This window comes from Microtus pennsylvanicus, chromosome 12 (assembly GCF_037038515.1).
Source record: "Microtus pennsylvanicus isolate mMicPen1 chromosome 12, mMicPen1.hap1, whole genome shotgun sequence".
Taxonomy (NCBI): domain Eukaryota; kingdom Metazoa; phylum Chordata; class Mammalia; order Rodentia; family Cricetidae; genus Microtus; species Microtus pennsylvanicus.
This window is the reverse complement of record NC_134590.1, coordinates 40,624,461-40,696,549: the sequence shown is the minus strand read 5'-3', so window position 1 is coordinate 40,696,549 and position 72,089 is coordinate 40,624,461. Positions and strand designations below refer to the sequence as shown.

The following is a 72,089-nucleotide window of genomic DNA, read 5'->3' as shown; positions in this document are numbered from 1 at the left end:
TTGTTTATTGTTGTTCTTATTGTCGTGTTACTGGGGTTATACGTAGGAATTGGTCTCCTGTGCCCATGTGTTGTATATTACTTTCAACTTTCTCTGATCAGGTTCAGTGTGGTCAGATTAATATTGATGTCTTTAATCCATTTGGACTTGAGTTTTGTGCATGGTGATAGATATGGATCTATTTTCATTCTTCTACATGTTGAAATCCAGTTATGCCAGCACCATTTGTTAAAGATGCTTTTTTCTTCCATTGTATAATTTTACCTCCTTTGTCGAAAATCAGGTGTTCATAGGTTTGTGGATCAACATCCGGGTCTTCGATTTGATTCCAGTGGTCAACATCTCTGTTTTTATGCCAATACCAAGCTGTTTTCATTACTGTAGCTCTGTAATAGAATTTGAAGTCAAGGATGGTAATGCCTCCGGAAGTTCCTCTATTGTATAGGATTGTTTTGACTATCCTATGTTTTTTGTTTTTCCAAATAAAGATGATTATTGTTCTCTCAAGGTCTGTGAAGAATTTTGTTGGGATTTTTGATGGAGATTGCATTGAATTTATAGATTGCCTTTGGTAAAATTGCCAATTTTACTATGTTTTAGACATCCTATAATACATAGTTAGAGATTTGTTGAATAAGACTAAAACAACATTGAAGGTATTTTACCAAGACAAATTGGAAATTCTTCATTTTAATGTAAGAATTGGTTGTGCTTCTATAATATAACAAGAAGTTTGTGCTTTTCATTTTTTATTTATTCTGTTTTGGAGTTTTCCCTAAATAATTTGGAACTACAAATATCTGGAAAGGGTTGACCTTTTCTAATAGAAAGATGATATTAGAACGTGTTAAGGTTATTTTTTCTTTCGCTCGGTGAGAGCAAAAATGTATAAATTATTTTGATCATATACATGAGAAGTGTATACATGTTGTGGTGGTTTACATGAGAAGTGTTTCCCATAGGCTTATGAATCAGAGCATAAGGTCCTCAGTGTGTGGTGTGATTAGAGCAGAGCCTTGCTTGAGGAAATGCACTACTGTGGCTAGAAGCCGAGGCCTTATACCATCTCCTGTTCTCACTCTCTGCTTCCTATATGACCAAAAATGTCATAGCCTGCTTCCTGCTCTTGTTGCTCTTCCCTCCTTGCACAGTCCCCTGTAGTCCCCATCATGATGGATTTGATTCCTTCTGGAACTGTAAACCAAAACAAGCTCTTTTCTTGTTGAAATTTACCTATGGTTTTAGTATTTTATCACAGCAACTGAAAAGTATGTAACAAATAATCTTAGCTTTTAGTAAACATTTATACTTTTGAATTTCAAGGATTTTCTTTACTTTCAATTACCTGAAATTCACTAACTTTTAATGGGGGCAGGCTTGAAGTGAGTAATTGATCAATCCAACCCTCTTCTGGGTGGAAATTTTATATAGTCTTCTAATTCATAAAAAATAAAGATGTTCTTTATTATGAGAAAGTTTGCCTTAAGAAAGAATTAAGTGTGCATTTTCAAATCTGTTAATTTTATAATCTTTTCAATACTAATTTAAAGGACAAATGTTATCAGTGTGGAAATCAGAGAGAGCTCTGAGTGTCATTTTGCTTGACATTTTGTGACCTGTTCAAATGTCCTTCTGCAGTATATCATTTTTATAAACCTTTTTCCTGATTAAAGTGATTCTTGATTAGACATAGAAAAACGTAGAGTTTAAATAAATAAACAATATACTCTAATTTTTATAGATACTTGACAGGGAATTAAAAAAATACAGATATTACCTTTGTATAATTACTGAAAACTCTACTAGGAAACACATATAAACTCCTGAACATTTTCTTCAAAGTCATTGAAATATCCTTTTTTTCCTCCTAAGTGGACACATGACGCTCACTTATGCAAGTTGAGACAATTAAGCAAGCATTCCAATTCTATTATAGAGTCTTCACCAGAAGTGCTATAGCAGCATATGCTCTCTTGATACTTGAGCAAAACATGTTCATCCCATGCTTGCTTCAAAAGAATGTTAGGGTGTGGATGCTTCATTTTCCTCAGAAGAGACAAAATTAACAATCAAGTCTTTAACAGGTAAAAAACAGACAGAACCTAGTGAAGTTTTTTTTTTTTAATACTAATAGTACATATATTTATTTTTTAATTTGTATACATTATCTTTTTTTCTCCGTTTATTTATTTATTAAAGATTTCTGCCTCCTCCCTGCCACCGCCTCCCATTTCCCTCCCCCTCCCCCAGTCAAGTTCCCCTCCCTTGTCAGCCCATAGAGCTATTAGGGTTCCCTGCCCTGTGGGAAGTCCAAGGACCACCCACGTCCATCCAGGTCTAGTAAGGTGAGCATCCAAACTGACTAGGCTCCCACAAAGCCAGTACGTGCAGTAGGATCAAAAACCCACTGCCATTGTTCTTGAGTTCTCAGTAGTCCTCATTGTCCGCTATGTTCAGCGAGTCCGGTTTTATCCCAGGTTTTTTCAGACCCAGGCCAGCTGGCCTTGGTGAGTTCCCAGTAGAACATCCCCATTGTCTCAGTGTGTGGGTGCACCCCTCGCGGTCCTGAGTTCCATGCTCGTACTCTCTCTCCTTCTCCTTCTGAGTGAAATTTTATAAGGTCCTAGCTAGTATAAAGATTAGCATTAGCCACAGAAACAGACGAGGTGAAAGGAATTGCATGGAATGAGGCATGCTTCACATTTTTTATGTGAATTGGGATGAGCTGCTGCTTTTAAGCTTTAACTCTTTTTAAATGTACAGTGGTATTTATGGTGCTAATGTAATATAATTGCTCTCATATAGAACAGGGATTGTAATGTGTGATTATCGATAATGAAAGAAATCACAGCTTTTATTGTCTTGTGACAAGAAAATTGCAATATAGTTTATTATCATTAATAATAACTTTTAAGGTTAAAAAAGATGCAAAAATACATAAAAAAGAAAAAAAGGAAAATGAAACACTCAAAGTTTTAAAAATGGAATGCAAATTATCTGATCAAAACAGAAGACCAAAGTGCCAACAGCTAGTTGTTGACACGTTAATTATAGCACACAGTTAACTCTATAGTGGAATTATGCTTAAAATCAGAGAACATCACCTGGTGCAAGACCAAATAATTGTTTCCACTTAAATTATTTAAATTATTGCACTGATTTATCTGTATTTTTAATTTTCATTATAATCTTGTATTGACTTTTCTCTTACCTCCTTCTTCTGTGCCTGACTCGTTGAATTCAGTCTAGTCAATTGTATTTCTAACCCTTCTCTTTGTCAAGAAGATTCTCACATTTTTATCTACTTGGCGTGTTTTTTGGAGTTATAAATGATCTGAATTCCTTTTTTTTCTCTTCTTTTGATTTTTATTTAATTGAGGTATTAATTATGATAATCTCAATGAAGTTCTTTTGTGTGTATGTATGTGTGCATGTATGTTTTACCTATTTAAAGATATAAACCTGGAAATCCTTATAAATTATGCTGGCCTCTACAGGAGTTATTTAACTCAGCTGAATTATTCTCTCAGCAGCATAAAACATAAATATTGAAGTAGGTCAGGGATTTCATCACAAGAACTATTGCCACTCTGCCGCTCCACTATAGAAAACAAGAGTATGTTTTTGTCTTATAGTCAAGCATGTTGCATCTTCTGTATACTTTTAAGGCTGCAGGCCACAGTGAAATCAGTGGAGTTAATCTCTTTAGGTTTAAGCTTATTTATCAAAAAGAAGGACAGCTGAATACTAAATATCAACTCTTTGTTTTCAATACATCCTTCCACAATTGTACAGCAGAGATGAGCCTTAAGAATGACTTTACACACTGAATGTTTCCTGGGCCTTAGGATTACTGAGCACAGAAAGTCTTGTACAAATGTTGAAAGTTATAAAGTCCTTAATATACATGTGAGTTGAAGAACACTATATTTTATATGCATATTGTCTAAATATAATATGCAAAAAAAGTGTCTGCATTTTCAAATGTATGTAATTGTACAATCAAAATTTTATAGTAGATAACAGATATTCATTATCCTAAACAATGAAATATAACTCAGATACTTTAGTGAATTCTTTGGGATGGTCAGTTTTGATTCCATAAGTTTAAGTAAAAGGGACTGATGTATTGTCAGAAATCAGTTGTGAATGCTAACATAGTGGCAACCTTGGACATACTTATCAAGATAGCAAGATTTGTTCCTATCAAATTGCCATCAGTTCACATTCTCTAAATGCTAAACAATTTCCCTTTCTTTTTTTTTTTTTTTTGGTTTTTTTTTTTTTTTTTTTTTTGGTTTTTTGAGACAGGGTTTCTCTGTGGCTTTGGAGCCTGTCCTGGAACTAGCTCTTATAGACCAGGCTGGTCTCGAATTCACAGAGATCCGCCTGCCTCTGCCTCCCGAGTGCTGGGATTAAAGGCGTGAGCCACCACCGCCCGGCTCAATTTCCCTTTCTTATTCCCAACACCAACTATAATTTATTTATTACTATCATTCCAAACATTTTGTATCTATACCATTCTGTATACAAGCTAAGGTGTATTCCATGCATTAAAAACAACTAATAAAACATAATATTTGCTTTGAAAAACTGAGAAGAAAGCAAGTATATATTCACTGTAAAAAATTCTTATAATTTTTGGGTTCTAAATGTTTTTGGACAATGGGAAAGTAGATAATAAAACTGAGTAAAATGATGCATAGGATTACAAAATTCTTAACAGGGGGAAAGAGAGATAAAGATAGATGGGTAGATAGATGATAGATAGGTAGATAGATAGATAGATAGATAGATAGATAGATAGATAGATACAAATGAAGTATCTGTCGTTATGTTTTGTGATATCCCTGCAGACTTCAGTTTTAAATGTTTGCTTCCTGTACATTACTTTTGGAAACTGTGTATCCTTAAATTCAACCTTTGAATTTCATATCACCCTGCCCTTGCTTCCAGACTCTGTCTCTGCTTCCTGTAAATCATGACATCACAACATCATCCTATAGTGATGTCCTGATCTCTTGTGCTACCCCAGAATCCTTCCCTTTTATGACTTGTTGAAGCTTGTGTAAATATGAGTCAAAACAAAGGTTACATCATTTAATTTCTTTCTATTAAATAAATCTGGTCACAGTGATGCAAAAATAAATACTACAGAAAATTGTCACCAGAGAAGTGGATCTTTTCTTTGACTAGAACTCACCTTTGCATTCTTAGGAATTTAGAACAATTTTGCTGGAAGAATTTGCAAAAGTTTGAAAACGCAGATATAGAAGTCCTATAATACATTTATCAGAGCATGATAAAAGATCATGAAGTCTAACTCACAGAGAAGAAAACCTAGGACCCTGAGAATAGGGAGATCAGGGACCTATGGGAAACCAAATGCTACTATTCTGTTAAAGGATATAGCAAGAAAATGACTCATAGTTACATTCTGCTATACTCACAGACCAGTATTTTGCTCAACCATCATCAGAAAAGATTCCTTCTGTAGTACATGGGAACAAATAGAGAACCCCACAATCAGAGTATGTAGAAAGTGAGAGATTGTGGAACACTCAAAAGTAAAAGGGTTATTCTTATCAAATCCTTCCTCTCAGGACTCAGGAAAGCCTGTAGAAGAGCAAGCAGTTTGATGGTAAGAGCCAGAGAGGATGGAAGACACCAAAAGAACAGGACTTTCTAAGCACAGCAGGATTCACGAACATTGAGCTCTTTGAGTCTGTGCTTGCATGCCTGCCTGATCTGGGCCATATGGGTTCCCAGCACTGAGAGGGGAATTAGGCACAATCTTCCACCCTAAACCAGAAGCTATATCCAACTGATAGTCATTCCCAAATAAAAAATTAATTTTCTCTAACAGAGTCTCACTGAGTATACACAGCACTCTTAAGAGCCGTCCCCATGCCCAGCAGCAGAATGCCAACACATAGTGGACACAGTGGAATCATTGGAGGTTCCTTGTCTCAAAATGCTTTCTCAGAGATTTTATTTTAACCTTACAATCATTTGTGTGTATATCATATTTTTTGTTTGGGGTTTTTTATGGGATGTCTATGTATGAAAATGTGTACGCATTTGCATCTATTTTGCTATGTTTCTCCTTCAGTTTATGTTGTCCTATTCTGCTTTTTTTTTCTTATTATTATATTATTTAATTATTACTTTAATGTCTTTTTGGCTTTTGAAAAGTCAGAGACAGGACGGGTATGTATTCGGGTAGGAGGGGAGTGAAGGTGGAGGGATTCTTACAGGAGGTGGGGAAGGGGAATCTCCATGTAGAACATCTTGTATGAAATATTATTTTCAATAAAAGAAAAATAAAATTGAAAAGAAAATAAATCATTAGAGAGAAAGAGAAAGAAAGAAAGAAAGAGAGAAAGAGAGAAAGAAGAAAGAAAGAAAGAAAGAAAGAAAGAAAGGAAGGAAGGAAGGAAGGAAGGAAGGAAGGAAGGAAGGAAGGAAGAAAGAAAGAAAGAAAGAAAGAAAGAAAGAAAGAAAGAAAGAAAGAAAGAAAGAAAGAAAGCGATCATGATAAGAGTTCAGGAGAATAATTCCAGTATAAATACAGACATTAAAGCCACCTCAAGGTTTTAGAGGGGAATAAAGATTCTATTAGGAACAGGGTAAAAAGCAACTCATTTTATGTCTAGAAAATAAATTTTCTGTTTTACCTGTGTCCTAAATGTTCTAATTAAACTGAATTTAAAAAATCCACTTGTGCAGAAACAATGGCTCAAACCTTAAGGATACTTAACTTTTTTTTGTGGGAGACAACAATTTAGCTCCTTGGAACAACATGTTAGCTGTCACTCTAGTTGAAAATTATTTTATATCCTCTTCCATGGTGCACATGTGCACACACACACATGTGTGCACACAACTCTCATGTATCTACATAGAAAATAAAGGAATGTTTAAAACATATAATAATTTAAGTAAATTGTTTAGATGAAAATAATAATTTAATTTGTTGTGAGAAATTTCAAAATAGCATAGCTTTGCAACTGGGGCCTGGTTATTGTTCGATTCTTTTATCTAGGAGGGCAGTTCAGATTAGGAATAGAAAATGGAAGAAATTATGTAGAATAATATAGATTTTGACAGGTGGTCAAAATTGCTAAAGATACTGATGTCATTAAAATAACTGTAGGGCTTTGCACAGGAGCAACAAGAACCTGCTTTGATGGAATTTCAGAGATGTCCAAGACTCAATCAGGCAAAGACCTCAGGATATAAACTCTAAAAACGTTTTCAAAGGAAATCCTTCAAAAAGAGATAGCTATAAAGGTTCTCTGTTCAAACTGCACTATTTCTGGATTTCCCCAAGGTCACCTACCCACACTATTTTGAAATCACTGTGTCAGCAGTCGGTGAGTGTCAAATTACTGCTCAGAGGTCAAAGGAAATTGGCATTGCCAATGTGGCGTTGTTTTTGTAGGCATCTACATAAGGGAATGATAGGGTCATGGAGTTTTGCTTGTGAGGTCATCACGGTGAAATGTGCTTTAGAGTACAACAATCTGCAAGGAGCATGAACAGCAACTAATTTCATCAAATACAAGAATCATTTGAGACTGACTATAGAAAAAATTTAAAAGTAACTTTTTCTTGGCCTTTCAATTATATAAGTGAATCTTAGTTTGATTGTTTGATAGGTAATAAACATACCAAAGATAAGAATGTATATTTATTCAAAGATAGATACCAATAATTAGTGACATTTGATTAATTAGCTGACCACAATTTGAGAGACATGGTCTTAATTTTTTTCATATGGGTTTCTATGTCATATATGAAAGAAAATATTCAAGTATTTCTGATAGTAGTATGCAGAAGGTATTATACCAGTAGATTGTTGTAGCAATATTGTAAGTACAAATGAACATTTGCTTCAACTCTGTTATTGTGATTTATTTTCCTAGATCTGTGTCCTCATATTGTCATATACATTAACCTGCAAATTCTAGGATTCTATAAGTTATTATTTTAGGCATCAGTCTTAAGGGACACCTACTGCTTCCAGAAAGCTCCAAGTTCTCATAGCAATTGTGAGAAGGTCAAAGGACAAGTATAATTGCACTATGTGTCAATTAAACTTCTGTCAACCTGTTTAAGCCAAGTCAAGGGCCAAGGACAATATTAGTTCAGCAGTAGGTATATCAGCTTCAGCCAGGAGAAAATATACATCAGTTTGTCAAAGATAGCTTAATAAAGAGGCCTAGTAATGTGTGGATTAAATTGTTCATTTGATAAAATAGTATCACTGTTACACTTATGAGATTAAAGGTGTTTAAAATAATGAAATATATAAAGGTTCTATTATGGACTACATTGTGTCTTTTTGAAACTGGGTGGTATTATAATAGTATATAAGGGTAACTATAATACGATCATGTGTGCCTTCCCTGATTAGAGGTCAAAACCTAACCTCTGATGTTGACTGAATTTGGTACTAGGGCCCTTAAGGAGGTAATTAAGAACAAATGAGGTCATAAAGTAGGAGTGAAATCCAATTCAAGTAGAGTCCATTAAATGGAAGGAGTATAGATAGAGAGGGTGTGCCAGAGAACAGACAAGTAAAGAAGCACTTCACATACTCCTCAACAAACACCAACAATACACTAATAGGCTTTGGAATTGTAGGGGAATAAGCATAGTTTAAACACTTAGTCTATAATACTTTGGATTGTTTTCTAGATTCCTAGTGCAGAGGATCAGGTAAAATATTTCAAGAGTCGTTCCCTGCAAATGTCACAGGTATATTTGGAGATTTAATGTCTCTAGTAAGAAGATAATATAATAGCAATCAAGATGGTTAATATCTATTTTCTATTTATTTATTTATTTATTAAAGATTTCTGTCTCTTCCCCGCCACTGCCTCCCGTTTCCCCCCCCCTCCCTCGTCAGCCCAAAGAGCAATCAGAGTTCCCTGTCCTGTGGGAAGTCCAAGGACCACCCACCTCCATCTAGGTCTAGTAAGGTGAGCATCCAAACTGCCATCTATTTTCAACTTTCTAGAATTTAAAATTCCTGGGGGACCCAAATCTGAGTATCTTTCAGAGTTTCCAGAGAGGATTAACTGAGGAAGGAAAACTCTTCTAATTCAAACCACAACATATAATCATTAGCCTTGTTTTCTGTCCTTTCCTGTACCAGGGTACAACTACACCACATGGGAAATAAACCATGACAAACATGTGGATGTCCTAGAGTCAAGTTTCTTTGAGAGATAATTTTAATATCCAGACGAAGTATTTTATCAATAATAGTACCAAGTGGGAATATTTCAAGTAATGCTTTAAAAAACTAGCTACTGTTATCTGGCAAGATCTACAGGTAGATTAATAAGCCACTGAAATACCAATTGCTTATCTCTCTGAAGTCTTCTGAAGACATCAAACAAAGGCTCTCCAGTGTGAACTATTGTAAATTTTTACAAGATTATAAAACATAATTTTAAATTTTATCACTATGAAAAATGTGCAATCACCAGTTTCTGCAGCACATTAAAGGTTATATGTAAGATATCTTAGGAAAGCATCCTTCTATGTGTCCAAGTACACAAAGCAAATGCTTCAGTATTATAAATCATGAGGTTAAATGGATTGATTACAAATAGCTTGAATATTTTACAGAAACTCATTTATGTAAACAAGTATGATTAAATGTTAGGTGACGGTACTTGCAAAAATCCTGTTCCGAACAAATGATTAGTTGTCGTATACCAACTAACATATTGCTGCTCCTTGTGAGTCTATCTTCTTCTTTTATTCTTAGGATAGAAAATTAGTAATGTTGACTGTATTTCGCTTGCAAAGTCTCTTCCCTTACTTTGTTTTGATGATTTGCTTTCTGTCCATATCAAATTCATGCATAAAGTAAATAATGCCAAAGTATTTAACAACATGACATTTTCTACCTAAAAGAAAAGATGGCACTGGACCATGAAACTCTGCAACTAGTTCACACAAACCTAAATGATTTCCTCATTTGCATGAAGCAAATAAGAATAGAACTTTGAATGCAGAGAAACAATACCAGAGATTCCTTTCTTTGTCTTAAAATTTGTGCGAAGTATTTCAGATTATGTTTGAATTAATCAAGGAAATGTCTAGGTTTTAGGGCAGACACAAGAAAATTGTAAAATGTACATGTAAAAAAATGATAATCACAGAAGCAGTTGATTCGAGCTAGTGGGAGCTCACTGACTCCAGACTGACGCTGGGGAACCAGCATTAGACTGACCTAGGCTCTCTGAATGTGGGTGACGGTTGTGTGGCATGGGCAGTCTTGGGGACAATTAGCAGCGGCACCAGTATATATCCCTAGTGCATGATCTGGTTCTTTGGAGCCCATTCCCTATGGAGGAATACCTTGCTTAGCTTAGTTGTGGAAGGAGGACTTTGGTCCTGTGGCAAGTGATGTGATAGACTTTTTAAATTCGTTATTGAAGGCCTCTCCCTCACTGAGGAATGAACGGGGGTGAGTAGAAAATGAAGGGAAAATAACAAAAGTTAATATAAAAATATGAATTACATTATTTTAAAGTAAAGGAATTCAAAACAGGAGAGAAACAAGGGATTTTAAATTCACAATAAATGTGCAATCAGTAAAAATGAAATATTATAGTAATTGCCTTAAGAAGAGCTAACCAGAGCTTTTAGTTCCTTCATAAAAACTATCACATTAGAAATTTGTGTAAACAAGATGTATTCAAGGAGAGATACTATCAAATTAAAAAATGGAATATAAGTTATAAAAATATTTAAACATCAATAAAAATAAGGCTTATTTATCACTTTTCTAAGGAGTTTTTAAAGTCAAATTGTCATTGAAAGCAATATTTTTTTAGATTAATGTTTTTAAATTGGCATCTTTCATTCAGCTTCTATGCCTTAATGTACAAGTATGTCTTGGGGTGGAGAAATAGCTCAGTAGATAAAACATTTTAGCCAAAAATGAAGGAATTGAGTTCATATGCCTCACTCTCATGTAATTGCTAGAGCAGTATGGTACTCTATCTGTAATCCCACTATTACTGATGCCGAGACAGAGTCTCAGACAAAGATGGGTACTGAGACTGACTGAGCTGTCAATGCTGGCTTAAAGCAAGAAAGCCATGATCAATAAATATATGAGTTGTGAAGACAAAGAACAAAAGACAGGACTCACACAAAGAAATGGACTTATACACACAAACATACGCATCACACACGCTTAAGGTCAAAACCAATATGTCCCTTTCAATTTGTTGGTGTGTTCATTTTTAGAGAAACCCTCTCTACATAGATCTGGCAGGCTGTGATGTCACACACTTCTCCCTCAGTCTTCTTGTAGCTAGGATTACAGGCTTGTTACCCACACATAGTTCAGTGTCTTTTCATTTCATCTTAAATATTTAAATAGTAGAAAGAGAACTATTTAGGAATCCATGTAGTAGAAGTTAAATGTATAACTGGATTTTAATCTGGTTAATGTTGAAAGAAAGAAAAGCTTAGAAAGTTAGCCAATGACATTGGTTAGATGTCTCTAAAACTTAAGGATTTTGCTAGATGTAGAAGGAATCATCTTGAATTTTAAGAGTCTGAGATTTTTTGCACAGTGAATTCAGTTATGAAAATTAATTTCTATCTGTTGACATTTAATAAAGCCAGAGGTTTTGGTGTTATTGTTGTTATTTTTGTGTTTTTATAGACAGAGCATTACATAGGTTAGAATCATTTTTCTTTCAATATAAGTAAATCACTGTGTGCTCCTTAGGTACATTATAATTAGGCAGGCAGACAAGTGTTCCAAGTATATCAAATTGAAAGAAAAAAAGCAAGAGAAAATGTCCTAACATGTCCTATGTACTTATTATATGTTTTCAAATACAGTGTGTAGGTATTCTTTAACTGCATTTTAAAAGGCTTCATAAAATATTTGCAAGTTTCCTGAAAAGCCAGAAAATCAGAAACTGTACAAACTTGTTTAGCTATTCAACTTTACATAGAACGCTGGATTAGAACTTCAGTGGTTATGAATTTGTCTTTACTACATCTTCCAAACTGCCTTCTGTTTTACTGTGTAATGGCAAAAAATATTGATGCACATCCCACTAATTGCAGGGTGTTTTGCTTAATCACTTTCTATTTAGAATTGCAATGTTTTCATTGAATTAATCTTTATTCAACATTTTTCATTTGAGGGCCATACCCAGTCTCGATAGATTAGATTTGGTAAAGTTAGACTATCCTTTCACTACCCCCAGCAATACTTCAAAAAAAATCCCCATTTTTATAAAAGCAAGAAATCTTTCAAAGAAATATTTAGGTCAATGCCTCATAATTATTTAATGTTATATGCTTATTACATTGCATGGTAGGTAAAAGAACAATTAGGCATTAGTTAATAATAACAAAAATACATTATCATAGTTACTGCCAAGAATATTTTACTAATTGTTGGATGACACACAGGTAAAACAGTAAACTATTTGTCGTCTATACTAGAAGACAGATAAACGTAAGCATCCATAGTTGCACATGAGTCTGGGTATATCTGTGTTCAATATACTAATATGGAATCTATATACCATAAATATGGGTACAGCACAGACTATTCATATTATTATGGAAGAGCAGGCAAACTTTTCTCAGAAAACTAGGAGCAAATGGTGAGAAGATGTATCCTATTAGCTACAAAATCACATCTAGTCAGTCATGCTAGAAAAGTTCATTGTCAGAACAGTGTCTAGAATATGCAAAGGGCCTTGGGCAGGCAAAGCTTACGGAGGAAAAGGGAAATAAGACAGAAAAAGTACATAGCAAACTCTTACTATTAAAAATGCACACTATTAAGTATGCACATGGTAACACATGTCTTTCTTCATTGTTTTAGGTGAATATAGAAATGGAATTCTTTTATTTATTTATTTATTTATTTATTTATTTATTTATTTATTTAAGATTTCTGCCTCCTCCCCGCCACTGCCTCCCATTTCCCTCCCCCTCCCCCAAGCAAGTCCCCCTCCCTCTTCAGCCCGAAGAGTAATCAGGGTTCCCTACCCTGTGGGAAGTCCAAGGACCACCCACCTCCATCCAGGTCTAGTAAGGTGAGCATCCAAACTGCCTAGGCTCAATGAAAGGAGACAGAGACAGAGACCCACATTGGAGCACCGGACAGAAATCTCAAGGTCCAAATCAGGAGCAGAAGGAGAGAGAGCACGAGCAAGGAACCCAGGACCGCGAGGGGTGCACCCACACACTGAGACAATGGGGTGTTCTATTGGGAACTCACCAAGGCCAGCTGGCCTGGGTCTGAAGAAGCATGGGATAAAACCAGACTCTCTGAACATAGCGGACAATGAGGACTACTGAGAACTCAAGAACAATGGCAATGAGTTTTTGATCCTACTGCACGTACGTACTGGCTTTGTGGGAGCCTAGAAATGGAATTCTGTCTTTGCAGGAGATCGATTGAATCTCTTGCTTCTCTTTTTCAGTTATAGATTACTTTTGCTTTGCTTTAATATCCTTTTCTGCAAAAAATTTAAAGAAAAGAAAAAATAAACTAAAACCTTAGTGAAGCTCATGTTGGTGCCCTGAAGACATGGTGGATTGTTACATACCCTTACCACTGCTCCTACCCCATAACTTTGTTAGTTATTTAGGCAAATAACTGGGCTTTTGTGGTTGAACTTGCAGCAGCGAGTTTATTCTGGTTTTAGCTACTTATTGTAACTACACAGAGTGCTATGGTTATTTGCTAGGGTCAAAGAGCCCAGATACCCTGGTAGTTTTCAAGAGTCCTTTGGTGTCCTAGTTAGAAAACGGCTCCTGAATGACGGCGATGAGCAAAACTCCTTTGTCCCTTCAGGCTGTCCGTACTTTTAAGACCACAACTTCCTACATTGCCATCTCCTTAGAGACCCAACGCTAGGGGTACCAATCACATCGATTGCTGTCAGGTCAGTAGTATAAGGGAATAGCTTGGATTTGAGCAGAAAACCATAGGTGGCTGTGCTTTCTACCGCTAAGCCATTTTAGCCTCAGAAAGATGATTTCTGAATGCAGCCCGTTTTTGAAGGGTGTGATGCTCGGAAGTACCGTCTTTGCCTTGATCACGATGCTTGGACACATTAGGCTAGGTCACAGAAACAGGATGCCCCACCACGAACATCACCACCTGCAAGCTCCTAACAAAGAAGATGTCTTGAAAATGTCAGAAGCTGAACGCGTGGAACTTAGTAACAGCATCCGGGTTTACTGTATCATTCTTGTCACACCTCAAGATGTGAGTTTGTGGGCTGCAGTGAAGGAGACTTGGGCCAAACACTGCGATAAAGCAGAGTTCTTCAGTTCTGAATATGTTGAGGTGCTCGAGTCAGTAACGGTGAATGAGACTGACACCTGGTTGATGATGAAACAAGCTTCACTATATGCCTTTAATACATACAAAGACCAGTATAACTGGTTCTTTCTTGCATATCCCACCACATTTGCTGTGATCGAAAACTTAAAGTATTTTTTATTAAGAAAAGATCCATCACAACCTTTCTATCTAGGTCACACTGAACTTTCCGGAAGCCATGAATATGTGAGTGTGGACGGAGGAGTTGTCTTAAGTATAGAATCAATGAAAAGATTCAACAGACTTCTCACTGTCAGTCCAAGTGAGTGTCCGGAAGAGGAAAGAGGGATCTGGAGGATGTCTGAAGATCTGTTGCTAGCACACTGCCTGAGATATGAGGGAGTGTTGGCAGAAAATGCTGAAGACGAGGAAGGAAAAAATTTATTTAATACCAAAACTATTGGGATGTTTATTAAAGAGGCAATTACTGACTATCCGAACGATATAGTGGAAGGATGCTGTTCTGACATGGCCATCACTTTCAGTAGACTGACTCCTCATGAGATGCATGTGATGATATACGGGGTGTACCGTCTTAGGGCATTTGGACATTTTTTCAATGATGCTTTGGTTTTTTTACCTCCAAACGGTTCTGACAACGACTGAAAATAAGAGCCTGTATTTGATAACTACAGCAGCCCTAGTGGCTGCAAAAAAATTAATATAACCAACACAGGAGAGTGCCTCTTTCCTGGTCTAATCATATTGTGTTACTACACACTGAAGTTCAATTTATATCCTTGGATAATGTGTTATTTTCCCTTAACGCACTTGTAAAATTTGTACGTGTTGTAGATAAAAGCTTTAATAATAGCAAGAGTTCAAATAAAGGATGCATTTATATGGTGATACTTTGTTTGTGATTTAACAAATCTTGCCTGAAGATCAGAGAAGCAGAGAAACGAGGCACTAGTTCTTACCTCTACCTCAGACTGAAAGGGCAACCCTGTCTCTAAAAATCTGCAGAGCTAAGCCACTACTAGTTAGAGCTAGCCACAGAGGGCAGGTAATGGTGACACATCCTTTAATCCCAGCACTTGGAGGCAGAGGAAGACAAGTCTACACTAGACTGATACAGATTTAAGAGAGACAGAGCTCCCACCTTTGATTGCAGGACTTGGGATCACATGCCTTTAATCCCAACACTAGAGAGATGGAGACTGGACTGATATGGCGGGATGGAAAGAGGAATATAAGGCAGAAGGAGACAGGAGCTCAGAGCATTCGGTCTTACATTTCCTAGAGACAGGATCAGATTTTCGGTCTGAGTAGAGTTCACTAGTGACTGGCTGCTCTGTATCTCTGATCTTTTAGCTTTCTCCTGCTAATATCTGACTCCAAGTTTTTATTATTAAGACCAATTAGAATTCGTGAAAAACATTTATAAATTTATTTATTTGATGCATATTAAACTATAAACAGTAAAATACATGGGAAACTTTTGTGTATTCACCTTTAAAGTTTTATGTCTTTAGTTTCCAAACATGTAAATAAAATTTTAACTGTGAATTTATGCCTAACAAAATACTTTAAAAAAAAGTCTTAATTAAACTGACCAGTGATGGTACATGCCATTAATCTGGGCACTTGGGAGGAAGAGGTGGGAGGATTTCTGTGAGTTTGAGACCAGCATGGTCTACATAGTGAGTAGTGAGTTCCAAGACAGCCAGGAATATACAATACAGTGAAACCGTGTGTGTGTGTGTGTGTGTGTGTGTGTGTGTGTGTGTGTGTGAGAGAGAGAGAGAGAGAGAGAGAGAGAGAGAGAGAGAGAGAGAGAGGAAAAAAAAAGGACATCCCACAAAGACCCTGGCAGTATCCACTTAATAACATTCCAGTTATAAAATGACATATTTAACAAAGCTACCTATAATTTATCTGCATTTTTTAAAGTGATGATGCACCTCTCAGCCTTGTTTGAATTCTGAAATTAGACGTTGGCTATGGATCCTTTCAGATAAACCTTAGGAAAAAAAAATCATGTTATACAGATTATATCCAAATTTTCACATAAATATGCACGAAAAATTTGTCAGAGACAATAAACTATGCAAGGATATCTCAGTATTTTAAAAGTCATTAAGCTACATATCAAAGTTCTATGATTTATAAGATATTATGCTAAGGCCTTTGACTGAAGCAATAATCTTAAATTGATATATACTATTAATATGTTCCCTTAAATTTTATTTGATGTATTTCATATGGTACTGTGAGAGGGAAAGAAAACAAATAACTCTAATAAATGAATTCAGGTTTAATTATTTACTTAAAAAATTCTGAATTATCTTTAAGTTAAAGCAAGGCTATATTTTACAGTGTTAAGCTATTTGAAACATGTTGACTTATGAGCATATAAAGAGAGGTATGTCAGGGAGTCCTATCCTTAGAATTAAGCTGGCACTAAAATCATTAAAAATTTAAAATTAATAAAAGTTCAAGAGAATTGTCTTATTGAAATGCTTTAACAAAGCACAAAAAAACTTACTTAGGAAACTTCATCTGTAAATGAAATACATAGATGTCACCCTTATACTTTATGAAGATTGTCCTCAAATTCCCACATTACTGGAAAGACACGAGGGAGAACAGACCTAGATGGCATGACTACCGTAAACTAAAATTAAATTCCTTTTTAAGAACATCCTAGAAGCTAGAAATTTCTTTTCATGTAAAAATTAGCTATTATATAATTAATATTATATAATCAGTCCTTCTATTATTCTATTTTGCAAGGAAGATTGGAAGGAGAGCGATAAATTTCCGTAGTGTCCTTCACGTAGCAATGCAATGTGGTGGAATTCTCCTGACAGTTGGCATGAATAGATTTTTCTTTTGGTGCTCCTGTTGGCTTAATACTCCTATCTGTGCCCGTATTGTTTGTTTGTTAATATTCCAGTAACTCTCATATACTTTTCTTCTTTTGTCAAATGCATAAATTTATTTTTGACACCTCAACTCCAGTCTCATATATTCTGAAATGTTTTTAGTATCCAGTAGTCATTAATCTTCTCATGAATTCTATTTTTTATTGTATTTTCCACTTAGCCAATAATTCACAAGTCATAAACAAATTTGGAGTCATAGGATGATCAGAATGATCTTTAAAATTCTCAAGGTGCAGATTGGTAGACTAGTAAATTTATCAGCCATCCATCTAAACTGTCACTTTATCTAATATTTATTACTTTTAAGATTATTTATTATTTGGAAACTTTCTGAATATCTTATGTATTTTGACAGACATATTGTTAAGTAGAATATAGTCAATTATAACTTTCCCAAAGACAATGATTATGACCTATCTACTGTTTATTAAAAAAGAGTGTATATATTATTGAAGACACAAACTATAAAATTATGTTACTGAACATAGTGGCCAAAATAGTTAAAAATGCATTTTAGTAAGGTTCCAAAGCTATTTCTTCAATTAATTACTGTAAAATGAAATGGATATTAAAATATTCAAACCACAGGTTGCACAATTTCAGACAAGGAAATTTTCCCATTCTGTGTGTCTTGTCCAGTGATCAAGGGTAAAAGAAGATATGAAGACGAAAACTTAAACTTCAATATTCATCACACGGCTGCATCATTTTTCTATTATCTTTGCTAGAAACTTTCTTTCTTTGGAGATAAGAAAAGGTGTAATAAAATGTAAAATGAGAAAAGAAAGCTGTACAAATAAATAATTTTTATTTTGTAGACTTAATAAATACCCAATAAAGAATAAACTGAATTTTTGCTTTATGGGTAGCTTACATTTTATATGCAGGGCACTTAAGGATTTTGATGATGTGAAATAGCATGTATCTATTGCATCATACCAAAAAATATTACTAGTATAAATTTTATGCTGATCCACTAATTCATTCTTTTCTGCTTACTCAAGAATAGTAATTTAAATCATATAGTTTTGGTTTGCAAGATTCATTGGCTTTCTGTTCTATGCATGCTTCTGCCTTGTTAGGTGTTTTACTAAGGAATGTGAATATATTCTATTGAATGCATATACCACAGTCCACATATTCAACAACTCCCAATCTTACAAAATTGTTTGGGTAAGTAATAGAAACATTTATCTTAGGGTATGTGTTTGAGAGTGTGCATGTGAACCTACTCTATGTTAGTGTACAATACTCTCTGTAGGTTCGTAAGAATTAATTGTCTCTCATTGAGCCTACATCATTTTGCTCTCCCAAATATAAATAATGGAAGGTCTGGCAGCTTTACAGGCTCAGTGATATTTACTGTGATCTCTGCTTTTAGTCATCCCAGAAAGTATATGATGGTATTCACTGTTAATTCACTTTTCTGTGTAGAATTTTGAATGATTTTTTAAAATATGTTTAATTTCAAATATATTATCTTTTTTTTTTTAAATTTATTTATTTATTAAAGATTTCTGTCTCTTCCCCGCCACCGCCTCCCATTTCCCTCCCCCTCCCCCAATTAAGTCTCCCCCCAGCCCGAAAAGCAATCAGGGTTCCCTGTCCTGTGGGAAGTCCAGGGAACCCCCACCTCCATCCAGGTCTAGTAAGTTGAGCATCCAACCTGCCTAGGCTCCCACAAAGCCAGTGCGTGCAGTAGGATCAGAAACCCATTGCCATTGTCTAAAGATCAGATATCAGTGGTTGGTTGAATCATCGCCCCTAAGAGTTCACATCCTAAAGTACTTATCTCCAGTATCTCACTTTGAAACTTTATCTGGAAATAAGGTCATTGTTAGATACTTGAGATTATTGATAAGAATGGACTCCTACTCCAAACTGGATGGTATCTTCAGAAAAGGGGAAATTTAAACATAAACATGAACATTAGGATAAGCAAAGCAAAAGGTAAAAACAGCGTAATGCTTCTAGAAGCCAAAGATTGAAGAATATTAATGTCAAGTCCATTAAACTGATTGTCTCAGAAGCCCCAGAATGAAGCAGATTTCCTAGGACTTGAATACGGATGTGACACCATGGAATTATCAATAACTGAATTTTCTGTTTTGAGTCACTGATATTATGAAATCTGTTCTGACAGCTTCTACAAATTTATAAACTTGTCAAAACTTAGTGGTTGCTTTAGAAAAAAAAGTGGACTTTCTGCTTTATTGCTAACTTTTGTCAGTTGTTTGTAATTCGGAGATATGAGTCTTTGATCAGATATATATCTACCTGAGTGTTTTCTCCCAGGCTCTGGTCTGCTTTTAAATTAATCACTTAATGTGTAAACAAGAAAAAATAACTTCAAAGAACCCTAACTTACTGAGTTTCATATACCCTATTTTGGTGACATATCTAAAATTCTTATCACCAAACACAAGGTTAATTAGTTTTGCTCCCATCTTATTCAAGAACTTTTATAGTTTTAGGCAATACATTTAAGTCTGTGATATGAGTGTGTATGTATATGTGAGAAAATGCAGCTCCAAAATATAGCTGTGTTGTTTTCATTTTTCTTTTTATTTCTCACTCCCTTCATTTCTTTCTGCCTCCCTTCCTTTTTGTTCTTTTCTTGTTGAGTATCCAGTTGTTCCAATATATTTTTTGAATTCTCTCTCTGTTGAAATAATTTTTCTTTATTTTAAAAGACAAATTATCATTATTTGATAATCAGTTTCTAATTCTATGTTTTTTCCCATGAGCTTTGTCACCATTTTTGGCTAATACTATATTAATTCCAAAACTGTGAATTTACAGCTGAACTTAATGTTTCTGCTATTACTGTGACTGCTTTTCAGTATTGTGTCGAGTATTATATTCTCATTTTTTCTTCTGCTCATACGTACTTTTGAAATATAGTTTGTAGATAGCCACGAGATAATATGTGGTATTTTGATTTAAAATTTTTCTGAATCTGCACAATAAATATAGAATATCATAGTTTTTACTTATTAAATTACAGTCTTGTGTATTCACTAACTTCAGGACTTAAATTTTTAATTTTTAATGGGTTATGGATCTAGTTAAGCTGAATGAGTCACTATCCTTCCCATCAGTTTTTAGTATAGTATTGAGAATATGCAGGAGATATAAAATGAAGCTTTATCCATTTTTATCTAAATATAATGTACTTTTAACACACTTTAAGTACCTTTAGCTAGTCATTGAACACAGTTACAATTATATTTAATAAAAATGAAATATTCAATGATATCTAATCATAGATTCATTTAACATTTACTCTCAAGACTAATCAGGTCTTCTCTTAAGTCATATTCTATCCCCACTATGCTGTTGTCCTTTTGTGTCTGTTTTACATAATTCTATATTAACATTTTTTCATCACTCATATACATGGTTTCTTTATTAAGTGTTTTATAACCTAACAAGAAGAGATGAAAAAAATCAGTTTTGGATTTCTTCATGCCTAAATACTATTTTTTAACACTGATAAGACAAGAAAGAGTTTAATGAATATGCTCCAAATAATTTATACACTGAAATAAGTAGGGATGCTTCCTTGATTTCTGTATTTCAGTATACTGGATACGTTTCATGCTAATCTGAAATTTGTTTTACGGAATTAGAATTGAATATGATTTTGTTTATTACACCTCGCCCTATCAGTTGAATGCTCAAAAGTGTTTTCTACTAATCTAGCCTTGCTTTTTTTAAATTTTTTTGTTCTTTATTTTTCATTCTTAATTTTTTATTTTGGTTATATATATATATATATACATTTTAATTTATTATTATTATCACAAATTTTCACCTCCTCCCCTCCTCCCATTTCCCTTCCCTTCCCCCATTTCCCCTGGTAGTATCTATTCTTGTAATTTCACATAAAATCACTTAGTTTATAAAGTTTTCATCTAAAAATAATATCACATTGGGGATTAGAGTTTCAACACACAGATAAGGTTGGAGGGAACAATCATTTAGTCCATACTGGTATATAATTCCACAGACAATGAAAATTTTGTCTGTTACTATTTTGTATTAATTATTCATTTCTGTGAAAATAACAACTGGAAACAGGAAGGAAGGTTTTTTCCTCAGTGTTTCAATAATGTCTTTTGATCTATCAGAGGGCCCTAATGATTGAGCATAAGAATATAGTGTATATAAGGTATGAAGGAGTAGAGCATCTCTGTTTCTGCTAAGCACATTGAAACACATGAAGGCATGTGTTTGTGTGGAATAGAAACTGGTAAAGTAATTCTCAATTTAGCTTTGTCATTGTGTTTTTGCTTCACTTCACATTTCTTTCTTTTTTACATTCCTGCTTCACCATTCTTTTCTAATCTTCCTGTCTTGTCTTTCATGCTTCTTTCATTCCTTTCCTTGTTACTTTTTTCCTATTTTGCCTCTACTGTTCCTTTTGTCCCTTCTTACATCCCTGTCTATTTCCCTTTTTTGTTTGTTTGCTTGCTTTCTTGATTGTCTATTTTAATAGCAAACTCTTTATTGTGTTACTAGAGTCATTGTGGTCAGAGCATGTGCTCTGGCAGCCATAACAAAGCCAAACTCAGCCACATATCATTACTAAGAAAAATAGAGTCAACTTAATAGTGAAAAAAAAAAGTTAAGATTTATTCAATATAGCAACATTTGATCAAATTCAAAGGCCATCTTCAGTTTCTGGCAAAAGTTTCGGTTTAAGAAGAAAGCAAGAGTAATCCTGAGTTAAATCATCCTTGTCTGGATATGTTGGGGATAATCTTAAAGCCCTCATTGTCTGGACCTATATTTTCTGAAAGATTATCTGATTAGTATAAACCTTTTCCCACACAAAACAAGGTCCCCTTCCAATTACTCCAGACTTGAAATAGGTTAGGGAATCCCAATTTCTTGGGATCAATTGCTTATTTGTCTGATAGCCATTGATATGGACGTAGGAGTCACTAATTATACCCTCCTATCTGTAAGGCAGGTTGCAATCAACCCGAAGTGATTGTAGTTTGATTATTTAATGTTAATTTAGAATTTAGAAGATAATATACCAGTTTACCTCCTAAACTTGAATTGTACTTCTGTACAGAAGTGATCATGCAGTCATTAGCTTCCTGAGTAGTTGATACCTCAAGGTCATATCACTATAACCAGCTCCAATTCTTATTTTTAACCTACATAATATTTAGTTTAGCTTCATATAATGCATATATGTTGTACCTATACTATTTGTAGGGAATAAATATTACCAAAAAATAAAAAAAAATTAATTAAGACATATGTCTAGTCTTAGAAATGAATATATGTTCTTATGTCCCTTTAATGTGACCTGGTTTATGTATGGTTAGAATTTAGTCTCAGAATCCTTACTCCCATGGTTATGAGAAGATGTTCACTATGATCAATTTAATACACCCATTAAATAATTTATACAAACCTCAGTTTAATATTTATTATAAATTTTACAAGTGCAAGATCTTATGCTTGGCATGGAGTATCAATATATTTAGATATTGGTCTAAAGGCTTTGCCACAGTTCAATTAAGGGACTTTGATTAAATTGTAAAAGCAAAGGGCTGATCTAATATGAAGGAAGCTTATTTTTAGTTCAGTTAGATATTTTGGAAAACGCAAACATTGAAAGTTAAAATGTTAATTTCTTTACCAGTTGCTATTCCACCCCAAGTCAGGAAAGAAAGCTTCTGAAAGAAAAATAAAAGTGAGCCTTATGACCCTAAACTAAACACTGCCCTGAAACAATTATTATTGTGACCACCACCTTCACTTTCTAGTGCTCCTAAGCCTTAATACATGATGACAGGATTTCTTACCAATAGGATACCACAAATGACCTTCAAGCTTTAAATTACCTAGGGGCTCCTGCATTTGAATGACAATTTATTCTAAAATTCCAATGTTAATGTGTGTCTATCATGCTCAGAGCATTCCAATAGCTTCAACTTGACTTCAAGATAAATCTTTTCCTCTTCATCCCATCCTTTGACATCCGTTATTCCACCCATTACACTACCTTGTATCAGATTCCATTCCCAAGGCTTCCTTCTTCTTTATGCTATTAAGCCATGTTCCTTTGGTGTGCAATATTTCTTTTCCCCTTCTTCTTAGAAACTTTTCAGCATTTAGCACTTCCTTTACCAAATTCATTGCCATCATGAGCTTTGCTTCAGGCATGTCTGTAAAAGGCAAGGGTTTGAAATAATAAAACTTTCCTAGGCTTCATTTAGCTTTTAGCATGAAAACTAAGCTATGAAGCTACTACATTCCTCATCTTGCTAGATATTAAAATGCTTCTGACACACCCAGAAAAAGCAGAATAAATCTCTGTATAGTTTCAAATAAAACTGTAAAATTCTGCTTGTTTCCTAGGCTGTGATTTCAGTTCAGCATCTGGAAATGCAGGTCTTTTGTCATCACCCATTTCTGTCACCGAAGATAATGGCAATGCTTGGTTAATGGCTCAAGGAAAATAAAATGAAGCCACCACAGAGTTCTCTGTTTTATTTATTCTATTATGATACTTTATAGCATGCAATTTCATTTATGATGCTATTTATCATCAAGTACTATACCAAAAAAATGATATGACAGGGTTGGAAATAATGAGAAAATGTAATATTTCAGTTGTTTTAGCTTTGAATTTGAGTTTGGAAAGCATGCTAAAGCATTGGAAGGTGGAATTTATAGGAGATTAATGACACAAACAAACTGGAGCATTCTTAAAAATGTTCTAAAGTATCTGTAAGCAGGTTGAATAAATAATTATGTCATCATTTTCATATTTACCTTAGAGAACTGAACTTTTTATCATTAATATTTCACATAATAACTTCTCTCTTAAAAGTATAACTTTCCTAGCACCCTTTGGGCTTTGCATATTTTGAGTTTACAGTAAACTCTTCTAAACACTTGATATAAATTCCATTATCCATAAAGGTTACCCAAAACTTCAGATATTCTCAAACCCTACATTTAGTGGTGTGTTTATTATGAGAAAAAATACCATATGTATGACAAAGGTTAGTTTATAAATCATGAATAGTAAGTTATTAGTAATGGTAACTAAATATAATGTGGAACGATTGTAATGGTATATTATAGTCATAGGTATGTGAATATGATCTATCTCACACTACAATATTGAATTTTACTTTCATCCCCTAATTTTATAGCTTTTCTTTGTTGTATATGTAGTGCCTGAATTGATACTCTCAATATCACACAATTTTTGTCACACAAGTGTAAGGTGACCATGGACACTGGGGTGTTCTTGGTAGTTAACAGGAGACATAGCCTAATTGATGAAGAAGTGAATAGAGCACAGGCTGACCTTTATGGGCTTCAGTGTGTGAGGGTGAAACGTCATTACGCCACCACAACAGTGATGTATTTCATAGTTATCAACTGCTTATTTGTAGAAATTTTCTAATAATTTGAGACTGCATCTGGCCTTGGATGACTAAAACCATAAAATTAACTAGAAATCAGGTAAACGTTTATTATTCTGTTATTTCCCTTTATTTTAATTTCTCAGTGTCTACAGTGATTTTGGTTGTTTGTTTTATTTTCATGTTTCTTCAAACACATGGGTTAATGGAATAATCATGACTTCTCTAAAAGTATTCACTTTTCACCCTACTCTTGTTATTTTTAAAATATCATCTCTGTTTCCATTATTTTTCTGAAAACATTAAATTGGTAACAAAATTCTAATACTTGAGAAATCACTTAACAGTGCTAAAATTTTCCTTAAAATTTTCTGCTGATCTTCTGTGATTCTTATTCCTTAAAATTTCATTGTTATTGGAAAACAGCAAAGAGAGAAATAGAAGGAGGGAGCCTACAGAATGGGAAGAGATCTTCATCAACCCCACATCTTACAGAGGACTGATCTCCAAAATATATAAAGAATTCAAGCATCTATACATCAAGACATCAAAAAATCCAATTAAAAATTGGGGTACATATTTAAACAGGGAGTTCTCAACAGAAGAATCACAATGAACAAAAAGCACTTTAGGAGATAATCAATCTCCCTAGTCATTACAAAAATGCAAATCAAAAAGACTCTGAGATATCACACCTGTCAGAATGGCTAAGATCAAAAACACTGATGACAGATTATTTTAGAGCAGATGTGGAATAAAGGAAAACTCCTCCTCCGCAAGTTATAGTAGTATTGCAAATTTGTATAGCCATTTTGGAAATCAATAGGGCAGCTTCTCAGAAAATTGGAAATCATTCTACCTCAAAACCCAGCTAAAGGGGTTAAATCAGCTCCCTTTAGAGGGCGGGGTTTGCCTCAGGCGAATCCATGCCAATAAAAGGTGCGCGGAGAGGCGGCTCTTCCCTTTTGTTCCTCGCTACCTGTGCTACGCTGGAACTTTGGTTCAGTAAGTTTAACAATAAACTGGTAAATATTCTTTGATATCTGCATTGCCTTTATTTTGTGCCGGTACATCTGGCGCCTCCCCCGTGGGGCTTTGCCGAGAACCGGCCCCGAATTGGAGTCTCTTGCACCCCGAGCCGCTGCAGCGGTCTCTCTGGGCGCACGCTGAAACAGCTGAGATTCTGAGCGGCTCGATTTTCCCTGCTGCTTGTTAGAGTATCAAGCAGTTAGTTTGATTCGACAGAGCCTTTTTAACAGCGCCTAAGACTCTGTTCCGAGCCGCCCCGGCCAGATTTCCCGTGCACAACCGCCCGCGGCGCGCGCACTGCCTGTGTCTGCTCCCCCTCCCACCCCCACCGCCCGCCAGCGCTCAGGTCACGTGACAGCGGCCTGAGAGCCCCGGCAAAAAATACTTATCAGCTTGGTGTCTGTTTCAATTTTGTTTTTGAGTCCTTTTATTTCAGATTTAGGACACGTGGATTCAACTGGGCTCTTTCACCACCACTGGCAGGAACCAGTTATTACAGGTAAGAGAACTTTTTCTTTTCTAAATAATGTCTGACAACGTGACCTCAGCCTATTTCAATAGTTCTTTTGAATGCACCATTTGGGAGATCTTACAAGAGGTGTCTACCACACCACATATATGGATATTCCTGGGATTCTTAATTTTCCTTAGCACTATTTGGTTTGATAATAGGAAAATGATCAAATCTCTTAAGGCAGAGGTTGAACGTTTAAAAACTATTGAGAATGACAACAATCTTCTCAAGAATCAGTTTGAAGTTCTCCAGGAAGAAAACAAATCTTTGTTTAACATGACTCGGTTAACTGAGCAAAATCTAAAAAAAGTACAGGTTGATGTTAAGGAGAAATTCATTACTATGGAAGAAGGAACAGCTGAATTGGATCGTAAGTTTCAGCAGTCCCTTTCTGATGTTAAGGAGAAATTCATTACTATGGAAGAAGGAACAGCTGAATTAGATCGTAAGTTTCAGCAGTCCCTTTCTGTAGGAACTGAAACGTTAACTGAGAGAATCAAAACTGCTGAATGTGACAATCGAATTTTGTCTAAAGCGTATGACAGATTGGCGGAAAGATTGTCAATACAAGAAGGCACGGTTTATGCCATAAAAATTATGTCCAAAGATGACAAGTTATCTCTACTGGACAAATTTCATACTCTAGAATCCTCAATGAAGGCTTTAGAACATAATTCTGGGCAGGAGATTCAGACATTACAAAAAGCAATGGTGAATAGAATTGAAAAGATTGAGGAATTTCTAAATTCTGAAGAAGAAGAGCAAAGGGTAGAAAGGCAAATTTTAACTACATCTGTGGATAAATCCCTCCGGGACAATTTTCACAAAGCTCTACCTACAGCTCTACATGCCTTTCCTGTAATAACAACAGAAAAGGTGGTTGGTTCCAGAAACCCTAGGGTCATCAAGGAAGATACATGGGAGCCTGTCCGTATGAATGATCTCAAAGAAATTAAACAGGCCATCATGTCTTTTGGGATGCACTCCCCTTTTGTTAAAGAGATGCTAAAATCTTGGGCCACAACAAGCAAAGCAACCCCCTTGGACTGGCTCCAGCTGAGCTCCGCGGTCCTTGAGAGTGGACCGCACTTAAAATGGAAATGCTTATTCAGGCAAGAGGCTAGACTTTTAGAACAGCAGGAAAAGGCGAAGGGAATTGACGTTTCCCTAGATAAAATTCTAGGTGAAGGGCTCTTTTCAGACCCTCAGGAACAAGCTAATTTGGATGAAAACATACTTTCTATGTGTACTACAGCAGCCTTAAGGGCTTGGGACAGAGTACAAGACCCAGGACAGAGAATGGAATCATTTGTCACAGTTAAACAGGGTCAGAGAGAACCCTTCAGTGACTTTTTACAAAGATTAACTAAGGCTGTACAAATGGGGATACCTGACCCAGAAGCAAGACGTATAATAATTGAGTCTTTGGCTTACGAAAATGCTAATGTGGAATGCAAAAGGATCTTGAGGCCTTTAATGTTCAGATCAGCGTCCTTGGAAGAATGGGTCTTGCATACACTAGATGTTGACACATTTGACTATGGCACTGAAGCATGGGTAGAAGAAGCAATTTCCAATGGTAAAAGGAGACACCAGAATACCAAATGTTTTAATTGTGGCAAAATGGGTCATATGAAAAGGAATTGTAAACAACGGGTTTTCAGAAATAATAATAATGCGTCTTCTAGAAATAACAGGAATAGAAGGAATCAGCCTTCAGGTTTATGTAGAAGATGTGGGAAGGGCAGACATTGGACGAATGAATGCAGGTCTACAAGAGATAGACAAGGCAACCTGATACAGACGGGAAACGTGAGAGGGGGGGCCTCTCAGGCCCCCATGGCAAACATGGTTCAGACATTCCCAGTTTCTGCAGAGAACATGCCTCGTCAGGACAATTAGAAAGCCACATGCCTACTGTTACAAGCAATAGTAATCAGAAAGATGAGTTACGTGTGTTTTGGCAAACTTCTATAAATGATCAAAGACCTAAGCTGAGAGTGTGTGTAAATGGCATTTTTATTACTGGCCTACTGGACACAGGTGCTGATGTAAGTATCATTACCCCAGAATCTTGGCATCCATATTGGCCTCTTCAGAATGTAAATGTTCAGCTCCTGGGAATTGGAACCCTATCTCGAGTAAGACAGAGCACGAGATGGGTTGAATGTATAGGGCCTGAGGGACAAATAGGAAAATTAAGGCCTTATGTAGCCAATATTGCAATGAATTTATGGGGTCGTGACCTATTACAACAATGGAATACTCAAATTAACATTCCTGCTACTTCTAGAGCCCATATTTCTGAAAGGAATATTAAAAGTTATTACAAAAGGACAAAACCGGCCATTAGGGCTGTGCAGGAACAAGCAATTGATGTCCCTTCAGAAATACCAACAGCCTTGCCTCTAAAATGGTTGACTGAGAAACCAATATGGACAAAGCAATGGCCTTTAGCTGAGGAAAAGCTACAGGCTTTAGAACAGCTGGTACAAGAGCAACTAGATGCTGGACATATAGAAGAATCTACCAGCCCTTGGAATTCTCCTGTATTTGTGGTTAAGAAAAAATCAGGTAAATGGAGAATGGTGACAGATCTCAGGGCCATCAACAAGGTTATTCAACCTATGGGCCCTCTGCAATCTGGAATTCCGTTGCCCTCTTTATTACCAAAAGGATGGCCTCTCATAGTTATTGATTTGAAGGATTGTTTTTTCACTATACCTTTGCAAAAAGAAGATAGAGAAAAATTTGCCTTCACAGTGCCTACTTATAACAATTCTCAACCTTCGAGGAGGTACCACTGGACCGTCCTCCCCCAGGGTATGTTAAATAGCCCCTCCCTGTGCCAATATTTTGTGAACCAACCATTGCAAATAATACGCAAGAAATTTCCCAAATCTATTGTATACCATTACATGGACGACATATTGTTATCTGATTCAAACATAGATACCTTGAACAGGCTGTTTGAAGAAATACAGATACTGTTACCTAAATGGGGATTGCAAATTGCTCCTGAAAAGATTCAGAAGGGAGATTCTGTTAATTATTTAGGTTATAGAATAGGTTTGCAAAAAATTAAGACACAGAAGGCACAAATTCGGAGAGATCGCTTACGGACTCTTAATGACTTTCAAAGACTGTTAGGAGACATTTCCAGTTTACGACCAACTATTGGGATAACACCTGATCTAATAATTCATTTGAACAAGACCTTGGATGGTGATAAAGATTTAAACAGTCCCAGAGAATTAACAGCTGAAGCAGAAAAGGAACTGACAATGATTGAGGAGAAATTACAACAGGCACATGTGGACAGAGTGAATCCAGAGCTCGATTGTATTCTCGTCATATTACCATCGAAAATTTCTCCTACAGGAATTTTAATGCAGAGAGATGATATTATCTTGGAATGGATCTTTTTACCACATAAACCAAGTAAGAAACTGAAAACTTATGTGGAAAAGGTCTCTGAGTTAATTATTAAAGGCAAGCTGAGACTTCGTCAACTAGCAGGCATAGACCCAGCAGAAATTATAGTGCCTTTCACTGCTGATGAACTAAAGAAATTATGGGAAGATAATGAACCATGGCAAAGAGCTTGTGCTAATTTTTTGGGAGACATTAATAACAACTATCCAAAAAGCAAGCGGCTCAACTTCATAAAGAGAACTTCTTGGATCCTTCCTCGAATAGTCCGTGATGCTCCAATAACTGGAGCCCGTACATTCTATACTGATGCCAATAAATCAGGGAAGGCAGGTTACAAATCAGAAGACTTGGGTAAGGTGGAACAAAGTCCTTATGATTCTGTCCAGAAGGCAGAATTATATGCCATTCTTATGGTACTAAGAGATTTTAAAGAACCTATTAATATAGTTACTGATTCACAATATGCAGAAAGAGTTATTTTACATATTGAAACTGCTGAATTTATACCTGATGATACAGAACTAACCTCATTGTTTATCCAGGTTCAAGATTTGATCAGGAACAGGCTTTGCCCTATGTACATAACACACATCCGATCCCATACGGGTCTGCCAGGTCCTCTAGCACAAGGTAATGCAGAAATTGATCAATTATTGATTGGTAGTGTGCTTCAAGCCTCTGAATTTCATAAAAAACATCATGTTAATAGCAAAGGTTTGAAGAAAGAGTTTTCTATTACATGGCAACAAGCTAAGGAGATTGTGAAGAAATGCCCTACCTGCTCTTTCTATAACCAAACGCCACTGCCAGCAGGAGTTAATCCAAAGGGCACTCATAGAAATGAAATCTGGCAGATGGATGTGTTCCACTTTGCAGAATTTGGCAAATTGAAATATGTTCATCACACCATCGACACTTATTCAGGCTTTCAGTGGGCAACTGCTTTAAGTTCAGAAAAAGCTGATTCAGTAATCACTCATTTATTAGAAGTCATGGCTATCATGGGTATACCTACACAAATAAAGACAGATAATGGTCCTGCTTATGTCTCTAGGAAGATGAAACGGTTTTTTGATCATTACAATATCAAGCATGTTACAGGTATACCATACAATCCTACAGGTCAAGCAGTCATAGAAAGATCAAATCGAACTATAAAGGATATGTTGAACAAACAGAAAGGGGTGGAAAACACCCCTAGAAATAGGTTACATAATGCTTTGTTAACCTTGAATTTTCTCAACGCTAACGAGAAGGGAACGACGGCTGCAGAAAGACATTGGATAATGGAAAAGTCTGCTGAACTAAATCAACCAGTTTATTTCAAGGATGTACTGACCTCACAATGGAAGCCAGGAGATGTGCTGCGTTGGGGAAGGGGTTTTGCTCTTATCTCCACAGGTGAGGAAAAATTATGGATACCGTCAAAATTAATAAAGGTTCGGTTTGAGGAAGAGAAGTCACTTGGAAAAGATAAATAACAATTCATTCACAAGGATGACCGACATACAGATGGTAAGGATTACTAATAGGATGGGGGCAGGGTTCTTTTCTTATCTCCACAGGAAAATATTCATCTCCAAAGAATTTGAGGGACCCTGAATATTTAATTACTGATGGATGGAAAATAGATACGACCCATTAAACATCAACAATAAAATTCTATACGTATCGTAAGTATTGGTTTTATATATATTTATTTATATTTATATGTTTTATTGAACACTTCTTTATAAATGTGTAGAGCTGGTTTTGGAGTTGGACTATGGCTCAGTCCTTCTTCAATTCCAAGCCTGTTGATAAGAGATATTTCAAAGTTTCTGTCTCAGGTCAGGAGCCATGAAATGGGACAGAATAAGAATAATTTTATACTTGATAAACTTTCTTTGCCTTCCCTCACATCTGTGTCTTTCTTTATATGTCAGTATAAGTCCTTGTTGTTAATGTTTAAATTTCCCATAACAAGCAACATATTTTCCTACAGTAATTTTTGAAGTTTCCAGGATGAAGATGGGGCCCCACAACATCAACTCAATCTGGTTTTTATGACGTCATGAATTTTTTTTTTAAGCACTAATTTTGGATCTGTTTTTTGGTACCAATTGCAAGAGACAATTTCATATGATGCACATTTTTGACTATGCTCTGGCCGGACCTTCTCGAAACACACAGAGACTAGTTATAGTCTTCTTAAGTCAAAGGTTAATTTGGGAATTTTACCATCGTTTGCTTTCACAGGGGCCTCTAAGAAGAACGTCGCCCCCATGTCAGCTAGAAGCAATCTAAGAGGACGACGTCCCCTCTCCCAACAGAGTTTGCCCACAGGGTTAGGGACATCTTTTAGTGGTTGGTTTAGGGGTGAGGGGATGGGGAGATATTGTATGGAATTAGGGATATATATAAAAAAAAAAAAGAGGGGGATTAACTGGGTTGATGGGATGATTGGTATTTGTGACTTACTGTTTTTAGAAAATTATGTTGGTACTGTTTTTTGTATATTGATATATTGAATATTGAATGTGAGTGTTCCTACCTCTATTTTGGTATAAGAGTATGCTTATATTGTATGGATACATCTATCATATCACAATGTACATTTCTACCTCTGGTACTATTTATGTAATAACATTGTTTACATTTGATAAGTAATGACATTGTTTACAAGTGAAGATCATTGTCTTCATACATTGCACAATTGTTTATTCCCTTAGTTTTCAAATTAGATAGGTATTGAGAATTACATGTTTGTCATATTATTTTTAGGTTAATCAGGTCTTTTAGATACATAGAGATTATTTTCAGTATAGATAGTATAATCTTCAGCCTCTTTGAAGAGCTGTAGAAAATGGCCTTTAATCTAACCTAGAATTCTGTGCCATCGAGACACAATTTACTCCTGGCAACACCACTCTACTCCCGAGAGAACGTTGAGCACCAAAGACACTCCACTGGGAGCTTGTCTTCCTGGCAGAACTGGCCTTTGGGTTAAGAAAAACCCATACCTCAACTACTGACTAAGATATAAACAGGATTGTCTTATCTTGCCAAGACAGGGTAGGATAATCCTAAGAAAGTTCCTTGCATTTGAGAATGGTATGTCAGTTATGTTAGGCCTTAGCCAAAGTTGGTTGACTCAACATTGCAAACGAGATTTTGGGTGATTGCCCAGGCAGTCAGTTGTCTCTGTCATTTGTTGCACATTTTGGATATCTCTTTTTTGTTAAGTAATATTTACTCCCTTCTCAGATCTTTGATGGAGTTGAAGATTATTTAATTGTAGTTACTCTTTAGCAAAACTTTTGCTCTCAATATTGTTTGTTATATTTATCATTTGTTATTATTGTTATAGTTATATTTGGTTTAGTTGTGTCTTATTTAGACAAAAGGGGGAGATAAAGGGGTTAAATCAGCTCCCTTTAGAGGGCGGGGTTTGCCTCAGGCGAATCCATGCCAATAAAAGGTGCGCGGAGAGGCGGCTCGTCCCTTTTGTTCCTCGCTACCTGTGCTACGCTGGAACTTTGGTTCAGTAAGTTTAACAATAAACTGGTAAATATTCTTTGATATCTGCATTGCCTTTATTTTGTGCCGGTACACCCAGCTATACCATTCTTGGACATATACACAAAAGATGCTCAATCGTACTATAAGGACGCTTGCTCACTATGTTCATGGGATTATTCATAATAACCAGATCCTAGAAACAGCTTAGATGTCCCTCAGTTGGAGAGTGGATAAGAATAATATGGCACATTTACACAACAGTGTATTAATCAGCTGTAAAAAAACAATGACCTCTTGAAATGTGCAGGCAAATGGATGAAACTTGAAAAATGTCATTCTAAGCGAGGTAACACAGACCCCCAAAGCAAATATGTCAAGTACTCACTCCTAAGTGAATATTGGGAGTAATCTCTCGGAGGAGGGCGGGGTGACAAGGTTATGATTGAGGAGCTCATGAAAACACATGGTTATGGACCAACAGTTCGGTAGCCTGCATGGGACCAGCCTAGGCCCTCTGTATGTGGGTGCCAGGTGTGTAGCTTGGTCGGTAAGTCTCCTAGCAGTTGGATCAGGACCTTTCCCATGCTCTTAGCTGCCTTTTTAGAACCTGTTCCCCATGTTGGATTACCTTGCCCAGCATTTCTGCAGGGGGAGAAGCTCAGCCCTACTTATACTTGATGTGCCATGCTTTGTTCAAGGCCTGTGGGTGTCCTGGCTCCTTCTGAATGAAGAGGCTGGAGGAGTGGATGGGGGGCAAATCAGAGTTGAGGGGGGGAAGAGATAATAGAAAGAAAGAAAGGAAGGAGAAAAAAATTGAAAAAAGGAAAAGAAAAAATCAAAAAAGACAAGGATTTAAAAATATCAGATTCTCCCCCCATGAATAGACAATATTTAAACCAGACTGCTCACTCCCTTCACAATTCATTTCCCATTTTTAATGATTGCATGACTTTTGAAACCACAGTTTTCAAAATCTGAATATAGATAAAATATTAAAACTTTTACAAATTGTAAAGAAAGCAAATCAGGGATAATCATCACCAACCACACCATGTCCTTTCGAGGTAAGGCTATCTGTTCTTAGATTTTTTTCTGTTGCTATGATACAACAGTTAGATTAGAAAACACCCCTCCCACACACACACACACACACCAAAGAAAATCCAAAAGCAACAACAACAGAAACAAAAAAAAAAATCCAATCAGGATAGAAAGGGTATTTTCTGTCCTATAATTCTAGAAAACAGCTCAGCACAGAGAGAATTCAGGGTGCATTCACAGAGGAGGAGTTTGAGGCAGAAACTAAAGCAGAGAACATGAAGTATTAGTGTGTTAGTGACTTGCTCCCTGACTCCTGATCCTATACAGCTCAGACTCTCCTGCTGGATGATGGCTTTGCCCACACTGGGTTGGATAGTCTTAAGTCAATTATCAGTGAAAACTGTTCCTCAGAGACATGGCCATAGTCCAATCTAGTGTAGGCAATTCTTCAACTAATGTTCCTCCTTCCAAGTGACTCTAGTTGTGCCAAGTTGACAATAAAAACAAACCAGTACACTATCCCATAATAAAACCCACAACGTAAATTTCAGTCATTGTTGTGAGCATATTGTTGTGTGATAAAACAACGACAGGAAAACAGAAACGAATACCTGTCTACTCCTTTTGTGTTTCCCTTGCCTCTTCACATCAATTTCCTAAAAGCAGTTTGTTTGACCTACTTTGGTTTAGGTTTTGCTGCCTGAGCAGGAGAGACTTCCCTACAACATGTATGATTTGCATGCCTTCTTTTCATCCTACCTAATGCAATAAAGTGGAGAATGCCTGTGAGGGAAAAATAAGTGCTTATAGATGTTTATTAGCAATTTAATTTAATCTTGTAGGCAACTAGATATCAAGTGGGTAACTGTATGATGGATTACAAAAAATTACCAGACTAGAAAACAAGTGAATTCTTAAATCATAGTTAGGAGTTTATTAGATAAAATTGCAAGTGGAGGACAAAACCCACAATCACTCCTCCACCACTTCTAATTTCAAGTACATGAGTTTTTTATTCTTATTGGCATATTAACTCTTACTTATCAAAAGTATTTCCTAACAGATCAAAGTAGAGAACAAGGTTGACAACAAATTGGCTCCACAAATTCCAATCAACAGTGCCTTATAAAAACCTGTTACTTTGTTAGTTCATCTGCACTTAGTAGAGATGAATAGTTTTTTAAAAAAGTGAATATATTTAAATGTGTTTTATATTTAGAAAAAAATTGAAATGTACATTGATAGCTACTATAACATTCATTTAAAATTTATACCAGTCTAAGTGTGTTTTTTCTGCTAGAGTAGCTTTCCTGAAATCCTGAGTTCCATCCATAGGATTACAAACACATACACATATGGACAACACATACACACATGCATGCACAAGTGCTTACAAGCATATACACACATGCATGCACACACACACATGAACACATTCACATGCACCATGCACACCACAGGCACAAACACATGTACAAGTATACCCACGTATTTATATATAAATCGACATCACAAACACAACACATACATACATACCACACAGATATGCACGCATACACACACAGAAATGTACAGCTTGATATTTTTCACTTGAGCTTGATCTCTTTGTGCTGTACATGTATGGAGTCAATCTTATTTCAAAGTTGGTTCTACGAGATTAAGAGAAATGTATTGACTCACACTTTTTTTTTCATTTTTCTCCAGTTTTATTCTTTCTAGAACTTTTATCGGGAAGACATGTTGCATACTGCCAAAGACTTCTTTTTAATATCTTTCGCAATGATCATGTGATTTTCATCTATGAGTTCATTTTTAAAATTTCTTTTACATTTATTGATCCATGCATGTTGAAACTTCACTCTATCTCTAAGGTAAAACCAACCTGATTACAGTGGATGACGATTTTCATAAGAGACTGTATTAGACTTGCAAATACTTTATCTTTACTACAGTATTTATTAGGGATGTTGGCCTATACATTTCTTGTGTCTTTACCTGATTTTAGTATTAGAGTAACATTAGCATAAGCAAAAGAGTTTGGAAGTTCATCGATTTCTACTTCTTTTTTCAGAATTAGATAATTACAGATAATAGATCTTCTTTGAAAGTCTCACAGAATTTACTCTGAATATTTCTGTACCTGGCCACTCCAGAGACAGAGACAGGCAGATTTTTGTGAGTTTGATGCCACCCTGGACTGAACCGAGAGGAATGGCTTCCTCCTTCCTAACATTCTCTTGTTCTTATCGCCCTGCCTCTACTTCCTGTTTGGTTGACCCACCTATACTTCCTGCCTGGCCAATCAGCATTTATTAATTTTACACACCAGCCACAGTTCTCCTTACCTCATGCAAAGTTACTGTTATAACATGGGATGAGAAAGAAAATATTTTTATCTTTACTATTATTTCATGATTCCTATATATTAAATATTCAAAAATGGTCTGTTTAATAATTGCGATAATAAAATAATGCTTTAATATAATATTTACCTGTTATCAACATAATTTATTGATTCATAACTAATAAATCTTCAAAGTCAAAGATTCTCATTATATACTTAATATGAACCTGACTGGCAACTTAATTTATGAGCCCCATTTATTTTTCCTCAGGCCTGAGAATTATACTATACATTTTAATTGCAACAAAAAAAGAGAGCTTCATTAGTTTTTACGGCAAGAATAAATAGCTTACATCAACAATATTACTTTGACATTACCTCATGATAAACAATACATTCAATGATTTTACCAAATATTTTTAGAGATAATTGACACTGAGAAGTCAGAATCCTTCATTAAATATTTTAATATTTAAATTTAAGGCATTTTCAGCCTTGTTAATTAAGTAGTTACAGCGTGCTGATCACTAGGAAATGAATAAATGTATAATAAATTTACAATAAGCAGCTCCTTTAATTCATTTCACATGGGATGCAAATGGCAGTCATACATTTAATAAAGTTCTGAGTTCTTGCACTGCTAATAACAAAGAGAAGAAACTTTTAATCACCTTTTTTTTTTCTAATTTACCTCACATGAGTGGAAATAAACAGCCATTTAATCAGTAAACGTGAAAGAAAACAATGTAATAAAATTTAGGCTATGACATGAGCAGAAGTATTGAAGAAATAAAACACCTTTTATACACAAAGAGACAAATAAAATCTACCAGTCTCAGGTACTTTTTAAAGGAAAACAGAAAACAATAAGATAAAAACGTTGGAAAGTAACTAGACCACATAAAATATAGTGATCCAAAGGAAAATTTGACTTATTAAGACTATACAGTAATCTATCTAATTAAAATGGAGGCTTTAAAAATGAATGCTTGTTGATCTCATTTTAGTCACAATATTTAATGTAAATATTTTATTAAATATGGACTCAGGTTAATGCTTAAGATGCTTAGAAAAATAAACATAAAAATAAGGAACCTAGATAGTGATGTGAATATATTATAATGGCATCTGTCCTAAAATCTATACTAATATGACAACAAATAGTCTTATTCTCAATGCCAAATCTTATTAATATTTCATTTACTTTAGTAGGAACAGCATTGTTTTGAAAATATACACCTGAATTTTATTTTATTTTTTTAAATTTATGTATATTTCTGTGTACCCCTAAGGAGGAGTTCAAGAAGTCAGCATTGGATTGAGGAAGGCACAGGGCTAAAGGGTTTCCAAATGTGGATATTGACCGATGTAGCCAGGATTACAGGAGTAGAACATGAATTAACAAATCAGTCCTCTATAGGCTCCTGAAAAAAGTCCCAGAAAACTTCATACACTTAACCTGCTGGGATGAACATTCATAGAAACTTCAGTTATTATTACACCTGAATTTTAAATAAGAATCCTTAATTTTCTGTAAGAAAAATATAAATTTAAACACTCATGTTTATTCTATGTATGTGGGTTTGTAAATACACATTACCAAAGCACTAAAGTGTCACAATACGCAAAGTGTCTTCTCCTCCTTGTCTGTAATAGTATTTTTTTTCATACACTAGCAACATTTTCAAAGATTATATTTTCAAACCAATGAAGCTTTTTCTTCTTGCATTGCATATATATAAGAAAAAATAATCATTCCATTTGAACAACATCTGTTGTTCAAAGAATTTTGAGAAGAAAAGAAACTCATGCCTACAATTTTTCTTTCCCATTATTTTTGTCTCTGTTACTAAGTTACATGATAATGCTCAATAGCTGACCCTAAAACATAAACCAGAATGTACACATTAGAAATATGTCTCAATAACATGACAAAAAGGAACATATTTTGAAAGATAATTTATTATCACTTTCCATAGAATTGCTGTTATCTCAAGCATGCCCAAAATCCCTGTTCAAATAAGATTAAATTTATTGTTATAAATATACATTTGATTGAAATTTAAAATAAGTAATATTAATTACTGAAGTCTATGAGTTTATGTGACTGTACAGAAAATGTTGCTTCAAAGTATGCACATATGAATATAGAATGTATTTTCATGCTAAAATTACAGAAAACATATTTTACCATCAATTCAATGGGGAAACCAACTATTTACACATACATATCTTATCTCTATTTTATATACAAATCAATGCAATAAAATAATAAACAAAAGGGAAGGAAGACAAAATGAAAAACCTCTTTACTAAGTGATTCCAAAATCATTTGAACATATACAGGACTAATGTGATCCATGTTTTCTAAAACAGTGTCAACACTATGCATCCTAAATCTGCTTGATAATGTTTATTAAGAAGATACTGTCCATACATCCAAAGAAATTGAAAATAACAGAAGAAAAAAATAACCAGTCTGGTAAAGTGAGAAAAAGATATACCTAAAAATTGCATAAGGCCTCTAGAGATTATAGAAAGCATCAAAATTTTAATGAAAAATGAAATAAAATAAAATGACATTTGATAACTTAAGTAATTTTATTATTAAGTAATAAAAAGATAAACTTTCAAATTTCCTGAATAAAATATATTAAGATCAGGAAAAGAATAATAAGTAATACAAAGAATTTTTAGAAATAATACTTTATTAATAGATTAAAAATTTTCACTTATTTTTACAATATACCAATTTTAGTGTGATTTACATATTGGAAACCTAGAAACATATATAGATATATATTTATTTATAAGAACCCCTTTATAGTAGAAAATACAAAAAAATCCTATCAGAACTTTAATGTTAATTTATCAGTTGTTAATTAAGCTTACCTTTGAAATCTTTAAACGAAAGGTGACTTCCATAAAAGCAAAAATATACCTTAGAAAACTAGGGGTAAAATATTAACATAGTTGTTAACAAAAATCTGAATGTTTTATTCAAATATTTATATCTAAATCTAGAAGACAGTGTAAGCTGTTATATATAACCTGCATAGTTGTCTGTTATAGTTTTTTGGGTTACCTTGGAAAGATGGAGAAAAAATAGAAGAAAAATGGAAAAGAAATAATGAAAGAAATACAAATGAAAATGCACTCGTGCACATTTCTGCATAGACTCCAGAAGAAAATGTATAGACATGTTATTCATACTTACAATAATTGAAAAGCTCTGGATATGAAAATAAAAACTGTACCTAAATAAAAAACACAAAGTTTAAAATAAAAACGCAATACAATGCAATATTTTCTTTTATTTTTTATTGCTTTATAAATAATACCATTCAAAATTTCCACTTCCTCCACTCCTCCCACTTCCCTCCCACTCCCCCACTTATACTCCCCTCCAGTCCTAAGAGAGGGCAGGGTACCCTGCCCTGTGGGAAGAAAAGGCCCTCCCCCCAACATCCAGACTTAGGAAGGTATGCATCCAAATACAATAGGATCCCCACAAAATACTACAAACAGTAGAGACAAATCCCAGTGGCATTATCATTGGCTTCTTAGTCTGTGCTAATTGTCAACCACATTCAGAGAGTCTGATTTGATCACATGCTCGTTCAGTCCCAGTCCAGCTGGATTTGTTGAGATTCCATTAGTTCAGGGTGGACCAACCCTTCCTGGTCCTGACTTCCTTGCTCATATTCTCTATCCTCTGCTCTTCCACTGGACCTTGGGAGCTCAGTCCAGTGCTCCCATGTGGGTCTCTGTCTATCTCTATCTGTCGCCAGACAGAGGTTCTATGGTGATATTGAAGATATTCATCAGTGTGATTATGGGACAAGGCCAGTTCAGGCACCCTCTCCTCCACTGCCCCGTGGACACCTGGGAACCCCTCTAGAGCCAATACTCTTGCCAACCCCTAAATGGCTTGCTAATTAAGATATCTCCTTCCCTGCTCCCATATCCGTCCTTCCTTCACCTCAACCATCCCACTCTCCCAAGCTTTCCCCAACCCATTCCTTCTCCCTTCTATCTCCCTTTCTCCCCTTCCCCCCAACCCACTCTTACCCTCATGCTACCAACTTTTGCCTGGCGATCTTGTCTGCATCCAATTTCTAGGTGGATCTATATATGTTTTTCTTTGGGTTTACCTTATTACTTAGTTTCTCTAGGATCGCAAACTATAGGCTCAATGTCCTTTGTTTAATACTAGAATCCACTAATGAGTGAATACATATCATATTCATATTTTCAGGTCTGGGTTATCACACACAGGATAGTTTTTTTTTAATTTCCATCCATTTGCATCCAAAATTCAAGATGTCAATTGGTTTTTACTGTTGAGTAGTACTCTAATGTGTAGATGTGCCACACTTTCTTTGTGCATTCTTCCATTGAGGGGTATCTAGGTTGTTTCCAGGTTCTGGCTATTACAAATAATACTGCTATGAACATAGTTGAACAAATGCTTTTGTAGTATGATTGGGCATCTCTTGGGTATATTCCCAAGAGTGGTATTGCTAGATCCTGAGGTAGGTTGTCTCCCAATTTTCTGAGAAACCGCCACACTGCTTTCCAAAGTGGTTGCACAAGATTGCATTCCCACCAGCAGTGGATGAGTGTGCCCCTTACTCCACAACCTCTCCAGCAAAGGCTATCATTGGTGTTTTTGATTTTAGCCATTCTGACAGGTATAAGATGGTATCTCAAAGTTGTTTTGATTTGTATTTCCCTGATGCAATGTTTTCAAAAGTAAAGAAACACAAGAAATTTTGGAAGACAGAGTGCTGTATCAATATTTTTATATGATGAATTATAAATGCTTAAAAAATGTTTAAAATAGCCAAAATAAATTTAGGGAAGTATTGTGTTCTAGGATAGTTATATTATAACCAGAAGGATGGGAGTTACTTCAAAATTTATCTTCATTTTTGTATAGTTCTAATCTATGTTCTTCATGAATCTCAACATAAAAATTATATTTTACATATGGAAGGAAAGTGAAAAAGTCATTTATAATACTAAAGAAATAATACAAATTGATGAACTACACATATAATATTATAGAATAAAATATTTAATAAGTAAGACAAAATTATATTAATATTTATTATCAAAATATATGAAAGACATAGTTAGTGTCTATTGTAGTCAACCTAAGCAAAAATAGAAACTTTGGTAGAACAAACTTCTACATGAAAATCATTAATAATCAAGGAAAGAAAGCATAGTGAAAAAAATCAATTTTATGTCTATTAAATGTTGTAATCAAATAAGTTGTTAATACTTTGCAAAATAGATTGAAATATATTTTAAGTATTTTTAGACAAAGTGAACAGTTTCAGCAGTTTTATACTGTAATAACTATTTTGTGTTCCCATATGTCACTCTAAGTAAAGTGTAGACTAAGAAAGCTAAGAGCATATGCGTAGCAATTGTAAAATCAACATAGATTCATATTCAAAAATCCATAACCATCCTCTAGAAATCAATTCTCAGGCATACATAAACAAAAGTAAGTGGTGAAAATTGTGCTGTTTTTCAGTGATTTTAACACAGATCTCTAGAAAATTTTAAATAAGAAATTCTTGTCATCACTCGTAATCAGCAAAATCCAAATTAAGGTCCGTAAAACTTGATCCTTAATTAGCCTTGAAAGAGAGGAAGTCCTAAATGATTTTAACAGTTGGCACAGGTGGTAATCAGCAGATACCATTTTACAGACTGTAACAATTTACAAACTTTTTAGAGAGATACTGACACATATCCCTACAATTCTATGCCTGGGATAAAACTTAAATAATATTTGTCTCTGCATTCAGAAAAAAAATCCTTCTAGAATACTGCTTTGAAATTACAAGCCATTCAAACTAATTCAAATTTTCATTGACATAATACACAAAAGATATTTAAGCAGTCATGGAAAATAGCTTGACATTCGTCACAGTGCATGTATTTTAAACAAAAGTGACTGATAGGTGAGTAGCCTAAGGAAGAATATTGCTGTGAGTCAGTATAACCAAATGCCTACATCTTTTTCTCATATCAAACCAGAAGTCAAATACTTCTCTTAGAATGCCCTGTGTACATCTTTTTCTACCATTTCTATGAAACTAAGAACCATTATTTCCTGACTTTTTTCGCGGAAATTTAGAAAAATCTGCAGTTTTGGTTTAATACATTTATTGACATAAATATTATTAGTCTAATAAGCTCTATTTTACTATAATGTAAATTTTTATTGAAAGCAGAGCATCTCCAGAAATATATATGTATTAAATAATATATATGATTTTAAAATCATTTCCCAATGCCTAGTAATCCTTTGTCCTTTTATAAAGGACACATCCTTTAGTCTTATCTAAAATTGTCCCAATATTTTCCACACGTGAAATGATAAAATCTATCTTTCTACTGCTATTCTTTTTCAGACATATTGGAGAAGTCTTGATACCCCTTGGCATTTGTTCTCTATGTTTTTATGCTGCTATATCAGTATCATAGATATGAGATATCCTTTCTGTCTTAGTTACTTAATTTCTTAAGATACTTTTGTCAATGTCACCATTTTATATCGCTTTTTCCTTACCTTTCTATCTAAAATTAACAGTTGTTGCTCAACTCTGTATGGCTGGCTACCACATATAAAGTCATTTAAGATTGACCATGAATTACTAATGGTTATAAACAAAATTTGGCTATATATCCATATTGTAGTCAAAGAAATCCATGGCATATAAATGTCAAGATGGACAACTACATATTAGTGTTTAAGATGTGTTGCTATCTGTTTTAGTATTCTATTGGTGTCAGGAGATAACCTGACTATGGCCACTCTTAAAATGGGAATCATTATAGGTGTGGCTTGCTTAAGTGTTAAAGGTTTATTCTATTATCCTCATGGTGAGGAGCATGACAACCTGCAGGCAGACATAATAGCTGAGAGTTTCCCCTACAGATCAACAAGTAGGAAGGTAGAGAGCTGCTGGGCCTGGCTTAAGTTTTTGAAACCTTAAGCCCAACTGTAGTGACACTTTCTCCAAAGAGGTCACACCTGTTCGAACAAGGCCATACTTCCTAATCCCTCTTAAGTAGCATCATTCTCTGATGAGCATGCATTTAAATATATTTTATTTAAACCACAACACTCCCTTCCTTAGGTATGTTTCCATTTGTTTATGAGACTATTATAAAAATTTGTAAGTCTAACCTATGGATTGACCTCTCTATAACTCCCAAGATGGTAGGTTTAAGACTGGATGTGGAAATATGCGAAGATCATTCTAAGAAATAAAACACTCAATTACTTAACCCTCTTTTTTGACTAGTTTTACGTGAACTTGGCACAACCTAGAGTCATTTTGTGAGAGAGAACCTGAGAAAATGTTCACACCCAACTGACCTGTGGGCAAATCTGTTGTATATTGTTTCCGATTGATGATCTAAAGGAGGGCCAATCTCACCATGACTATTGCCACCTGGTCTTGAGTGCTCTAAGATGTCAGATTGAGCCAAACATGGAGACTAATTCAGAAAGCAGCACTCGCCATATAACTTCTGCTTTAGTGCAGGCTTCCAGGTTCCTGTCTTGCTTGCTTTCTCCAATGATGGATTGTAATGTGGCAGACTAAGCACATTGAACCTTCTTTTCCCCCAAGTTGTTTTAGTCATGCATTTTTTCACAACAATTGAGAAATCTATCTTAGGATTTTGTTTTGTTGTTTTCAATAAAAGAGTATTTTATACATATCTATGCAGAAACCCTAACAGAAAGAAAAACAAACTGTCGAAGAAAAAGCACAAGAAAACCCTATAAATGTAGAGGCACACACATTGGCAAAACAAGAAATTGCATAAAAACACAAAGTCAAAAATCACAATATATAAACAAAAGACATGTAGATTAATAAAAAAAAAGAATAAAAAGGTCCCAGACAAAGCGTTATGAGACCAAAAATCACTCTAAAGTTACCACTGAATTCCTTTTGTACGAGCCAGCTCCTGTGAAGCATGGGGCAGGTACTTAAGACTGATTTGAATACCCAGTAAAATTCAGTTGAAAAACATTAATTTTTCATTTCTGAGAAGTTGTTGATTGGAGATAGCTACTGAGTTAGGGATGTGGGCTTGAGTCCACTTCTACTCTCGGCCCTTATCTCAGACATTATCTCAGACATTATCAAGCTCAGGCCTGAGCAGAATCTGTGCATGAGTTTATCCATGTATTGGTTTTTCCTGTGCTTAGGCCTTGTTTCTTTGGAAGTTTTCATTCCCTCTGGCTTTTACAATCTTTCCCCTTCCTCTTCCACAGGTTTCCCTGTGCCATGGAGGGAGGGAATTGATGAAAACATTCTGTTTAGGACCCAACATTCTAAGTTTCTCAAGTCTTTGTTGTGTGCTTCAGCTAGCTTTCATTTTTCAGGGTTTAAGGGGTGCTGGGCTCTACTGGAGATATATTTTCCTGGCCGTATTTGACTGTGATTTTACATTGACCTCTAGGCATCTGGTTTGGATATGAATATAATTCTAGGTTTTGATATTTGATCTTAACTTTATTGGGTGGGATTCTCTGCCCCCTTTGCTTTCTGCTGTCCTCTCAGGGTCTTAGAAATGTATGGTGACTTTGGGTTGGCTAATGAGTGGGTAGTGCTTCTGAGACTCTGCCAGCTGTGACCACTAAGAATCTCCCAGCTAGAATTTGTTTCAGAATAATGGTCGCTGAGTCCCAAGAATCAGGTGACCTAGAAGGGAGCAAAGAAAGGGCTGAGTGGGTCCAGGGGATAGAGGAAAGCTGGCTCAGCCACAGGTTCTGATTCTCCAGCTGACAGGGCTAGCAAGTTTCCAGGGAGAGAGTACTTTGGGTGTTAGGGAGTGAGTTAAGGGGTTGGGGTGAGGAGGAAGGTGTAGATAAGATCTACCTCAGAGTGGCTTAGGGAAAAGAGGAAGGAGAAGCCGAAGCAGATGTCTGCCACAAAGTATGAGAATAGAGTATTGAAATTGGAGGATGGGAAGGAGAGTGAAAATTGAATACCCTGAGTACTAAGGTGGTCAGTATGTTTCTAGGCAAAACTAAAAACTTAAGGAAGAAAGAAAGAAAGAAAGAAAGAAAGAAAGAAAGAAAGAAAGAAAGAAAGAAAGAAAGAAAAGAAAGAATTCCTATAATCCAATGAATCCAATTTACTAAATTCTATATTGTTAAGAGATTTTTTTTTTTGAGACAGGGTCTCTCTGAAGCTTTCAAGCCTTCGAGCCTGTCCTGGAACTAGTTCTTGTAGACCAGGATGGTCTGGAACCCACAGAGATCCACCTCTGCCTCTGCCTCCCAAGTGCTGGGATTAAAGGTGTGTGCCAACACAGCCTGATTAGATTTTTACTTGAGAGAACAAATTTATTTGCAGTATGTTTAAAGTTATTTCTCAAATGATTCGTGGCTTAAAAGATTAAGTATTTACTGTGTTTTTACACTTCTCATGAAAACATCTTTGTTAAAATTTGTTCATAATTTTGCTGTAGTCAAGTATCTGTCAAGGTAGGAAGGCCATGTGTTCAAAATTCACATCTTTTCCTTGTTAGATCATGGTTTGTGATAACTGGAAAAGAAAGTGCCAATCAAACTTTATTTAAATATCTTTTTCATTAATATGGAGGTGAAGAAAATGTTCAAATTTAGTCAATAAACCTCTCATATAAGTCATTAAGTACATTTCACCAGGAAACTTTTCAAGCTCCAATTGTGGCTTTAGTCCTGTCTTCAAAATATGCTAAAAATAGAACAAAGTAAAATCAGTACCAATGTGGCCAACTAGAATTAAATGCATAATTAATCTAATTTCACTGTTATAAACATTGTATCATTTCAAAGAAAGTTATTTTTCAACAAAGAAAGCATTAAAATTGCACTTATCCATACTATAAAGTGGCTACTGGGAAAAGTTTATGTTATACTTAGAGTAAAACCATCTCTCTCTCTCTCTCTCTCTCTCTCTCTCTCTCTCTCTCTCTCTCTCTCTCTGTGTGTGTGTGTGTGTGTGTGTGTGTGTGTGTGTGTGTGTGTGTGTGTATGAATCAACGGGATTTATTAAAATTACCTACAGGATGTGAGCTAGCTAAACCAACAAAGAATAGTTGAGAACAGATAGACCAAGAATCCAGTAGTTGCTCAGTCCACAAGCCTGGATGTCTCAGCTTGTCTTCAGTATATGCTGGCATCAAAAAGAAGTACATTCTAATACCAGTGAAGGAATGAACTTGCTAGCAAGGTGAGGACAACAGGCAAGGAGTGGTACTTTCTTACTTCCATGTCCTTGTGTAGGCTTCCAGCAGAAAGTGTGGCCCACATTAAAGGGGAGTTTTCTGCTTCAAAATCTATAGACCTGGGTCTTCCAACCACAATGGACCAGATTACACTCTTAGAATTAAGCAAATATTCACCAAAGATAGCCATCATAGTTATTAAATATTCTCTTCATTATTCAAAATGGCAGAGCACCTTTACTCAATTGCATGATATATTGAGAATAAATAAAAAAAGAGTTTTTAAAAGACCTATATCATGCACTGCTCTCTTTTTATGGACTTATTTATAAGGTAAGAACAATGTATTGAAACTAATTATCAACACATACATTTCACCCTGATTAATATAACTTTCTGCAGTGTCTTTGTCATTCACTTAAGCAGAGAAGTTCTTTCTGACAGGCAGGACATAGATGTACATGTCAATGTATTGCTATCATTATTTTATGCTGTATATAAAATGTCAATTGTAATCATAAAAGCATAGTTCAGAAGAATGAAACAGCTTTCAACACTGACAATTACATTTGAAATCATCTGGGCTAAATATCAGAGAACACATGTCTGTAATAAAATGCTATTTGCACAACATTGAAACTTAGACAATACATTATTTTTCTTGAATTATTTAGCTTCCCTAGCTGAAACTTATTCCTCTTAAAATAAGTGGATAGTTTAGAGAAAATGTTTGAATGATTAAAATGTGCCTAAGCATCTGGTTGAACATTTTCCAGAATACTTGTAATGATCTATAATCTCATTAGCATTTTGGGAGGACTTTTAAAGTTATGTGTGTAATAATGTACTTATTAGACTAGGAAAGGAGGGATTTATTTTAGGAACACAGATAATCAGAGTCCTCAAGTGAGGAATTGTGGCCAGGACCAGCTTCAGTAATGATAAAGTTGGCTGGTAAGTAGTGGCCACTCTTGTCTGTGATTTAACCAAGGGCCTCACACCACTTTCAAGACACCTTCTGTCTCTTTTTCTTTCTTCCCATGCAATGCATAGACTTATCTTTATTTATTCCATTCTAGATCAGGAGGATATTCCATAAAATCAGAGTGTACTTAAAGAAAGTTTGGCATAATTTTCCATGTAAAGGTAAATAAAAAAATATGTAAATATATGTTGATGAAGTCCCATGAGATATTTTGAAAAATAAACTTATCCTGTCATATTTAAATGAATTAAACACATCAATGCCCTTAAAGAATAACTGTATATTATAAATAATTAGAAATAACTGAGGAAAATATGGACACATTTCTTAAACTTCATTAGAATTATCCTAGACATATGCTGAATCAAATACCTTATAGCACATTTATGGGGAATTTAAGACCCAAGGAATTGAATACACATATCTATTAAACTGAGTTAGGCACATTGGAATATGCTTTTGTTTTTGTTTTCCAATATTTTTTAAATTTTAGCACACATGTAATTATGTTAAGCTTAGTTGATCATTATTTTTAGTGCACACATATTTTCAATGGGTAAAATGTTGTGAGCCACATTTTTTGGGTGATTTTTCCTACAGTCCAGCCACAGTGAGATTTTACATTCCAGAGTAGAAGCATAAGGATTAGAAATGTTAGGTAGAAGGAACAGAGATACGAAACAAACACCACGGAGACACAGAATAGCAACAGAAGGACAACTCAAGGAACACTGAATGCTGAATTCTGTGTTCAGAGTTCACTCACGTTTATTTTTTACACCCTTTTATACCACAATACAAAAGAGTGTGAGGGTGGGTAAAAGACTCCTTTAACATGACACAAAAGAAAACCCAAACTGTTACTTGATTCAATGCTTGAGACATCAATCCATTAATTCCTAAGTAAAGCATTTAACGTAAGGGGCAGCGAACACACCCTAGATCAAGAATCCTGTAGGCAACCACTCCCTATGTCAAACTTCCTATTTTAAATAAAGGAGTAAAGGAGTATGCTTGAATTCTCTGACTGTTCTCAGAATGGAGTGGACACACCTCTTTGGTCCATCTTGATGTCCAAAACACCAAGTAAGCACACCCTAAGTCAGGGTATCTGGTTTTGTAGCTGTACCTGTTGTCAACAACTTTGAAACACCAAAAATTAGCTCATCCTCTCTGACCTTCAGGCAAGGTGGGACAGGCTCACATCCCTGTGTGCCTTGACAGTAAAAGCAAGGCTCAACAGAAGCATAACTTACTAAAATACTCTATGATGTCATGTATTTTCATTAAAAAGTTTTAAAAAACCAAAACCAATATCATTCTTGGTGTCTCCTCCATGTTGCAGTGGAGGAGCAGCAGGCTACATTCCTAGCACCTGGCCGCCCAGGCTACCACATGGCTAGCTTATGCCCAGAAATAATTACATGAAATCTGTGTTCTTTTAAACACTGCCTGGCCCATTAGTTCTAGCCTCTTATTGGCTAGCTCTTAAATATTGATCTAACCCATTTCTAATAATCTGTGTAGCCCACGAGGTGGCTTACCAGGGAAGATCTTAACCTGCGGCTGTGTCAGGTGGGAGAATCATGGCGACTCACCTGACTCAGCTTCTTTCTCCCAGCATTCTGTTCTGTTTACTCCACCTATCTAAATTCTACCCTATCAGAGGGCCAAGCAGTTTTCTTTATTACTTAACCAATGAAAGCAACAGATAAGATAAAACACCCACCTCCATCACCTCCATATATACCTAAATATTTCCTTGAGTCAATACCTGTTTACATTACTCCATACATCTACAACTATAATAAGTCAAGCAACCTACTCTGCTAATATCAAACTGCTCTGGCTATTTAAGTACTTACAACTCTGCACATGTGATAGATGTTCCTCTTTGGTCCTTCACAGAACATATAAAGTTCAAACTCCTAAGGGGATAACGGAGTTTTAATTAGTTTTCTTAGCAGGAATGACCCCAATCATAAATTGCTAAAATGGTCTACTGAATTTTCGTTTGAAAGGTATTATTATTCTTGTGTTCATCAAAAAAAAAAAACCAGTAACTTCATAGCTTAGTGTGTGAATTATTATTTTTGCATAACTTATTCTTTTATTATTTCAAATGTTTGATACTTACACATAGTTAAAATTTTATTTTAAGAATTTAGAAAATAAGAATGACATATATATGTATTTCAGAAAATAGTCACTGGCCTAGGACCTCTTTAGGTTTGTGACAATCCTGTAGATTTGTCTCTTAGTAAAGCTTCTAGCAGTGAGAACAGAACCTCTCCCTGGCTTTTAATTGGCTTTTGGAAACCAGTTCCCTATGCTGGATTACCTCATTTTAAAGGGGGGAGCTAGGTCCAGCCCCAAGTTGATGTGCTGTGCTCTGTGCAAGCCCATGGGAGGTTTGCCTTTTTCTAAATAGAGATGAAGGAGGGGCAGATGGGGACTGGGGAGGTGGGAAAGTGAAGGGGACAGGAGGAGAGGAAGGAGGGTTTGGTATGTAAAACAAATTTAAAAGTTATTTTAATAAAATTAAAAGGCAATAGAAGAAAATACAAAAAGAAGAAAACTTTTGTCATGGAACCACACACAGTAATAGAGATAGTGTACTTAATGAAGTTTGTAAGCTTGATTATTTTTATTTCCTATCACTATTCATAGGCAAATAATTAGACTTAGGAAAACAGTTGTGTAAACTGAAATACTAATATATTGATTTTATTTTATTTTTTTCGAGACAGGGTTCCTCTGTAGTTTTGGATTCTGTCCTGGAACTAGCGCTTGTAGATCAGGTTGGCCTCAAACTCACAGAGATCCGCCTGCCTCTGTTGCTCAATTTTACTAAAAAAAAGTACATATATTTAGAGTGTACCTATTTAAATTTTGTACAAATGACTATATTTACAGTGACAGATATTATTATGCATATATTACCTAAGGTATGCAATAAACCTGAAGAATATTAAATATCATTAAAATTATTTTAGCCTACCTTTTAATAATAATCTTTGTGTCTTGATAGTTTTGAAATCTGTAAGTCAGAAAATGAATTTCATAAATGTAACTACATTTGTAATATTGTAAATAACCAGAAAAAAATTTCCAGTCTGTTTAATTATATAAATTTTGTCTCATCTTTCATGGTATCAGTATTACTTATAATTTTTCATTCTTTTTACTGTTTTCTCTTCAAGCTTGTACAAATATTCAGAACTCTAGAAATATATGTCATCTATTTGTAAACTAGAGAATAAACCTTTAAATATCCTTATATACTTTAATGAAATGAAATATATCTGTAAAATATCTTGATATGAAAATTTAAAATTCAATAGACATGTAGTTTCGAGGTGACTTCTAGGCAAAGCCGTTGGCTTCTGGAGCGAATATTCTTTCAATTGTTTATTTAGCCCCAGTGAATAGATAATACCCACTTTATATTCGAGTGCTTAGTATTTCAGGAGTTTCCTGTTGCTAAATCTTCATGATCACGGTACAGACACAGTACTTGTGTACAAACACTTAAGAATCAAATTATATATACGAGATCTGCATGGAGACGAAGATTCCTACCATGACTAAGGGGAAAAAAACAAACATTATTTATAAAATTTTACATTTTAATATATGGACACTCTGTAAGAAAAATTAGCATTTCCTATTTTCAATATTAAAGATATCAGGGAAATCTGACTTATGGTTACTTTTAAGTTTCAAAAATTTATCATTTGTCTTTGTGCTTGTATGTGGACATGTGTGTACCTCTCCTGAAGCAGGAAGGTATAGATGATTACTAGCTCCCAGGAGCAGGTGCCAAACTTTGATCAGAAATAGCAAGGGTACTTCACCACTGAAGCCCAACTCCAGCTGATGAATTTGATTCTACAGGTCATCCACCATGAATCTTTGATACCTATGTGCAACTTTCTTATATTTTTATAATCACTTTCAGCGCTATTTCTTCAGAATTCCCTTTAAGGCTTAATAACTATTTTTCCCTAAGAATAATTTAATTAAAAAGTTATCTTTCTGAAAACTTTTTATTATACTTCATTTTATATAACATTTTATTATACTTCAATGAAACAATTAAAACCATTTCAGAATACCTGTGATGTCTTCCAGACCAGAATACAATGTAATCTTTATAACTGAACACTTGCAAAAGCTATGATTTCTTACACTACCCTGCAAATTTGAATGCTTACTCCGTACCCTGTGACACCAATTACTGAGCTATTAATTAGGAGTATTTCAAATTGTGACCTAATAGAACCCTTGAGAGCCAACCGCAGTTCTCTCCAGTCCCCTACACCATGAACTGTGTTTTCCCTCACGTGTGCTCCCACCTTTTATACAAGAGTGTGAACACAGACCCTAAATGTGTAAACTACAGGCTAAACAAAATCAAAGCGGACCTCAACCATTTCCTATTTTATGTTCACCTATTTATCTTTACTACAGACTTAAAATGTCTCTCCAGAAATGATAGTGGGGTTGCATTAAGTGAAATCATTTTCTTTTATAAAGGTAATGGAACTTAAATGTCTTTAAAGAAAAAATGTTTCCTAGCTTAAAAAAAATGTTTTTTCTCTAAATTCGCTTCAAAGAATTGTCATTAAAATGTTGTACCCCTGCTTAACTATACTTATGGTTGTGTAAACTCAGGGCTGACTTAAAAGCGGAACAAACTTCCCATTCACTCAGGGTATCCCAGCTGGTATAGGAAACATGAACGCTATTTAAGAAACTATTTTGAGTATCTTTCCTGTGGAATGTTTTTATTAATAATTAAACCGAATAAAACATTTTTTAAAGAAGCTTCTACAGGGCAGCAAAAGTTCCCTTTATGAGCAATGAGCAGCCAGTCAGAAGAGTAGCCAAACTGACTTATAGCAACCTCTTTGTAAAACAGAGTATAGGGGGCAGGTAGACTTTCTTATTTCTGGTGAAAAGACAAAAGAGTTGGTCAAATAATTACTTTCTGACCTAAAACTTACACTGATACACAATTGGAGTTTTACTACTTAGTAACTAGCAACTTTCAAATTGTTTTAAAAGAGAGTAAAAGGGGAAACACCAAATTTCCTAGACTTGGGAAGAATTCATATGATACACAAGACAAACTACGAGTGTACCTGTGATATTGATAATTATGGTTAGTGTTATATTTACATATTGCACAAGAGGTTGCTATCTTACTGTTTATATGTGTATGCTTACAAATTAGTATGATGATTTTGGTGTAAATTTATAGTTTATAATTTTTATTATTAGTTAATTGAATAATTAATTGATTCCCACTCCAATCAAATTTTCCCCTTCTTCTCGCCTTTCCTTCCAGTCTTTCCCCCTGATTTTCCCTCTTCTTACCCCCAACCCACTCCATCTCTTTTCTCTTCAGAAAAATACAGGTCTCCCAGTCACAGCATATGAAGTTACAGTAAGTCTAGACATATCCTCTCCTATTAAGGCTGGACAGAACAACCAAGTAAGAGAAAAGGGTTCCGAAATCAGGTAGCAGAGTCAGAAACTCTGTTACGATTCCCACAAGAAGACCAAGCTACACAATTGTAGCATATGCACAGAGGGCCTAGGACAGCAAGGTCTCTGGATGGTGGCTCAGTCTGTGAGCCCCTATTAGTTGATTAGCCGGGGTTAGTTAATTCTGTGTGTTTTCATGTGATGTGCCTGACCCCTCTGGCTCTTATAATCCTTCCCTTCCTCCCCCTATTAAACAGGATTTCCCAAGGTCTATCTGATGATTGACTATGGGCCTCTACTTCTGTTACATCAGTTGCTGGTGGAGCCTCTCAGATTTCAATTGGGCTAGGCACAGATGACAATCACTGAGTATGGCAGAGTATCATTAGGAATCATTTTATTTACTTTTGTGCTAGTCACATTTAGTTCTATCATAGCTTTTTGGGACTATCGAGCCTCTGGGTCCTGGAACTCCATTCAGTGTCAGCGGTGGGCTCCCCTCAGAGTACGGATCTCAAACTTGACCAATCATTGGATGGCCACTCCCATAATTTCTGCACCACCTTTGTCCCAGCATTCTTGTAGTCAGGGAAAATTGTAGGTCAGAAGTTATATGACTCCTGCCATTCATCCTCCCTGTACCTGATACCTATTCCCATTTCCACCCCCACTCCCCCATCCAGACCTATCCCCTCAAAATATGAATGTCACAGTGAATGAGAAATTAAATACCCATTGACAGTGAGCTTATCATTTTAAGTTTCAGTTTTACACTGTTGACTCCTAAGAAAAATCATATACAACAACAATCATGTGACATGTACAGTTTGTTATAAGACATGAAAGAAAGCATTGTTATGACAGAAAAACATACATAAAAGTAGTATTACATGGACTCAACAGGTTTTATTTAGGAATACATTTGTATATACAAATACATACATGAAAGCAATAACAATGAATAAAAAGTAAGCCATGAATTTGACAACAGTAGGGAGGGATATAAGGGAGTGATAAGAAAGTCTATTCATTTTAATATCTTCTGGATCCTCTACCAAGCTCTACCAAAAAAAAATCAGATTCCCAACTTATAAAGATGTTTCTTTGTTTCAAGAAATCTCAAGTTGGTGGCTTTAAAAAGAATAAATAATTGATCAACATTCTCTCAAAGAAGTAATCTAGTTGTCAAAATTATTTTTCCTCAGAATATTCACTATAGTGTGGGTCAATTTTTTGGAGGGTTATTAAGTGGCTTAATTTTTACTTAGTCTATGGTATTTCCTAGGTATATGATCTTTCTGTTTTTCTGCACATTGATCTCATTGTACTCTCCATGGAAACAAGTGATATTTAATATGCATATTTCATATTCCACGTAGTAAAAGGAGACTGATAATACACTTTTAAATACACTAGAAGTTGCAGAAAACTAAATATATTCTTTAAAGAACAAAGAAAAGCACAATTAAAATTTTAAATGCCCTAGAAATCCCTCCAGCAATTATGCCCCAGAAAGTTTCTGATAGACATTTTGATTGTGTGCTTGTGTGCTTTGATTGTTTGAAATCCAAGAGACTGAATGCTTTATGGTTAAATCGAAAGAGTATAAAAATACAAAGAAATGTGATTCTCACGCTATTTTTGGCTTTGCTCTGTGCATATCCCTTAGTGACATATAAATGATTTCACACTCAAGCTTCTCACAGTAAATAATTTACTTCCCACCATAGACTTTATAGGTGTTATATATACTCTTTATGAGATAGCCATCAAATTCAGTAGGTTCTTTTATTTGACCGTTGCCTTTATTCATTTGCACGGAAAACACACACACACACACACACACACACACACACACACACACAGAACTGTTGCACTGGAAGTAAGGTTCATTTCGTAGATGAGAAATGACAATTTTATAATTAAATCAGTTTTAATGAAGATATACATGTGATATATTACTGAGTAGTTTTCTAAATTCACAATTAAATAAAAACAGATGCTAAAACTATATTGTGAACAATTTTATTGCTGCAGATAACTCGAAGAGCACTTTTATGTTTACAGAAAATATTACAAGCATGATTATGACCATTGCTTGCCATTTTATTAAAGGATGTGGTAAAAAGGAACCTCACTGATGGAGAGTTCCTAGAATTGTAATTTAGAGAACCTATGTAATTATGAAAATAAAACTTTTATTTACATACAATAATTTTACTACATCTGACAATCTTTTTATTTGCTTACTTTTTTTCTGTTTGCCTGTTTGAATATCTTATGAGCCACAGACATTGGATTATCTAGCCATAGAGAAAACTTTCTAAGCGAACCATAGCAAAACAGAAATTTCTTATACACGGAAGATCAAAGACATGAGCATCTTGACTATTTTGTATCAGAAAACCCAAAATTTAACTCATAAAAGATACATCACACCTCATCATAGAGTGATGTCAAAGATATTGTTTTCATCTATATAAACCTAGCACACCAGATCTTTAACTGTCTGCAATACAAGCAGTTCACAAAGTGTACTTTATATATAAACAGGAATCATATATATATATATGTGTGTGTGTGTGTGTGTGTGTGTATACACACACACACACACACACACACATATTATTTTAAGAAAAATAGAAGGGAGGGGATGGAAAGGGGGAATATAAAGGATCAAGACAGGCAAATTAAAGGAAGGACAGAGGAGGAGAACAGTGAAAGACATGTTCTCATAGAAGGGAGCGGGTGCCATTGTGGGATTAAGGGGAAATCTGGTGCTAGAAAAATCTCCAGGAATCCACTAGGATGTCTCCAGCTAAGACTTTTAGCACTAGTGAAGAGGATGCCTGAAAAGACCTTCCCTTGTAATCAGATTGGTAAACACCTTAACTTTCACCATAGAATCTATATCCAGTAACTAACAGAAGGAGATGCAGTGATTCATAGCCAGGCACTGAACTGAACTCCTAGAGTTTAGTTGAAGAGAGGGAAGAGAGAGCATATGAGCAAGGGGGGCGGTGAAGCTGATGATAGGGAAAACCTCAGAGACAGCCAACCCCAGCAAGTAGTAGCTCATGGACTCTTGTCTTACACCTGGAGAACATTCATGGTACCTAACTAGGTCTTCTGTGGGTGATGGCTGTGTGACTTGATAAGTTTTGGGGTGAAGGATAACTCACCGTAGGGCCAGAAACTATCCCAGTGTATGAGCAGACTTTATAGAGTCCATTAACTATGCTGACATACCTTGTTCAAACTGATTCAGTGAGGAGGTACTTGGTCCTGCCTCAACTTTGGTTGACTTTGGTGATTCCACAAAGGAGGCCTTTTCCCCTCTGAGGAGTGGATGGGGAGTGGGACGGGGGAGATAGGAGGCAGGAGAAGAGGAAGGAAGGGGAACTGGAGTTGGAATGTAAAATGAAAAGAAAATTTAAAATTATATAAAAATAAGTGTTAATTGCTAAAATTTCAAATCTGGATTTTTCTACAAACTGTATTTGCAATTTCCAGCAATTAACACTTATTTTTTTTCTATACCAAGAGAACATAATGGTAACAAAGTGAGATAATGTACATCATGAATATTAAAAATTTACTCTAAATATAATTACCTGTTTAAATACAAAATATGGCACTCGTAGTATTTATTGGCTCTTTTGATTAATTACCTTTCTCCTAGCTCTTCTCTGATCTTCTCCCATCCCTACCCATTTACCTTTGTTTTCTTTTCTCGAACAAAGGTTAAAACAAACCACAAAAAATAGCAGAAGGATAAAAAATAATAAACTAACCCAAAATCAAAATATGCTCAGAGAACATGATATACTACTACTGTGCATAAGGGAAGCCCTGTTCTTGGTATAGCTAGTATCATTCCATTGAAGAAAGCAAATTTTTACCTCCTATATAAGGTATCAGTAACATATAGCTTCCTGGTTAGGGGTGGGAGTTTTGGGTCAACTTCCCATTCTCCCTATTAAAGTATGTCTGGCTTGAATTTCTGCAGATCCTGGGCAAATTGACAAAGCATCTATAAGTTCATATGAGTATCAGCTCCATTGTATCTGGGAGAGGCAGTCTACGTGGAATCATCTACGCTCTCTGACTCATCCAATCTTTCCAGCTCCTCACCCACATAAATCTTTGAACCTTCAGTGGAGGTGTTTGATAGAAACACTCTGTTCAGGGATGAGTCCAAACTCTCTCACTGTCTGCACAACATCTTATTGTGGGACTTTGTGTCATTTATAATCTATGGCAAGTTAAAGTTCCTATGGTAAGAGTAGACTGGTGCATTGATTTATGGGTATAGCGAAATGTCATTAGGAATTACTATTATGTTTACTTAGCAGAGCAATTCTTGACCTGTGGATTACAACCCCCTTGAGAGTCTAATGATCCTTTTATAGGGTCACACATCAGATATCCAATATATAGGATATTTAGACTATGATTCATAAAAGTAGTAAAGTTATAGTTATGAGAGATCAACAAAAATAATTTTATGGTTGAGTATTACCACAACATATGCCTTGCAGCATTAAGAAGGTTGAGTATTATTGCCTTAGCAGACTTCAGGAGTAGGTTTTTGTAGGACCTATGACTTATCTAGTCTCAGGTTACAGCTACCTTAGTAGAATCATGTAAGAGTTCCATCTCATGAACTTCGAATCTAATTTTTAGAAAAAAACTATCAAATACCTGAATAATATTCTTGCCACTATAGCACTCCTATACCTTGCAATCAGGTTACTATTTAGGTCTCATGGTTTGTAGCTGTGATTTCCTTCTTTATTAGCATGCATCATACCCTTCAGCATTATGAATGATAGTCAGTATGTGTATAGATTCTAGTTAGGCACCAACTCATTTTCTTTATGCTTATTGCCTTAATTATGTAGTGTCTTCAACAGTAAGCCTTTATTGTCAGGTTGGAGAGGGTAACCAATAGAATTGTCAATACCATGTAATGTTGGGAGGAATGTCTAAATGACTCATTTGATACATTCAGAATCTTCATTGTGACCTCTGGTTATCTAGACTCTGGTTCTTGGCCCTTTCAGCAGTGTTGGGCATAGGCACCCTCTGATGGTGTGGGCCCCAAAATAAACCAGGCTTGGTTGGTCACTCATACTAGTTTGTAACCTCTATTGCCCCAGAACATCTTGTGGGGAGGACAGATTTTTAAGTCAAGGTTTTGGGGCTGGGCTGGTGTCCCAGTCACACCACTGGAAGACTTGCTGGTTAAGGAAGATGATTGGTTCAGATGCCATATTTGCTATTACTAGGAGTCCTCTCTAGGGTCACTCTTGTAGATTCCAGGAAGTTTCCACTGCATTGGGTTTCCACAAATGTCTTCCAGTTCCTGTAGACTCTCCCCATACTCTCTCCATTTCCTGCCCAACTGTCATGATATGGAGGATGAGGCTTCCCTTCTCTGACAGCACTGCCACTACTCCCTTCCTGAAGTTGGCAAGAGTTCTGCAAGTGCCATGTGAGGGCTACTGTCCTGGATCTTACCTGCCGTTTTTGCCTCTACCTGGTCTCCCATCCACAATATACAGAGCCTGGAGCAGAAGCTGCCTTTTCTGGCCATTTTACTGAGCTATTATTCCTGCAGCACTTTGAACCTTAGGTGGCAGGCCTTGGGCTCACATTCCCCACCTGTCTTTGTCCCATTGATCCCTGGTGTGGAAATTGCACCACCACATGAATTGTCCCTTGACAACTGCAGGTGGGTGGGCTTGAGTGGGTCCCTGGATGTGTTGGGCCCATCTCTATCTTCTGAAGACCTAGCTGGCTCCTTCCTTCCTCAGTCTCTTTCTCCTCTACAATGTGCTCAAGGGCAAAGCTCAATAAACTCTTTCCCTTCATTCAGTGGGTCACACAGCCAGAGATTCTGTAAGAGGCATCCTGCAGTGGCAGGAGGCCATTGACATTTCCTCTCCAGATAGGCCTCTGGAGAACACATCAGGCCCTCTAGTCCTAGGTGGAAACAGCAACTCCAAGTCCTCTGGTGGTGCTGCGACATTTGGTAGGGGATAGGCTATTGATGGCACATCCCCTGGGAAGAGCTGGACTCACTGTTTTGAGAGGCTGAGACTGAGTCGTGGATGGGGAGCCTTGAAAGATGGAGTAGGGATGGTACAGAGAGAAGAGCTGCTCAGTTTTATGGGGACTGAAGAAGCTGCTTTTGACCCAGTAGGAGAGGGTCATGGAGGAGTGGTGGCTAGGCTGATCTCAATGGGAGGAAGGCAGCCTCAGTGGCAGAGGTGTCGCCTACTGCTCTAAAGTGAAGAAGGAGGAGGAGGAGGAAGTTCTTTATACCACCAAAGGCATCCCAACCCCGACTCAGCATTCCCTGTTCTACCATCACAGATGTTCACACAGCCACGGCCCTAGAGACACCTGAAGGAGAACACCTTTGAGGTTAAGGTAGAAGGTTCTTATGAATACATTTTGGAGACAACTGATGCACTTCATGTGAAGCCCTGGGTGTCTAACATCCAGGAGTGCCTAAGCCCAGTCCCCATCCCATGACCCTTCCCCTGGCCCCTGGGACCTTCTTTCTCACAAACGATAATACAGACAGCCTGGAGTTGCCTTGCCTGAATTTTTCAGAGTCTGCCCATCCAGGATCTGCTGCTGGAACACAGTGAGAGTACGACCACCTGTCACAGGTGCCCCAAGGGGCCTTTCCAACAGGCATCAGCATCCTTGTTCCCAATTCTGCTTCCATTGCTGCCTCCCACTTTGACGCAATAGAGCTGTTTCCTTAAGAATTGCTCCCTCATATGTCCATTGAGTAGGGGCCCCCAGCAGGGACAGTTCATCCCCTTTCTGGCCCCTCCGCTCCCCTGGATACTCTAAAAGCATCCACAGGGTCATTTCTGTTCCAGGGGGAGTCAGAGGGCACTGAGGTGGATCAACCCTTCTCTGGATATTCTTGGCTCCATAGCATGCTCTCTCTGCTCAAGGCTGCTCTGTTAATGCTAGAAGGAGACACTGGTTCCCATGGTATCTTCCTGGTATGTCACAGTCACAGTGAGACAAGATGTGAATATGTCCTCACTTTCAACTTCCAGGGCAAGGCCAAGAACCTGCATTTGTTACTGAATGAGGAGGGTGAGTGTCGGATTCAACTTCTGTGATTCAAGTCCATTTTCGATGTGCTTGAGCACTTCTGAGTGTATCCCGTCTCTGTGAAGTCTGGAGCTCCAGGGAAGTTGTCCTGGTCAGCTATTTGCTTTCCAGGTGGCAGTAGGGCCGGAATCCATGCGAGGGTGTTTTAAGGGTGTCCGATGTTGCCCTGATGCTCCTTATTTTGAGCAAGTACTCAAACAATGGGTCATGCAGCTTCAAATCCATTACGATTGGTACTCCATGTTGAAGGCAGTTCTTGACCCCTCAGTTTTCCTCCAGTGGCACTCAGCCTGTGATGGTGTAGCTGAGACTCAAGACCTTTAGCATCTTGTGAAGATACGCAGACTACGGAGGTAAGCCATTTTCAGGAGATAACAATGATAATGAACTAAGGCTTCTTGCCAATAATGGTTAAAAAAGAAAGGCCAGTCATTACCACTGGAATGAATTGGGAAGTGGATTTCCCATGTTGAACATCATCTAGCACTTCTTAACTGAAATTCAATTACAAACACTGATTCATGACCCTCAAATATGTTACTCCTTTTATCAAGGTCATGGAATCTAGTTAATCATTTTTTTGTCTGATAAAATCTGTAGATTAAATTGTCATATTGATTTTTTAATAACTAGTTCTCTGCATAGCAGAGACGACCAGGTAATGTGGAACACATGTGAATCTCTTATTACCTAATGAGTATCAGTTTGTGCTATTTATTTTCATTCTTGTGATCCTTCCCACACCTGTTCTTTATGGGAAGGCTTAGAACTCCAACTGCACAACAGTTATCTGCGCAAACACTCAACTCAAAGGCACCATAATTCTTAACAACCTGGCAGTGCTTTTCACAAAATTCAATTTAAGAAAAAGCAACAAAGAATTTGTTAAAGATATTAAGAGAGTATTAGCAGTCATTTGGGATCTCTTCCCAGCCTTCATGACTTATACCCACCATCAAAGTACTTCAATTTCAGTGCCAAGTACATGTGTATACACACACATACACACACACACACACACACACACACACACACACACACAGAGAGAGAGAGAGAGAGAGAGAGAGAGAGAGACACAGAGAGAGAGAGACAGACACACACACACACACACACACACACACACACACTATTATAATCACTATCCAAATTGAGAAAGCTATTTCTAGTTTCCTTCAAGTTATTTCTTGCCACCATGTTAACTTCCTTCCCATTTGAATGTATTATCTAATTTTTACAATGTAAAAATCTTATGTATTGAAAAGTTTCTATTTCTTCCCACTTCTTACTTGGTTTTCAATGCTTATTTAATGGATTAATGTTAGAATCACTTATTTAGTAATTCATTGGAAATTAAAACAATTCTACAAAAAATGTAAATCTGGAGAAGCCTGAATTTTTCTGCTGTATTTATATCTTTACAAGACCCCCTTTTGTGATGACACTGTATTGCAAAGCAATGACCATTAGTGCAAGAAAATAAAATTCAAGATTTTGGGGAGGGAAAGTAAAGAATGACAATAAAATATTTGAACACAGCCAATTCATATTCATCAAAGAAAAAAAAAACAAATGAAAAACAAACAGTGCCCCATCAGAGGAAAGGATGAGCTGGCAAGTGAGCCATTTCGAGTAAGTGCTCCAGTTCTTGTTGGATTCTATTCCATGCTTGTAAAAACCATTATGATTTTAAAAAATTTGCATTATAAAATAAAAATAACAACAGAAAAAAAAACAAAACACTAAGTGTTAATACCGGTGTATGCTAATGTTTTCTGTTTTTGGAAGTTAGGCACCAAATCGCATGTGATGTCAGCATTTATGACACTTGCTGAGGGAACCATGGAGGTGTTTGCTCCGTTGACAACACAATCAGACTACCAAATTCTGATCATCCAAAGAGAGCTAGTGGACATATCTGGGACACCTTGAAATATCAAACAGTATATTTAAAATGTAAACATTTTTTATTTATGTATACCTTTGTCTTATCTTTCATTCAGTGCAAGAATGCTTCCCAGAAAGATTAAATCTCAAGGAAAAAAATATGTTTACAATATGTTTCCTTGACACATTAAACATTATTTTGAGAATTCTTCTTTATGTTTACATATTATTTTTCTTATCACCTAGCAACTAAGTTATTAAGGAAAAGTTCTTATGTTAAAAAAAAAAAAAACAAAGAAAAGAAAGAGGCATTGCTAAGATAGTACCAAACTGCTATGTCATTGTAGATCTGCAGATGTTAGTTGAAGCTAGCCAAACTACTCTCAAAGGTGTAGTTTACAACTCCAACTACTTTAAATATAGGAAATCAAGTGCATATACTCAACTGAAAATACATTGAGAGTTCCACATCCCAGTAAGCTAAATTATGTTTGTTCCTAAATGATATTTTGATGATTTTACACAGCTTCCTTTATTTTTCTAAAGTCTTCTTGCTTTTTTATTTCAGGCAGATTATTCTCTGTGATTTTGAAACACTCTCAAAAAAAACCTGGAAACATAGACTCCATTATATGACAGCTCATATTCACCTATCTTCTTACCAGTAGACAGTGTTGTTCCCCAAGCATGTTTTATGGCTCAATCATTTATTAGATACTCTAAAAATTAAGGGTTAGTAGCAACTTAAAGTAAATTTGCTTTAAGATTTTTTGGGGTGGAGGAGTTGAGACGGGGTTTCTCTGTGGAACAGTCCTGACTGTTCTGGAACTCACTCTGTAGACCAGGCTGCCACTGAACTCAAAAAGATCCACTTGCCTCTACCTCCTAAGTGCTGGAATTGAAGGCATATGCCACCACTGCCCAGCTGATTTAGGACTATAAGAGAAAGAAATCTAACCACTGGCTTTGGTAATGAATTGTAAACTGTTCTTTACTCCTGCTAATTTTGTGAATGTCACCAGCAGAAAAGAAGGGAAAACATTGTAGAAAGAGGAAGGGAGTGGTGTGGGTATAAAGCAAAAGTTACGTAACTAATGATTCAGAGTCATAGCTATAGTGTTTATGTATTATTACTACAAACAGCCTTTCACAATGGCTTTGTGAGACTCAAGATAAAAACAGGAAGAGCATAGCATCTTCAGAGAACCCACTTATACTGATTGCAGAACTGACTGCATGGACTTCTAGGTGGATTTTCTGTTTAAAACGGAGAATATTCCTTCAGCGATGCAGAATTACAGATTATTAGACAAAAATCCAGCTGTTTCAACTACTAGACCCAAGGCAAAAGTTAGAAGAAAATGGGATAAAACATTGGTGATTTGGTGCAGTGTAATAAACTATACCTATCAGAGTGTATGACAGAAATTTGTAATCAGAATGAATATGTTGTATAACTATTTTGTAGATGAGATAATAAAAAAAATTGGCAATTGAAGAGAAAGTACAGCTCAACCAACTTACAGTAGACTAAATCATCCTCAAATTCTGACCATGCTTCCCAATGCTTTCCTAACAATGGGAAAATTTCAAAGTGTTTTTAGATGGTGATATTTTAGTTTACTAATTAAAAAAATCCAGTACACATACTCTCTTGGGCAACAGGAAATGGAAAGCTGTATTTACCAGACTTGATAAAATCTAGTTTTATTTGTTTGTTTGATTTATTATCAGATTGAAACTAGAGTTCAGGTTTGTAAAATATGAAAACATAACATTTATAATAACTCTGTATTTTGTAAATATGAAATTCATCTCACTCAAAAATGATATTCTTTCTTAAATTTACCAGGCTGTCATTTTTTGGATTCAGGTTTGACAATGTTCTGAGACTATTGTGTTCCCTGACTCACAAGTGAGCCACCACAGTTTCACATCCGTCAAAAGATTTATTCAATACATGTGCCATGTACGCACCCATTTTCTACTGGATATTTTCCACTTGGATGTTTTCAGATTAGAGGGACTAAATCTAGCACAAAGGAGCCTCATTCTCGCAGCTGGACACTTGACGGTCTTGAGTTTTATCCTCTTACAGCGCTACGCACCTCTTATTTTCTTAGTTTAGGACATTAAAAATCTATTGGAATCACTCCTTTTGTCACCCCTACCTACAGAGAGTATCTAGGGCAGTATTGATTATTATCATGATAATTCTATGACAGCCAGATCATCATCATAAAATTTTACAATATTTCTTTTTCATCAATTTTACTTAATAATAGTCCCCTGAACAAATTGAGATTTCCTTTAAAATGCTATGATCTTCTTATTTTTTATCCACACTAGTTCTTATAGTCTATATGAACTCCTGTTTTATGAAACTGGATTGATGTGTTAATGTCATTTTAATTATGGAAATTACCAACTTCGGCTTGCGCATAAACAGTACCCCAAAACTCTGAACACTGCTTTATCTGTCAAAATGCAGCATTCCATGTTGTCCCTGATTAACAAATCAATCAGGATACTTAACTATTGTTTCAAGGACTGTTTTTTTTTTTTACCAAATATTTGTTAGAGGGTATATTTTACCTTGGTGCTGAGAAAAGACCTTTTTCCTAATTACTGTTAGAAATGTAATTTTGCTGTGGAGGGCATTAAATAATTCAGTTCCTACGAAGCAGGAAGGTAAGTTTATCAGTCTGCAAGCATATAGATCATTGCAGCTTCACATGCTTCCACACCATGCTCAACACTCATTAATTCATTTAATGGGAATACTGGTTCATTTTGTTATTCAATTGGTAAATTTATCTCTCTCAATAATTTTTAATCAATAAAATAAAATTTAATTTGTATATCAACCACCTTGGAAATATTTTTTTTTCAAATTATCTCATCATTTTGCCCATATTGGAGTGTATTTTTTTTAATCAGGCCTAGCATAACTCTTCATGTACACTTGCCAAAAATATTTGCAAGTGAATTCACATATACTTTAAATGACTGGGATATGATTATTAGAAACCCCTACACACACACACACACACACACACACACACACACACACACACACACACACAATAAGATTCCTGGTGGCAAAGACCTTGTTTGGAGGAAACATGTTTTTCATTGAATACCCAAAGACTTTAAATTCTCAAAACTAATGCCTAAAATGTGATTTAACAGAAGTAGTCCTCCAGGAGAGGAACAAATATGAAAAACTAAAGTAGCATGCTGGCTATTGCTCTAGGTTGTAGTTCAAAAGCTGTAGATCTAAATAACTATGGAGATAAATCTATTTATCTTGGAATTCTTCAATTACAATTACAATAACTTGTAATTCTTCAATATCCAATCTTCTTGTTTAAGTAAACTTCTGGTTTTCTTAGATTAGGGACAATAATTCCCAGCATTCATTGTAACTGTTATTCTCAAGGCAAGCCACTGCTTCTGCAACATAAAATGTTTGTTCTAAATGTTACCATTCCTTGTTATTTTCTACTTTGCAGAGTGAATAAACACATAGTTTTTTAGGCAAGGCAATATTTGGTAATTTGCTGTGTGTGAGCTGTAGGTTACTCCATATATAGTAACACTGCCACAACTTGATAATGAAAAGTACTAACTAGGACACAGTAAACTGTTTACAGGTTCTCAGTATACCAGAAACTGTATTTCTAGTCCTGTCTTCCAAATTTTGCTTTTAAGATAGAATATTATTATGAAGGTCACTGGTCTTCTGAAAGTTATAACTTTCATCTTTTATTTTCTTCATCAGTAATGAGTTTCTACAATTGTTTCAAGAGATTTTTCACTTTATTTAATCTATAATTGCTAGCCACTATTAGTTTATTTTTTAATTGTTTTACTTCTCAAATCTATATTAATTGTTGAGTATAATAGTTTAATAATATATTTCTAACAAACATTGAATAAACAAATAATGATTCAGAGTGTGGAGTTTGTTTCAAAATAATATCTTTCATTTTCCCACCATTTTCTATACTGATGCATCCTGATAAATAACTACAATAGGTCAGTTTTATAAGGTGAAATGCTTAGTCCTAGGGGAATGACTTTATAGACAGCCCTAGGAATCCAGTCCACGTATATCATGCACCACAGCCTGACTTCAGTTTCACGTTGGGTAGTATGTCTGATAGGTTGAATGTGATCAGAATAGTTCTTAAAGAATGCAGCCATAAGGAAATGACAGCGCCTGCTATGCAGAAACAAAACATAACTGCCTATGCACCTCCGAAGCTCACTGCCTGAAATAGCTATTAGTGCTGTTGTTTTGGACATCTTTGGTGAGTTGCACAATCACACTGTAAGTTATTATTGTGCAGGGAGCCGTAACTGCTGAGGTTTCTTTGCAGGTGGTTATGCGTTTATTCTACAGCCACCCAGTGAAGAACATCTTCCTTCCCAGGGCTCCTTTCTCATTTACAGAAATGTTGCCCACATTTATTTTCAGGTGGATGTCTTCCAGACACCAGAAACTGAAAAGTAAGAGGATTTTATACTAGAAACTTCGTTTTTTCCCATAATTCTGAGTTCTGAAAAACAAATCCTTACTTTTCTGATGTTCTGTTCATACATATTTTAAAAGTCATAAAACCAAAAAATGAGAATAGCATTTCAAAATAAAATTTTTAAAAATGCTGTTTCATTATGCATGTGTTAGATTTTACTTCTAGAGTCGACAAGATCACAAAACAAACAAACAAAAATCAAGAACTAAAGATTTTTTTAAGAGATGATCAATTGTTATGATGAGGCACAGGGTTCATTGTACGGTGTGAATATGTGGAATACTGTGTGGAATGTGAAGGCTGTTATTTTATAAAAGTTTGCCCGGAATTCATTTCCAAGCAGAGGAACCTCTGATGTTCAGAACCACAAGTAGAGAACTGAGTCCCACACAGCTCTAAGTCCTTCAGATAAAATAAGTGATGGGTATCTGTGTTTTCAGAGAAAAGTATTTGGAGAAGAAATTATTCATCTTTGCTTATTCAGGATCCCATTTGCCTCTGGTGCCCTTCTGGAGGTCAGAGGCAGATAAAAGAAATGCAGTTAATACTTAAGGGCTTAACTTGCAAGCCTAGGCAGAGATGCCAAGGAATGTACGCTCTGGAGTTAAGACGTTAGTAACTAACTCCTACTCTCATTCATGAAGGAGAAACCAATAAATTTATTAAATAAATGAGCAAGTAAAATTTAAAACCATGGTTATTAACAAAGCTTAACTGCTTTGGAAGCATCCAAACTGAACTGAAAGTTGTAGTATTGCCAAAAGCTGAAAATATCGCAATGAAAATTGTCTAATGTATATGTTCATTTCAAAAATAAAAAAGGGTTCATGTCTCCTGAACCTTTGATCTGTGAAATATGTTGATTGTTTTTCTGAAAGAGGCACAGATGCCTCTTCCGAACATTAAAGATAGTATCTTAACTGGAAATTGGCTGTATAGGAGAACTCTTAGGTATAACCTCAGCACTAGGAAGACAGTGGCTATAGCAGCAGTAGAACTTTAATGGCAGGCTGATTCTACATGGTGAATTCTAGCTATCCCAGACTTGCAGAAGTAAGACTGTCTCAAGACAAAAACCAAATGAAACATAAAAAATAATGGAAAATATGTCAGTGCCACGAAATGGAGCTTTCCATTCATTTACGCTGACTACACTGACAGAGAATCAGGAAAAAATATACTACAAGTCGGGAGTTGCAATACAGGTATTCTCAGGGTATGTCCCAGTATTACCTGAAATGAATGGGAAAATAATTGTCCCCGTCATATTTTTGAGATTTAAGTACTTTCTTGATGTGTTTAAAGGCAGTAAATATTATAAAAATGCATTTTAATATCTCCAGATTTGTTTGATATTTCAAAATTGAGGTTAAATAACTAGCAAAATGTCGTTGGTGTTCATTCCAAAGAATAAGACCAACCACCGACCCAATGAAGGTGAGTAAATTAGTTAAAGCAAGGATTTTTATTCATATATAATGTCTTTAAGAATGTGGTTCAAGAGATCAGGAGTGGACTTGAGAAAAACAAGATACTTATAACTCAAAGGAAGGGGACTTCCAAATGGGAGATTTTGCAGGCAAAATAGCTGAAGTTACAGGAGCAGAACATAAACACAACAAATTAGTCACTGGAAAAAAAAAAGAAATGATTGCAAGATGGTCTTAACATGGTAGTCATAACAACAGGTAGTCATAGCAAGGTCATCATAGATGATCGAAATAAGTGTAAGAAACAAAGGCATAATTGCTATTTCTTGGAACCATCAGTATAGAACCATTTGTAGTAAAGATAGCAGGTTTGGCATAGGTCAATCCTTGAGAAATAGAGATTTACTTATGAACAAGATTGATCCTAGTTTGTATGTTCTGTAAGATGACTTTTAAGCCTAAAGTGGGGGGAGATTGGTACATCAATTGCTTGTGTAATTTTAATAAAAAGAATAAAAACAGAATGATTTCCTTTTCTGCATTTTGCTAAACTACACGGTACCATGGTATTTTGAGACTTCTGTCTCATGTCTCTTTCTTCTCATTTGCTTCTTTTTATTACTTTATAAATAATACCAATCAAAATTTCAACTCCCTTCCCTCCTCCTACTTCCCTCCCTCTCTCCCACTTCCACTCCCCCTCCCTTTCCTGTCCTAAGAAAGGTCAGGGTACCCAGCCCTGTGGGAAGTCCAAAGCCCTCCTCTCTCCCTCCAGACTTAGAAAGGTATGCATCCAAACAGACTAGGATCCCAAAAAGCCAGTACATGCAGTAGAGACAAATCCCAGTGCCATTATCATTGGCTTCTCAGTCTGCCCCAATTGTCAGCCACATTAAGAGGGTCCAATTTGATCCCATGCTTGTTCAGTCCCAGTCCAACTGGCTTGGTGAGTTCCCATTAAATCAGGCACACTGTCTCAGTGGGTGGACCAACCCCTCCTGGTCCTGACTTTCTTGCTTATCTTCTCCCTCCTTCTGCTCTTCAACTGGACCTTGGGAGCTCAGTCCAGTGCTCCAATGTAGGTCTCTGTCTCTATCTTCATCTGTCACCGGTCAAAGATTATATGGTGATATTTAAGATAGTCATGAGTCTGACTACAGGACGAGGCCAGTTCAGGCACCCTCTCGTCCACTGCCCATAGTCCTAGCTGGGAACATCCCCGTGGACCCTGGGAACCCCTCTAGATCCAAGCCTCTTGTCAACCCCAAAATGGCTCCCTTAATTAAGATATCTTCTTCCCTACTTCCATATCCATCCTCCTCCCCCCTCTATCCCCTCTCATCTTCCCCCACCCCACTCCCTCTCCCATGCTACCAACTTTTGCCTGGTGATAATTGTCTACTTACAATTTCCAGGAGTATCTATATATGCTTTTGAGGGGGGTTCACCTTATTACTTAGCTTCTCTAGGATCACAAACTATAGGCTCAATGTCCTTTGTTTATGGCTAGAATCCATTAATGAGTGAGTACATACCATATTCATATTTTTTAAAGCCAAACCTCTGTACAAAATTACATGGGGATTATGATTCTTCCATATGGTAGTGACATAAGCGTTTAGTTTATATCAGTGATCATGTGGGAATCTCAACCCATGCTATGGAAATTAGATGATTTATTCAATTTTTAAATATACTTATGTATATTCTTCTGCCACCTACCTATTGTATATCTATCCATGAAATTACCTAAGAACTTCAAAGAAAGAAACATGAAATTAGTGTAGTATACATATTTGACTCAAATATTTTCATTATTCCAATCAAATTAAGGTAAGCACTGTAGATTTTTGTTCTCCTTTGTTTTTAATTTATAGAGAAAATTCTATTTTCTTTGCTGCTTCCCACACTGTTAGATAATGAAGACAGTCACAGATGTAGAGTCTTTGAGATGATTATAAAAAAATTAAATTGACATCAAAGCTGATTTATATTTTGCCAATATTATTGAGAAAAGAACATCACTTTTATCATATTACTTATTTTAATTTATTTTTTCTTCTTCTTTGTAGTGGAGTTTATTTTGCACATGGCAAAATAATTGAGTGACAAGAATCCATTGTCTTTGTCATACAAGTTTCTGTAAAACAACATGAAAGAATTTTCTGTATTACTTACTTTAAAGGTAACTATCATTTCCTTTTGTGAGACCTTAAATTTCTCTTTGCAATTTTTTTAGAATTAGCAGATTCTTCAAATTCCTGTTTTTCAAACATGTATTTGAGAAGGTAGCATTATACACAATAGAGTAAAGAGACGAACAACACTGTAAGTGGGAAATCGAACAACTGTACGGTACATACCTTTCTCAGGTAGATAAAATCACTGATTTCTTTTGTGTTAGATGAAGATAGGATAATGAATATATGGAAGTATATCAAAGATTTAACATTCTTGAAACAATGAAGACTTAGACAGACAGCATGAAGATATGGAACAGGGATGACGTTTTTTTTGTTGTTGTTGTTGTTTCATAGGTCGTCCCTTTGGGAGACATCTCTTATATAGGCATGGACAGTGATTTCCACAGCCCATTGCAATGCAAGTCAGGGTTCATAGAACACAGGATACAAACTGGCATTCTCCAACCTTTGTGCCTCACTTGGCACTATAGCATTCTTCTAAATCACAGCATCGTTCTTTATTTGATTGCTTGATTAGTCTGTTCAAGATACCGATGAATCGCTAGTTCTTTCAGAAATTACATCACAAGGATTGGACCAGCATTTGACTGATTCCTGTGGAATCAATCAAAGACCTGTAATTTCTGTGCTTTCCACATCATGGTGGCTATTGGAGGTGTGGGCATCATCTGTGGCTGTCTCCTTATGATCTTAATTCATGCTCACATTAGACAGTAGCCAGCCATACCAAAGGAGTCTTTTACATTTCACTTCGCCGTTCCTTTTTATTATTCTCCCCCCTCCATCTCCCTCCTTCTCATTCATTTTCTCCCCTTCCCCCTCTCTCTATTTCCCTCCTGTCCTTTTATCCATCTTCACTTAGTATGCATGTACACAGGCATATACATGTTAATTTCCTTTGCTAAACCATAAGATCTTAAGGACGTGAAAAAAAAATTGTATCAACTTTAAGAATACAACCTGCTGTATTTTACCATTGCCAAATTTATATAAAATTTTCCTTAGTAACATGAAAATAATTATTTTGTTTTTATAAAAATATTTGAAATAGGTGAAAATCTTTAATTCTATAAAGGCTGCTTATTCAGTGTGAAGTTCCTAATGTTAAGATTTTGAAAATAAAATTTTACATATTTTTTGCTTTATAAATTATGGTGCTTATATGAATTTTCTTGTTAGTTCTGTATATTTTATACTCAGGCAATAATTAGGCTTATTTTTATAAGCAGACAAATTTAACTTCAGGAAAATAGTTTAGTGACTTCACTTCCTCTTCTTCAAACTCTCTCAGGAAAATGGAAAATACTACATGCAAAATATGAGATGAGTGTTCAAAAGAACATTTGGTACATCAAAAATTCATGGAAGGTGCCAGGGTAAATTTGGTACTACACAACTTTCCTGAACCAATAAAGTTTTAAAGGTACTTATGATATATTATCTATAACACATTTTCTAAAGAACAGAATTCATGATCCATTTTTAAAGAAAAATAAGTATTTACTTGTTCACATTGTAGGGAAAAATATACAGTGAAAGACCAAGGAGTATTAGGTCCAAAAAAGGTATATAAATATAAAATCAGTTTTATAAAAT

At 35.7% G+C, this 72,089-nt stretch overlaps 1 protein-coding gene and 1 pseudogene across 1 annotated transcript; both read left to right on the top strand.

Moving 5' to 3' along the window:
• Positions 1-14,044: 14,044 nt before the first annotated feature.
• LOC142832834 (C1GALT1-specific chaperone 1-like) lies at positions 14,045-15,004 on the top strand. The gene has a single exon (XM_075943604.1). It carries the CDS (start codon positions 14,045-14,047, stop codon positions 15,002-15,004), a length of 960 nt encoding a protein of 319 aa, XP_075799719.1.
• A 9,549-nt stretch (positions 15,005-24,553) lies between these two features.
• Positions 24,554-60,056, top strand: LOC142832379 (SH2B adapter protein 1 pseudogene; annotated as a pseudogene).
• Positions 60,057-72,089: the final 12,033 nt, after the last annotated feature.

Coding starts and splice junctions, on each gene's coding strand:
- LOC142832834 (XM_075943604.1), top strand. CDS start 14,045: ATGATTTCTGAATGCAGCCCGTTTTTGAAGGGTGTGATGCTCGGAAGT.